The 71,146-nt window shown below is 45.9% G+C and overlaps 2 protein-coding genes across 3 annotated transcripts; both read right to left on the bottom strand.

Annotated features, from left to right (window-relative positions):
* Positions 1 to 17,056: 17,056 nt before the first annotated feature.
* Positions 17,057 to 28,503, bottom strand: LOC114905237 (serpin A11-like). Of its 2 annotated transcripts, none has more exons than XM_029239822.1 (5): positions 28,149 to 28,503; positions 24,220 to 24,865; positions 22,802 to 23,075; positions 19,859 to 20,006; positions 17,057 to 17,401 (listed from the first exon to the last, which is right to left on the bottom strand). In XM_029239822.1, the coding sequence occupies exons 2-5, from the start codon at positions 24,860 to 24,862 to the stop codon at positions 17,198 to 17,200; spliced, it is 1,269 nt and encodes a 422-aa protein (XP_029095655.1). In that variant the 5' UTR covers positions 24,863 to 24,865; positions 28,149 to 28,503; the 3' UTR covers positions 17,057 to 17,197. The 2 variants fall into 2 exon arrangements, with proteins under 2 accessions (XP_029095655.1, XP_029095656.1); XM_029239823.1 differs by lacking the exon at positions 28,149 to 28,503 and adding an exon at positions 26,625 to 26,665.
* A 3,824-nt stretch (positions 28,504 to 32,327) lies between these two features.
* Positions 32,328 to 40,132, bottom strand: LOC114904871 (uteroferrin-associated basic protein 2-like). The gene is made up of 4 exons (XM_029239247.1): positions 39,496 to 40,132; positions 36,446 to 36,713; positions 34,581 to 34,728; positions 32,328 to 32,534 (listed from the first exon to the last, which is right to left on the bottom strand). Exons 1-4 carry the CDS (start codon positions 40,130 to 40,132, stop codon positions 32,328 to 32,330), a joined length of 1,260 nt encoding a protein of 419 aa, XP_029095080.1.
* Between the last annotated feature and the right edge of the window lie 31,014 nt (positions 40,133 to 71,146).

Below are 71,146 nucleotides of genomic sequence, written 5' to 3' on the forward strand. Positions count from 1 at the left end.
GGGGTTGGGCGGGAGGTGAAGAGCCTTCAGGAAAATCCAGTTTCAGCCTTAGATCAATAGGGCCAAAGCTATTTTGGGGTACAAATACTGGGAACATTATTTTAGAACCTCTTTTCCCTCTTTTTAAATTCTGTAAGTTAAAATAGCATTCCACGACATTGTTTTCTATTTTTATTTTATTTTGTTTTATTTTATTTTATTTTATTGAAGTATAGTTGATTTACAACGTTGTACCAATAGGACATTGTCTAGGAATAAAACATAATATTCAAATTAAAAAGACATTATTTATATACAGTATCAAACTTTTTGAAAATTGTAAGTAATAAATTTTATCTGAGAGTTTGAAGTCAGTGGGCAACTTTCCTTTTCTCCTGGGTCTGATATGAGGCCAGCCAATTACACTGTGGACATAAGGATGGGGAAATGCCAGGAGGAAAAGCAGCAGCAGCGTCTTGTTACCTATTAGTATCTGGCTTCAAGCAACTAACTGGTAAATCTACCAGCCATTCTCACCAATGTTCCAGAAACAGCTTTGGTCCTGCTGACCTTCCCTGACTGTCCAGCATGCAGGGAGCCTGCTTTCTCTTGCTGCCTGTGAATCTGGGCTCAGGAAAGACAAGCCAGTCGGGTTTTTAGGCCCCGTCAAGTGTTGTCTTAGATTACATTCTAAAGGCAAACAAACACTGCTGGTGGGTTATCAGTAGATGGAGCGACAGCCCTCAATCACTGGAAAAGGATATCATTTTGGTTGGTTGGCAGGTTTTTGCTTTAGATTTCGTTTTCTTTTGTTTTAACAATAGGGTCTGTCCACGTGTTTTACTTTGCGAGGGCTGCCATAACAAAATGCCACAGAATAGGTGGCTTAAACAACATAATAATATAAATATAAATAAACAACATAAATTTATTTTTCATAGTTCTAGAAGCTGGAAGTCCAAGATCAAGGTGCTAGCAGGGCTGGTTTCCTCTGAGGCCTGTGTCCTTGGCTTGCAGATAGCTACCTTCTTACTGTGTCCTCACATGGTCTTTCCTCTGCGCATGTGTGTCTCTTTGTGTGTACAAATTTCCTCTTCTTATAAGGATACTATTCATACTGGATCAGGGCTCACTTTAAGGGCCTTATTTTCACTTAATTACCTCTTCAAAGGCCCTATCTCCAAATACAGTCACATTCCGAGGTATTGGGGGTTAGGATTTTAACACGTTAATTTGGGGGGACACAATTCAGACCATCACACCATGTTTCTGATTTATTGGAGGGCTGTTCTACGATGATGCTTTTTTTATTTCCTTGCACAGTTATCAGTATACTGCCTGTCACCTCCACATTCGCCTTCCAATCCAAGCTCTGTGACAACAGCATCATGAGTGTGATTCCTGTAGGCGGTTCTCCTCTACAGTGTCAAGCTTTCTCAGTCGGGGGCGCTGGAGAGACACTGCAGGAGGAAGAGGGCTTCGACCCGGCTTCCTCCTCCGGCAGCTGCCCCTGCAGGTCATGGTGTTGGTGGGAGGTCGGTGGGAGGACCACAGTGGGGGTGTGAGACCATCCAGTGATGCTTTGTCCCAGAACACGCCAGGGATGGGCAATCGTTCAGCCACCTCCCAGCCTGAGCCCAGCATGGTGGTTGCCACCAGTTGCTCCACACCAACTCCAGGCCTCCCGTCCACACTGGTGCCCCCACTGCCTCTGCTTGCCTTCCCCTCTGGAGTTTTGTCTCCTGGGGCCCTCCTGATGCTGCGGTCCTCCCGACACGGACACCACGTGACCTCCTGTCTGCACCAGCGCCCGCAATCCCGCTGCATGCCTGCACAGCCAGCCACCGACGGTGGCCTGCCTGCGCCTTGGAGGGGCTGCTTCCTGCTTTCCCAGTGACTGCAGATCAGCTCTGGCCTGGGCAAACCAGTGACCTTCTCTGACACCAGTGGGATGCACAGGCACCTTCTTCCCTTGGGGCGGGGACCCTCCCTTTCCAAGTTTGTCCTTTCTTGGGTATTCTGTCAGTCCTACAGAATCTTCTAGAGTTCATGTACATCTTATACTTACTCTTTTATAATGGCTTCATAATTCTTTATATTAAATTGTCCTGTTTAAATCACAAGGTGGTTTCTGTCTCCTCACTGGACCCAGATTGACCAGAAATCAACATGTAATTAGCACTTACTGTGGTCCCTGAAGTTTACATATGCTATTTCACTTAATGCACTTAATTACACTCAATTTCACTCAATGTGGTGTAGGGTAGTGGATAAAAGCACGGACTTGGGTACCAAGTAGGTGTGTATGACAATTCTAGCTCCACCACTTACCATCTCTGTCATGTTTGGGTAGAGGATGCTGTGATGCACCACCCAGATCTCCCTTCAGGACCCAGGTTCTCATGCATTCAGCTGCCAACAATGTCGGCTGCTAACAGCTCATGGCTCTGTGTTGCCCTGAAATTCATTTTCTACTGAAGGAAGCTACCACGCCCAAAGTGACAACCCCACACCAGTGGCTGGTTGATATGGGGCTACAAACGCCTGGTCTCCCATGCCTTTATTAAGCCCATCTCCATATCAGAGTGTCCTGTGATCTGAGGTTGCTGTTGCAAGCGCATCGAACATCTCCCTCTGTCCAAACCTGCTTCCCTTGCTCCTTCATAGGGATGGTTCCTGAGAGCATTCCCCAGTAAAACTCCTACATGCACATTTCAGAGCCTCAGAGTGTTTTTCAGGAACCCGAATTGAAACAGTAAGTTATTGGACTCCTCTGAACTTCTGTTCTTTCACTTATAAAAGAGAGATGATAATTGCAAATATGTCAGAAATCCCTGTGGGGATTAAATGAGATAATGCACGCAAACTGTGTAGCAAATTACTTGACACACACTGAGCACTCAAAGGAATTCATTTTTAAGATCATTAATAAAATGAACACATGATTATCCCCATTTCATACATGGGGAGACTGAGGTTGGGAAAGTTTAAGTAACTTTCCAAAGTCACATAGTAAAGAACGGTGACCTAGAGGGGTGGGATAGGGAGGGTGGGAGGGAGGCTCAAGAGGGAGGGGATATGGGGACATGTGTATGCATATGGCTGATGCGGTTTTTTGTACAGCAGAAACTAACACAGTACTGTGAAGAAAAAAAAAAAAAGAGTGGAGCTGGGATTTCAGCCTATATAGAGTCTTTTTCTGCTATCACTTTATGTTGTCTCTGGTTCTTTGGAGCTGACGTGGAAGTTTTGATAGAAGTTTTGACTAGAATAAAAAGTTTGTGGAGGAAGTTGAGAAGGGCAGGTAGAAGGTTGTCTTGGAGGCTTATGGAACGTGTGTGACCATCAGCTTCAGAGAGGCAGAAAGGGGACGCAGGGAACTGATCTGTGCAAAGCCTTGTATGGGAATTGTATGAAAGAACGATAAAGCACTGGAATTAAATAAAACACCCCAAGCAATTGTTTGGACTGCCATTCATAATGCAGAAAGGGAAAAGTCGAAGCTATGTTCCTCCCAGAAGTTTTAATGGTTTTCAGAGTTATTTTTAACTACTGGCCAAATTCTTAGAACTGGAGGAAAAAGCTATTTGATGTTTTGTTCTTTATACAATTTGCACAATCCACAGGTGGTTTTACTTTTCCTTTTTCCACTCCGGGATAATGGAAATAGCAATTCTCTTTGTAAAGGATTCTCCTGAACACCTCTGGTTGAGAGTAGAAGAAATATAAAATGAAAAGAAAAATGAATGAATTCTTTCTGTAGAATTGGGAACCAGCAGGAAACAACAAGCAAAGAGACAACATTTAAAACATCAGTGTGTCAGTTGTCAACATCCACTCCTCTGGGCGTTATTGTCCCCAAGACACTTCCTGTGGGCTGAGATCTCACTATTGGTTTGGGTCAGTGCAAGGCCCAAGAGCGAATCTGTGAAAGCCTCCTGATCTTTCACCTCTGCCTGCTCTGTGCTGGACCCCACAGACCATTTAAAGAGAGCAAACTTCACATAGATGGAGCATGTGGGTGGAAACATCATTAGTTGCCCCAAGACACAGCCTAGAAACAGGAGAGGCTGGACAGTGCAATGGAGTGCAGATGGGCATCCTCCAGCTGGAAGAGAAGGACATTCTCTCAGGCTGAATCAGGGGGACTTAGAGGCTACTAGAGTTCATGTGATGGGTAACAGAAAGGAACTTCTAACCAGGAGCTGGCATGTGCAGCAAGTCACACTTGTCTACAGATGCAGGTGGATCATGGCCTCTACAGGAAAAGAATTGGAAGCTTTGGGCAGGGAGAGTAAAATTCCAGTTTTAGGGGGCTTCCCTGGTGGCGCAGTGGTTGGGAGTCCGCCTGCCGATGCAGGGGACACGGGTTCGTGCCCCGGTCCGGGAAGATCCAACATGCCGCGGAGCGGCTGGGCCCGTGAGCCATGGCCACTGAGCCTGCACGTCCGGGCCTGTGCTCCACAACGGGAGAGGCCACAACAGTGAGAGGCCCGCGTAGCGAAAAAAAAAAAAAAAAAATCCAGTTTTAGAGAACTTTCCACCCAAGGCCACCTTTGGCTAAGGATAAGTGCTAAACTGTCGCCCCATCCTGCTTGCAGATCCAAATTTCGAGATTCTCCCTTCCATCTCTGGTCCTGAGTGGAATAAATCATTTTGAGGAAACAGAATAATCATTTTATGCAAATGACCTGTGTTATAGTTCTAGAAAGGCCAAGAGAAAAAAAACTGAAAAGTATTAGACACGATTAACACATTCAAAATATTCATTAAGCTGGTGAGTTAAGACGTGAGTCTGTAGTTTTCATATATATGGTAGAAATGGCAGCCAGCAAATGGAAGGAAAAATCTTACGCACAAGAGTAACAAGATGTGTAATACACTCGTGAATGACAGTAACAAGAGATGTGCCAGATCTTTAGGAAAAAAGAAAAAGGAAAACTTGGTAAGGGCCACATACAGATGAGTAAGAGAAGAGATTCATCTTGTTCTTTGATGGAAAGGCTCTACAATTTATAAGATGTAAATTTTCTCTACGTTGATTTATACATACGGTATAATTCCTATCAACAACCCAGCAGAATTTTTCTTGGACTCTGACAAAAGGATCCTAAAATTCATCTAGAAGACTCATTTTATTTAAAAAAACCTTGGAAAAATCTTTAAAAAACTAAGAATAATATGGGGGACTTGTTCCATACAATGATACTACAGTATTAACACATGAAGTACCAAGTACAAAAACACAGACAGTTCACTGTGGCTGAGAGAGAGTCAAGAAACAGATTCATGTGTATAGGAGAATTTGATTTACAAAAGATCACAATTCAAATCAACTCTGGCTACCCAGACACAACTATTTTGGGAAGATAATCTGAAGAAAAAGGCTCCAATATCCTATAATTTGTATCTCCTTTGAGTGAACAATTTTAACTGCACAGATATATTCAAAGGATATGCATCTTTTTGTTCTTAAAATTTAAAAAAAACTTAAAACCGGTTAGAGAATTTTAAACTAAAAACTTATGTATGGCACACCTAAAAATGCAATATTATGCAGTCATTAAAATAATATGTTGTTATGTCCAAATAAAATTTTAAAAGCAGTATGTATGGTAGGATCTTGTTTTGGGGTGTGTGTGTGTGTGTGTGTGTGTGTGTCTATTTATTTTAGCAATGTATATATTATAAGAAAAGAATATGGCAAAGGCTAATAGGACTCATTCTGGGTGGTGGGTAACTAATTTTTATTTTTCATACTACTTCTATGGATCTTATGAAGTGCACACAGTGATCATGTGTGGCTCAGGGAACTAAACATTAATAATAAAGGAAGCTCGTGCAGGGGAGACTCAAAACCCCTCATTGCTAGAGCAGGTCTGTCTAGTTTGCTGAATCATACAATTAATGACGTCACCACGTGTCCTACTTATCCAGCCATATGACATACATCCTAAGGGGAAGCACTCTCAGGGAGCAGCAGCGTCTTGGCAGACAGTGAAAAATCTGAACCCCCGTTTAATTTCCTATTTGTCTCACCTGAAAACTGAGCTTCAACTTCAAAGCCCATTTGTTCAGATTGCCTTGTGTAGTTCAGCCAAGGCAGACATCGTGGCATCTTCTTGACCTTTCTTTCTGATTGCAGCCAACAGTCATTTGAACAATGCTTCTGTGCCTCTTAAAATCAGAAAAAGAATTACGCTAATACAAAGACCAACTGGAGCTGGATTCCAGGAAGAAAACAATAGGTGTTCTTATGCCCACAAACATCTATGCTCTCCCTTGCCACTAAACACTATGTAGCTGATACGTTTCCTTTTGCTTCAAAAGCCAAGAACTTATATCTAAATTCAGTGTACATGTATAGACAATATAAATGATAGACAACTTCTATTTCTGCATTTTTTCATACTTTTAAAATGGACTTTTTTGCGTTTTTTTAAATCTTAAGTTATGATCTTTCATATTATTTAGCTCCATAAATAGCTTGAAATCCTTTTGGAAGAAAGTTAGATTTGGGAGCCCTTCCCAGGGAGGCTGAGAACAGAAACTGACCTTCAGAGATACGTATAGTGAGCCTGGCTTGTAAGGAGGCACAGTGATGGTAACAGAGCCAGTGCCCCAAGATCGAAACTCAGTTCCACAGCAGTAGTAGGGGGTGTCCTCCTAGCGGCAACGCTGGCAGGTGCAGTGGGGTCTGTCTGACCTTCTCTCACTTGTAAGGCCATAAAAGGGAGCATTCCTAGCCCTGAAAACTCAGGCCTCAGCCTCCAGGAGCGTTGAAGCCAGAGGATGGGGAGCCTGCAGTGGGTGAAGGCATCTGAGCCAAGGATGGTGTCTCTTCCAGCACATGGAGGGCTGCAGGCACTGACAGCAAGGACCAGTGGTGGTGGCTACGGTTGCAGTGGGGATGTTCACTCCATCACTCAGTGACAGGGAGCCCTTTGTGTTATGAAGTTCCTACTGCTTGCTGCTCAACAGGCCAATAAATTGAGCCACTAGTTGTTAAGACAAGGAATAGCAACTTTATTTGGAAAGCCAACAGACTGAGGAGATGGTGGACTCATGTCCCAAAGAACCATCTTACCCAAGTTAGAATTCAGGCTTCTTTTCTACTAAAAGGGGAGGGTGTGTGGCTGGTTGTTGCAATCTTCTTGGTGTATGAATCCTTTGTTCTTGTAGCTGTCCAGTTTGGTCTTGTCACAATGTTCCTATAAGCCTCCAACAAGACAAATATTATTCTCTGTTCTGCAACTTTTTATCTCTATATGAATGGAAAAGGGTTATACCTTTAAGGATCAGAGCCTTGAGAATGGGGTATCATTGCCTATATTTCAGGCTGTAGGCAACATTCTTTTACAAAGATGCAGAGCCAGCATGACTAAGCACAGGCAACAAGAGTTAGAGCTAAGGAATAGATCCAGTATGGAGTCAAGTTTGTTCTTCTCTGTTACATTTGTTCTTCTCTGTTATATTTGTTCTTATCTGTTACATTCTCTGGCTCCAGGGCTTCCGATCCTTCATCAATGCCCCAGACACTCATGGCCAATCTGCCAATTCATTCAGCCTACTCTGACTCGAGAGCCCCATGGCCCTGTGGTCCAGTCTCTGCCTACCAGGTGCAGAGAGTTATCCAGGGGTGTATGCACATGTGTCCAAGTACAGAGGTGAACAGCTGGGAACTTGTTGCTGAAACTTGGCCTCTGTTCACCGGTGCCTAATACAAACATGGAGGCAGAGTTTTGTGTGAAGTAGAAAAGAGTAGCTCTTATTATTTTGCCAGGCAACGGGGGCCACAGTGGGCTAATGCCCTCAAGACTGTGTCCTGCCCTGGAGGGGGTAGTGAGGAGTCATAGTGTTCAAGGAGCAGGGCATGATCAGCTTGTGGTTGTTCTTCTGACCGGTTGGTGGTGAGGTAATGGGGAGTCAGTATCATCAACCTTCTGTTTCCAACCAATCTGGGGTCTATGTTCTTATGGTCAGCATTTTTCATCTGGTAGGAATGTGTCTCAGGCCTTTATCTCTATCTTTCAGGGAACTGTGAGTTTGGTGATTCTGCTATGTGGCGGACTTATAGTCTAAATTGTTACCAGTTCCCCGGCCCAACAGCTATTCTTCGTTTTTACATTTTCTCATTTCCCAGTCATTAACTCTTGAGTCAGCCTTTTACTTCAAAAGACAAGGACACAGGGGCTTGTACACGGTTTCTAGTTCTCCTCCCAGGGAAGTCTCACTCTGGTCTTACCCGTCTTTCCATTGGAGGGTTTATCTGTAGCCTGCCTCTCAACCCCCATAATATCTCAAACCAGTGCCTGTCACTTAATGGCCAGCGGTGATAGTTGCTGCTCTTGTTTTTTTTTTTTTTCTTTCCTTTCTTTCCTGTATAAATAGTATAAATGTTGCCTAATAGTCTATGCTGGAAGGGCATCCTGGTCTTAGTTCAAATTTGCCCCTAAAAAACTGGGTGACCTTGGGCAGGACAACAACCTCTTTAGGCCTCAGGAGCTTCCTAAGAAAAGGAAAATAAAAAAGAAAGAGCAATAGATAACATAATGCAGACCACAGAGCACTTTTCCTTCAAGTGGGTCACACAGAACACCACATCTGTGAGATGTTAGTAAGTGTTATGAGACAAAAATATTTCTGTGATCAAATGACCTTGCTAAACACTGGATTAAATGAAGCAAGGTGATCTGGCATTGAGACAGAGCCCAAGCAGGAGAGAAGGTGAGAGAGAGAGGTTATTCTATCTGATGACTCTGCAGTTTCCACTTTTCCGCAAATGCTTATATGGCTTTCAGAGGGTTCTTTGATGGTCCTACATCCTTACAATGGATACCCCTCTTCTCATACCAGCCTGAGTAGTTTTCTGCTCCCTAGGCCCAGACGATCACCAACAAATCCCTTCACCAGTGCTGAAAATGAGGAAAGCCATTCTCTGGCCCATCTCTCTGCCACTGTGTCTCTCTGTGCATCTGCTCCCTTCACTTCTAAACAACATCCTCTGCCTCTCCATTTCACAAGTGGCCTTTAATGGCTGACCCATGACCTCTCAGCTCTGGTGTCACAGTACTTTCACGAATTGCCAGGAAAGGTCTTGATTGGTCCAGTTCATCTTTCTGAGCTCAGCCACAACTCATGGGCAGCCAACCAATGGACGGGTTACCCTTGAATCAAGTCCCATCCCTCGCTCAGCTGGCCCTGTTCAAGGGCCTTCAGGGACGTCAGATTCCTTGAGATGGGGACATGAGCAGGTACCTCAAAACCTGCCACTTCAGTCCTTGGGGAGGGGGTGGGGTGGACCTACAGAACTTGGGCACTCAGGCACCACAACTCATCATATTGTCTTCTTGGTCTGGAATTCCCAAGGCCCATCCCCACACCCATTCTCCCCTTTGTATCAGTTACCTATACTTCATAACAAACCACTCCAGAAGTTGGCTCATAAATCTTTAGGTCAGCTGAGCAGTTCTGGCCTGGCCCAGGCTTGGCTGATCTTGGCTGGGCTTGCTCGGCATCTGTGGTCAGCTGGCAGGTCAGCTGGGCCACTGGTTTAGGATGGCCTCACTCACGGTTTTGCAAGAGATTGGATGTCAGCCACGGTGATGGAGGATCCTGAGCCATGTGTCTCTTATCCTTCAGCAGGCCAGCCTGGATTTGCTCACATGCAAGGGTCCGGAGCTGGCTCTGCCCCACACATGTCTCTTCTGAGTTCTCTTTTAATCATATTCACTGCTCTTTCTACCCAGATGCCCAGCCAGCCTGCCCTCCAGCTTAATAGACCTTTCCTTTCTTCTGACCCCGTCACAAATATTGAGCATTTATACCCCTCCCTGGATTGCCATATTTAGCAAATAAAAATATGACAATATTAATTTGAATATTGTATAAACAACAACAACCTTTTTTTTTTTTTAAAGTATAAGTATGTCCCAAACATAGCATGGGATATACTTAAACTGAAAGATTACTTGTTGAATTTTTTTTTTTTTCGGTACGTGGGCCTCTCACTGTTGTGGCCTCTTCCATTGTGGAGCACAGGCTCCGGACGTGCAGGCTCAGCGGCCATGGCTCACAGGCCTACCCACTCCGTGGCATGTGGGATCTTCCCGGACCAGGGCACGAAACCCGCGTCCCCAGCATCAGGAGGCGGACTCTCAACCACGGTGCCACAAGGGAAGCCCCTACTTGTTGAAATTTAAGTTTAATTGGGTGTTCTTATTTTGTCTGGCAACCCTCCCCTCCCACAAGTCCTCCTTGGCCCAGCCTCAAGGGAGGGGAGAGGGTGCTGGGCTGCTTCTAGGATGCATCAATGATCCTCTATAACCAGCAGGGGGCAGGGCTAGCCTTCGATAATAGGGCAGTGGGTATGGGATCAACATCTTCTCATTCTCTCTCTCCTTGTAAATGGTGGGTGATAAAATGTAGGCTGAGGGTACCCATTATTTGAGAGATCTCAATTACTTTGAGAATCATTTCCCTCTCAAACATGAAGCCTATCAAGGCATCACCATAGATACACAAGATTCGGTATTGCCTCACTAATCTTACTCTATTTGGTGCTGAAGTCCATGGGCTTCTGGGCCCAGGCTATCCTGATATTATTTAAACATTTAGCAACCTGGATGCTTTATAGGTATTTCAAACTGGTGGTCCACAAGCTGAATTCAGGATTTGGATTTGGGCCTATGGGTGCAGACCCAATCTTATGTCCCGCCCTCTCTCCACATAGGAGAAGGCGCTGCTATGACACTTACTTTCTAACATCTCTGTATAACTACAGTAGTCAGTCCAGGCCAGAGCCCTTCAGGCAGGCTTTCAAGAGGGTCATCCCTTCCTCTAACTTGGGCGGGGAGGGATTTCTTTCTTGAATGGACCCCTCCCCCATCACACTTGCAGCATGAGGCACTGGGCAAACATATCCCCTTTCGGTCTGCTCTTTGAGTACATTCTCATCCCACACTCCCTCATCCCTCCGTCTACCACAGGCTTTCTATCTTGAACCGCCTTAATGGTAGGATTCCAGATTTGGGTTTGGGCTTTGGAGGAAATGGTTCTTGTGGGTCTGAGGCAGATGTCACTGGGTCCAGCTCAGCTGACCAGGGTTTTGTGGATGATATTTGTTCAAAGCCATTGCCAACAGTAAAACGAACCTTGGATTTCCATTTGCCTTTTGCGTCTTGTTCAAGCAACACTATCAGGAAACTGTTGGAGAGGTGGGACCGTGAATTGGAGTAGACCATGGGGGTTTCCAGATCCCTGCCCTTTTACAATTTTAATAGCACACTGGTTTCTAACACATTAGTGAACAAAATAAATACAAACCCGCTTCTACAATGTTGAGAGATCCAGAGAAGAGGTAACAAGATTTCTCATTACCAAGGGTCTTCTCACACAGTGGAGTTGCCATTGGATATTGCAGGTGAGTGTGGGGTGGTGTGGTCAAGGTTCCCTAGAGACAAAAGAATCTGAAAAAGAATAGATACATGTATATGTATAACTGAATCACTTTGCTGTACACCTGAAACGAACACCATATTGTTAATCAACTATACGCCAATATAAAATAAAAAGTTAAAAAAATTTAAAACCAGTAAAAAAAAAAGAAAAGAAACAAATGCCTAGATGCAGTTGCATCTGTTACATGTCTTATGTACTGGTTCACTGATCTGTCTCTTTTGGCATCAGTGCAATTTTGCTTTAATTAATAAAATAAGATCAAGTTAAAAATCGATCGGTCCATCAGTAAATAGTCTGTATATAATCAGCTACTGTGTTTTTGGCAAATACAAGTTTATTACTATTCTTTTCCATAAAGAATTGCATTTTATTCTTGTTTATTATTACACAATGGTCTTTTCTAAAAAGAAAAAAAAGTTTCCCTATAGAGAACCAATAAGAGAGATTATTTCTATGTATGTATGTATCTATCTATCTATCATCTTTGTTTATTGGAATTGGCTCAAGTGACTATGGAGGCTGGCAAGTCCCAGATCTGCAGAGCTGATGTCCTAGCGTGAGGGCCATCAGGCAAGTGAATTCTCCCTTCCTCGGGGGAGGGTCAGGTTTTTGTTCTATTCAGGCCATCAATGAATTGAATGAGGCCCACTCACATTATGGAGGACAATCTGCTTTACTTAGTTTATTGATTTAAATGTTAATCTCACCCCAAAAACACACAAACACTCAGAATAATGTCTGGACACCAAATGTCTGGGCACTCCATGGACCAGCCAAGTTGACACCTAATATGAGGTTATTACAGTGGGCATGGAATCGTAGCATGGGCTTCTCTTTGTAAGAATACATCTGGCTTCTGATTATGGGAGAGAGTCTAATATCAGACTCATCCTTCCTCAAGAAAGCTATAAATGCTGAATAAAATTAAAAAATAGATGGTTAAAGGTACTAGAGAACAATGGAGAAGGATGAGATAAGGATGGGGAGAAGATTCCAGAGAGAAAGGAATTGTGTTATAGTGAAGCTAACATTTGCTGCTGCCTTTTCCCTCTGGGACTTTTGCTGATTTGCAATCTGGGGCACAGGACACAGTGGCCTAGAGCCTATAATAGTGTCACTAGGCTGGGGAAACAAAAATGGGAGTTCAGAAGCAACAAGAAGTTAGGACTCGAGGGACCAAGTTCCTAGAGAATAGAGAACCACAAGGAAGTGCATCCAGTGTTCTGCATACAATTTCCCTTCAAAGAATTTTCTGACTCCTGAGTAGTGAATGTATGGGATGAGATGCTGAATAGTCATGACAAAGTCACCGGCTAAAATAACACAGATTTTAGTAGGCTCATAGTACTCAGGAAACAAAAACTGGTGCACGAACACGTGAAGGGGCCAGGGCTCTGGAAAACAGCCACACTTTCAGTGGACACCTCCTCACTGCTACATTACGGGGGAGGCCAAATAAACCTGACCCCAAAAGAGACTGAAACCCGGTCTGTACTCTATCTGCCTGAGAGAAGAAAATCAAATCTCCTCTTGAGGAAGGAAATAGCCACAGCTACATAATTTTTGATATACATTTTTCGGCATCTAATAAAAAATGACCAGGCATAACAAATAACAGAAAAAATAACTGAAAATGAAAAGCAGAGAATAAACACTCACAGGTATCTAGATATTGGAGTCATCAAACACAGGCTTTAACCATGATTATTCTGTATAATAAAATAGATGAAGAGATAGAAAATTTCACAGAGAAGTGGAATGCATAAAAAGAATCAAAACTCTAGTACTAAAAAATTAAAATATCTGCGATTAAGAATAAAATAGAGGTATTTAACAGCAGATCAAACAGAGCAGAAGAGAGCAGAAGTGAGAGATGGGCAAGTAGAAAGTATCCAGATTAAGCCCAGAGGAAAAAAAGAATAGAAAATGCAGGAAAGCACATAAGAGACATATGGGACGTGCCTGGAACATCTAATATATGCATGACTGTGGTCCCAGAAAAAGAAAAAAATGGGAATAGAAGCAATTTTTAAAGAGACAGTTTCTGAGAATTTTTCAAAACAGACATCAAATCGCATTTTCAAGAAGTTATATGAACCCCAAGCAGGATTGATACATGAAAAACTGTACCTAGGGAGATCATTTTAAAGCAGTTGAAAGACCAAAAGAAAAGAGAGGAGAGAGAGAATGTAAAGACGCCAGAGGGGGAAAACTTCATTACCTTCAAAGGATTCTAAAAATTATAGATAACTTTTTCAACTAAAAATGTGAAGGTCAAATATAACGGAGTGACATATTTCCAGCACTGAAAGAAAACATCTGCCTACTTAAAGTTCCATACCCAGTAAAATTATCCTTCAAGAATGAAGGCAAAACAAAGGTGTTTTTATCTGAATCCGTCCGGTTCCTTGAAGAGGAAAACAGAGGCACTGCAAGTAGTTTTTGTAATAAAGGGTTTTATTATAGGAACTGGGGATCCCATGAGTGTGGGTGGATTGGGGCCGGTATGAAGTTCTGGAAGGCTGCAGCTGGGGGTGCAGAGAAAGTCACCAACTCCTTTAGCCTGAACTACTGGAGTGGACAGGATGGCAAACAAACATTGAAAGCAAAACAAATGAAAACAAGCTAACAAGGACTTCTGAAAAACAAAGCTGGAGGGCTTGGCTTAATATCAAGACTTACAGAGCAGCGATAATTAAGATGGTGTAGTACTGACGCAAGAAAAGACAAATAGTCAACAGAAGAGTAAATAGGAGTCTAGAAAACACCCTCTCATACTTGGACAACTTTAAAGCTCCCAGCTCTTTTCCTGGCTGGAATGAAGGGAGAACATTTATGCCCATTTTCGTGGACTCTGTGATACTCATGGAAACTTGAGGTAGGGTGACAGTGGCTTTAATGCTATTTTCCCCACAGGGTCCTGTGTATTCGTGTAGGTGGTACCTGGCCAGGGGCTTAGTTGAACGTTCAAAGCCTATTTACCTGCTTTGACCCAGGGGCAAAATAAGTGTAGCTGGGACTCTATGGCATGGCAGAAATGGTTCAAGACCCACCAAAGAGAATCACAAGATCTTTAAAAATATACATTTTAGGTAGCTGTTGACTTACCTTGAAAATGATCAGGTTCTTCATGAACTTAGGTTACCAGGGAGGAAGTGTTGGTGGAGGGGATAGATTGGGAGTTTGGGATTGACATGTATACACTGTTATACTTAAAATAGATAACCAACAAGGACCTACTGTATAGCACAGGGAACTCTGCTCAGTACTCTTTTTTTTATTTTTATTTTTTTAAAGAGATGAGGTGGATTTATAACTTTCTTTTTTTTTAGATGTTGGGGATAGGAATTTATTAACTAATTTATTTATTTTTGCTGTGTTGGGTCTTCCTTTCTGTGCGTAGGGCTTTCTCTAGTTGTGGCAAGCAGGGGCCACTCTTCATCACGGTGCACGGGCCTCTCCCTATTGCGGCCTCTCTTGTTGCGGAGCACAGGCTCCAGACGCGCAGGCTCAGTAGTTGTGGCTCACGGGCCCAGTTGCTCCGCGGCATGTGGGATCCTCCCAGACCAGGGCTCAAACCTGTGTCCCCTGCATTAGCAGGCAGATTCTCAACCACTGCGCCACCAGGGAAGCCCCTCAGTATTCTTTAATAACCAACATGGGAAAAGAATTCGAAAAAGAGTAGATACATGTATACGTATAGCTGAATCACTTTGCTGTACACCTGAAACTAACACTACATTTTTAATCAATTATACTCCAATATAAAATGAAAATTAAAAAAAGAAAATGATCGAGTTCTTCTAGATGGTTAAAAATTCAGTTTGAAGTATAAATACATATGGAATCTGTATGGATTCTCCATACATATGGAGAAATTTACTCAATTCACAGATGACTGAAAGCGACAGCTTAAGACGGGAAGGAAGAAACAACTCAGTGAATGATCACTAACAACAATGTTTCTAGAGAAAACCTGCAGGCTGTCATCCGCGTGTGCCTCTGCAGTCTCAGCCCTGATCCCTGGGCCAGCGGCTCCCTCTGGGCGCCACAGTGCTGTCACAGTGAATGTTCCTGTCACAGCAAATGTCCCTGCAGCAAGAGCAGTCTTGCCCTCCAGATGGAATCTTTCATGCCTGGGCAAAGTCCCTGAAGGCTCTCCATCTACACCTTTGGGTTCTGAGGATGTGCTACCTATATGGTTTCACTGGGAGGGTTCATATCTGGCACCTGGACCAGTGGCCACTTGGGGGATTTGGACATTCTCTAGAGCTGAGCTATGCTCCGTGAGAATAAAGGATAGCCTTGAGGGCTGGGGCAGCCAAAAGAATAGGGTGGAGATGAACAAATGTTCATTGAGCACCGACGGTTTACCAGGTGATTAATGCTTCACATTCGTGACCTCATTTGATTTTCACAATTCTGTAACTTAGGTTTTATGTTTTCCATTCTTCAGAAGAGACTGAGGCACAGCGGGATCAAGCATCATGTCCAAGGTTGGCTGACCAGTGGGAGGTGGCAAGAATTCACTAGTGTCCGGAAGTCTGCCTCAACGCTGGCATCCAAAGCCTCCAACCCTTTACCTCCAAATCCCTCTCCAGCATGACCTTCCACTGTGACCCTACATGAACATTCTGTTGCTGCAAAACTGGTTTTCTCTTCTTAGAACATACATTTTTCTTTCTTTCCCCCGGTGGCCTTTGCCCATAGTGTGTCTCTTCCACCCTCTCCGGGACTATCTTACCCTCTTTTCCTTTATCTAAGGCTTCCCTTCTTTTCAAGACCCAACTCGAGTCTTGCCTCCTTTGGGTGGGCGTGGGCGAGTTCTACCACTTGCAATTTTTGGTACAGCGTCTTCCTAGACATGTACCACACACAGCCACCCTCTAGGTCTCGACACTGACTTCACTGTGGGGATGTATTGTCACATGTATGGTACATACATGCAGCTAAGATGGCATTTCTGAGTTTCCCCACCACTTCCAGATTGATGCCTTTTTAAGACTGGGGGGCACACTTGTGGGAGTAGGACTTCTGACCTCTAAACAATGCATCATTGCCTCTGAATATTACCCCAGCATTCATCCCACTGACCAAGATTGTGCCTTAAGCCCACTGTCTCACCAGGCCATGTCAACCCTTCCACTTTCTTTGATCTTGGGGTTGTCCTTGGGCGTTTGACCTCCGTTTCTGGATTGGCCCATTATTGCATTGGCCTATCCTCACATCCCCTTCTTTTCATAGAACATGTCTTAGAGCCCCTGCCCCGGCTTCAATCTCCTCTCAAGGTGAACTAACTCCTGACAGCGAGGCAATGACGTTTCAGGACGACCTCACTTTGCTGCATAGCCAAGATCGGCCACTATGAAGTGAGAGACTCACTTATTCCTCCTGATATCCTTTGTGCCTTTTCCTAGGACCCAAAAGACACTCAGGAAGGACCAGCAGTGGCGGCAGAAGTGGCGGACGTCTCTGAGGAGACCATAATCGGAGGCTGTTCTCACCTCCAAATTTCTAACCACAGTTGATACTAGATTGGAGGAGATTGTAGAGTGAATGACTGACCGCTGCTCTGCGTGCTCACCCCCCCACCCCTTGTAAGCATCGCCCCTCACTGTTCACAAAACCCAAGGCCAACTTTATTAGCATCTTTGCACACTGATTAAATGGTCCTCAGAGCAACCCTGAGACGCAGGCTGGCGCTGGCCTTCCTGTTTTTCAGGGAGGGGACAGGACATCCCCTGGCCTCCTACCACCATCACCCCGCAGCTGGGTTGACGACTTTTCCCAGGAAGAGTAGGCTCTGGGTGGTCACCTCCCAAAACAGCACCAGGAAAGGTCGGTTGAAATGGGCGTGTGGGGCCGACGTTGCGTTCAGAGACTGGGGCTGGGAGAGGAGGCCGGAGGCCACACCTGCCTCTGTTCCCCGCTCACTCACGTCCACTGCCGCCTTGTGTGACACCTAGAAGGAGAGAAGAGGTGCAGAGACAGCATCGGGGCAGGGCGTTTCCAGGGGCTGATGCCACCTCAAGCAGCACGAGGGAGATGGAGGCGGAGTCACCCCGTTCAGGTCCCGCCTTCCCAGGCAGCACTCCAACCTTTATTTCATTTCCCGCCTCGTCCCGGTTTCTCTGCCTCCATCATTTCCTGGGGAGTCACCCTGACCGTGCTGTTTGTTCTTTGAAGGGGAGACAGATGGGCCTGAACAGGGCTGAAGGCTACCTGAGCATGCACCAGGCTGCAAAAACCCAACAGCGACTTTTAGGGGCATTTCCCAAGCACCTGGGTGCACGTGGCACAGACCCAAGTGTCATTTTCTGCTAGGAGCTGCATTTGCCCTCTCTCAGCCTCAGTTTTCTCATCTTTAAAATAGCTTGCTCATCTAATTGGCTTTATTTAGTTATTTTTTATTGGAGTGTAGTTGCTTTACAATATTGTGTTAGTTTATATCATACAGCAAAGTGAATCAGCCATACGTATACATAGATCCCAATTAGATTAGGAGCTCCAAAGCAAAAAGCACTCACATATTAGAGATATGATGAAAGGTGCTCCCAGCTTTAAAAAGATTTGCATTTTAGAATGTTGCAATTGATGGATCAAGGTCCTGATTTGATAGGGCAAGTATCATTATAAATTAAAGAATCTTTTTAAAAATGGTTCTGAAGAACCTAGGGGCAGGACAGGAATAAAGATGCAGACGTAGAGAATGGACTTGAGGACACGGGGAGGGGGAAGGGTAAGCTGGGATGAAGTGAGAGAGTGGCATGGACATATATACACTACCAAATGTAAAATAGATAGCTGGTGGAAAGCAGCCGCATAGCACAGGGAGATCAGCTCGGTGCTTTGTGACCACCTGGAGGGGTGGGATAGGGAGGGTGGGAGGGAGGGAGACGCAAGAGGGAGGAGATATGGGGCCATGTGTATACATATAGCTGATTCACTTTGTTACACAGCAGAAACTAACACACCATTGTAAAGCAGTTATACTCCAATAAATATGTTAAAAAATAAAATTAAAAAAAAAAAGAAATTTTTTTTAAAAAACATGAAAAGAAAAATGGATTGCTCAGCCCAAGTCAGTGGTTTTCAAAATAAGCTCAGTGAAACCAGGTTGTCTGATGTGCCAAGCCCTCCACTGGGCTCCATGAAAAGAATTCTGTTTTTTTAAAGCCTCATTTTCACACAACTCCTTAGGAAGGATTCTGAGGCTTTAACTAAAAAAAGTTGAAAAACATTGGTGTTCACAGTCTCTTTCATTTCCATAAAGGTCTATGAAGAGATAAATCTGACATCTGAGGTCACTGTGGAAGAAATTCTGTAAAAAACTAAACTATTTCTTTTCCTTTTTGTTTACCTTCTCCACAGAGGGTGCACATGCGCACACACACACGCACACACACACACACACACACACACACACACACACACACAAGACCACATCCCTGTTCCTTGGTTTCACATTCCAAATCTCAGCTGGTCTTTCCCAAATAAAAGAGAGTAAACTTTCCTTGTGAAATTTCTAATAAAGACCCAACTGATAATGACTCTATCTTAGGAAGATGATGGAAGAACAGAGAAGCGTCTTTTATTGCTTTCCCTCCTGCGGAAAATTGCATTATTATTCTCAAGTATGAACTCTCCCTTCCTGTAGGATCTCATCAGCCCTCGCCCATGCCTTGTGGCTTACAGTATCTCCTGCAGGAGAACACGAGCCCACCCCATTGACGGTGGTCTTGACTGTGGGACTTGCTTTAGCCAATGACTTGTGAGTGGCCTTGACAGAGACCACACGTAAGGAGAAGTGTTAAGAGATATAGCACATTATCTCTGCTTTTTTCCCACTGCTATAAGAATGGTATGTCCCAAATAGGAGCTTCTCCTTTGACCTACATTCTAGAAGGAAGAAAACACGAGAAGTAGATCTGTAGCCAGATGGTAGTGACACACCTCTGACATGTCATATGGCCAGGTAATAAATCTCTGTGATGATAAGGCACTGAGATTTGGGGATCATTTGTTATTGCAGCAAAACTGATGGATATACTTCCTGTTCATGTCCGCTACTCTCTACAGCTATAACAAAGGCAGATAGAGTCTCACTACCTGCCCTCGGAGGAAGTTTAAGGGATAAAAACAAAGCTAGTCCCACACCTGGGGAAACTCTGGCTCTGTGGATGACCCTGAATGTGTGTCTACTCTATTCAAGACTCCATCCCTGCTTTGAAGAATATAAAGGTCTAGAAGAAGGGGGTGGGGATGGAAAGGGAGATGCTTATGAAAAGAAGCCTCAAAGATTGTGACATTAAAAAGCCAGAATAGAAAAAAGGGGGAACTTGACTTTCAAATGCACCTCATGTCAGAGGAGAAAAGACACCCCACCTCTGCCAACACACATCCACACTCACCACCTTACCCTGGAGATAGTTCTGTTGAGCTGCCCAGTGATTCCTGAGAAGTCAGCTTCTAAGTTGAATAAGCTGGTGAGACCAATATGGGGGAGTATCTCTTCCAGGTTATATGTTCCAGAAATGGAAAACCTTGGCAACTGCAAATCCAACAGGCTGGGGAGAGAATCAGACGGAGAAGCACTGCTGTCTCGTTATCTGTGCTGCTTTTGACCTGTCTGGGGGCAGCCTGAGCTTTGGGAAGGAGATGTGCTTCTCAGAGTGTGGGAACCAGTCTTCTCATGACACTACCTGCTATGCCAGGACATTCCACAACCCAGAGCTTCCTTCTCTTCAGACCTCACAGAGAGTCTGTGTCTGGATCTGAGAAGACTCCTGGCATAGCCATAGGTCTTCATCTTTGCCACATTTCTGGAGGGCTTTCTAGGTGCCAGACATTGGATTACAAGGCTTCACTGATCGAAGCCATGTAATAACCATGGAAGTTAAGTACGGTTAACATTATCCCACCTCCATATCCAATTCATCAGCAAGCTCTGTTGGCTCAGATTCTGAACTATATCCTAAATCCATCTACTGGCAACCCCCTAATAGAAGGTACACCATCTCTCACCTGTCTGAGCTTCACGGCCTGTTGAAGATCTGATGAGAGATCATGCATGTACAGTGTGGGCACAAATCAATGGAATAACTCTCCCTCCTGTTATTGTCATGCCTTTGCCATCAGATTGCCATATTCCTTGTGCTACATTCACAAGTTTCTTGCGACCCATAGAAAAGCTGTCCCTTTCTTCCTGAGATTATTCTCCTCTGGAATTATTGTCTGACAGTTGCCATGACACCCGCAAGCTTGCTTATTTAATAGCCAGCTTGGAAACTTCTGCCTCGAATGAATTCAGATTAGACATGCTAATTCAGGTTAGAGCATCTTTACCAGTTTAACTCCTGGGCCAATATGAGGGTCCTGATGTCTAACTGAAATGGGAGGTAGTTGGAAGTCAGGGGTTGAATGGTGAAAGAAAGGAAACAAATGTGGACAACAGAAAACAGGGCTTACTTGACATAATTTTTTCACAGGTAGAACTTGGAGAGTAGGCCCTACCATGGAGGGGGCTTTGAGTACAGTCTAGCTGAGGGATGTCTGTTAGAGAGCCCAACGCAGAGTAGGTGTTCAATCAGTGTAAATGAAGAAATGGAGTTACCAGGAAGCATGATTCCTCTGAAAAAACTAACCTTTCTCACAGCTGAATGGAGGGAAACCTGGCAGCCTGAATTTTCCATGTCTGAAAGCCCATTCAAACGTTGCCATGATATTGTAACTCTCGGGCACAAGAAATGGTATCAGGGAGCAGCATCTAAGTTTAGAAAAATAACTTGGATTGGTTTTGATTTTTGAAGGTCTAAGTGGCAGGTCAAAAGAGACCCTTCCTAAGGGAAAACCTACTGGTCTAGAAGATCCTATAGTATTTCCTCCTGTGATGGGGGAAGGGGCAGGTTCACTCCAAGGGCGCTTAGGAATATGGGGCTGGAATCAGAAACTGATCAGACCTATGTAGATTCACAGACAACAGGAATAATGCTTTAAATCCTGGCTTCTGTTCTTGACCTGTATCTCTTTTATTTGGTACTTGAATCTCTACCCCAAAACAAAACACCCTTTCTCTATCCTTGATACCTCAATGTCACTGGGGTGCTGAGAGAAGGCTCCCGTGGACATGCAGGTGACTGATGCCTACCAGTCGGTGATGGTGGATTAAAGATGGACATCAAGATGTTTAGTCTATACGCCCCCCGTCCCTTGAATCTGGTGGGTTCTGTGAATGATCTGACCAATAGAATATGGCAGAAATGACACTGGCAAATTTCCGAGCCCAGGCCTTAAGAGAGTGGGAGCCTTCACTTCCTGCCTTTTAGAACGCTCCTTCTTGGGGCCCTGAGCTGTCATATAACAATATCAACTGTGCTGAGCTGCTGTGCAGAAGCCCAAGCTAGCCTCATGGACATGCTGCATGGAGAGAGAGAGAGGTGCCTGCTCGGCCCTTAGCTCAGCCAGCCGGCCAGCCCAGCCTCCAGACATCTGAGCGGAGGAGTCTTCAGTATTCCCCCCCCGGCCACCATCTGACTCCATCCTTGAGAGACCCAAGTGAGAACCACCCAGCTGAGCCCAGTCCACCACAGAATTGAGAGAGATACCAGATGGGTTTTTTTTCAAGCCATTCCATTTTGGGGTGGTTTGTTATCCAGCAAGAAGTAATTAGAACTTGAGGCCAGATTTTATCCCAGAGTGCCCCATAAAGGAAAATACACTTCAAGAATGGGTAGCTGGAGTATGAGGTCTAGGGAAACCAGAAAAGGCTAAAACCACTGTGAGAAAAACCACAAACCAAAAAGCAAGTGAGATGGAAGGGGGTAGGTAGAGATTCCCCCAAACTGGCAATTGGCATTTTGATTTTTACAATGTTTTTCTTGGTATTTAATTTTTTAAAGAAATGTTTTAATTAAAACAGAGGCACTCTTAAGAAATACCCACTGTTCTGTGGGGGTCATAATTATTCTTAATAATTGTCCTTGATCTGATTTGTTGCCTACACTTAACTACCTTCTGGTAGTAAATTATTATTTGGAGAAAAAGAGAAGAGCAAAGGCAGAAAGATGTCTGGGAGGGGATAAGAATGATTAATGCCTGGTGAGCACTTCTCCTGCACCAGGTACCAATTTCATATTCCATACATATTAACTTGATTAATCCTCCAACCAACCAATGTGGTGGTTATCATGGCCCCATTTTACATGTGAGGAAATTCAAGGCCCGAAGAGCAAGAATTGCCCAAGACCACACAGTTGGTTAGCTGGTAGGGCAGTGAGCCAAGCCAGGGCTTAGGGTCTTGCAACTGGAGTTGATCAAGGCCTGCTCGAGCTCTTGAACAAAGTCCTTGCACTCTGGCACTTACCTGGGGAGGAGCAGTTGATCCCATTTCCTCAGGGTCTCTGGCTGCAGGGCAGCCTCTACCTGAGCCATCTTTCCCGGGTCAGGGAGGATCAGCAGGGCCAGGGCGTTTCCACTGTATTCCATCTGGAGGACGGTGCAGGCCACCTCCTGGTCGTAGAGGAACCTGTGCATTTCCTTTTGGTGCATCATGGGGATGCGGAGAGAGGTCCTCTCATCCACAAAGAAGCTCTCTTGCTTTGGGGTCTGGTAGCAATTCAAAGGATGCTTCCACTTGGCTTAGAACACAAACCCCACAAAACCATGAGAACACACTCTAAGAGAGCAAGTCTAGGCAGACATGCACTACGCCACGCTGGTTAGAGATGCAGAATCTGTCACAGTCTTGTCCCCGTGTGTAGTATCTCGTCTCTTTCTACTTATAATCTCCACTGACAACCACCTCCTGACAGCACCGATCTCGGTGACAGGGAGAGGGGGCTGGCTCATCCTGTCCCTCACGCCCACTTCCAAGTGACCAAGTACTGCTGATTCTGCCTCCAAAGCCACACCTTGATTTGAGACCACCGTCTTACTTTGAACCATCTCACTAAGCTAACTTGTCTCTGTTCTTCCACCCTTATTCTCATTTCCCAAATTGTAGCCAGACGGAACTTTCTACAACAGGTATGTCACTGCGCTGCTTTGGACGTTTTGGTGACTCGGGGATCCTAAGATAAAGTCTAGGGTTCTCAGCACAGCCCCTGATTACTTTTTTATTACAACTCTCTGCACTCCCACCGAGGCATTCCGCTATCGCGCTCTACGCTCCAGTCCAACTGAATTTGTTTCCTGAAAGTCAATGGTCGCTCTTTTCCTTGGACCTTTCCTCACCTTTGGATAAGCAAAGATGATTCAGACTCAGACTGTAATGGCTGAACCCATGGATGTGAGGGATACACGCCAACCCTAGGATAGCGGTTGCCTCTGGGGAGGGATGGAAGGAGGAAAATGGGACTAAGGGATGATTAAAAAGGAATTGAACTGTATCTGCAATATTACATTTTTAAAAAAAAATAATAGTAAAAATGTTAATATTTGCTGATTCTTGGTGGGAGGGAGCGCATGGTGGATTCTATGTCATTCTCTGCATATTTCTGTAGGTTTGAAATAGGCAATAATATAAAAAATAAAATATTTCTCTAAAAAATGAAGTATTAATAGAAAAGTGAGATTGAGTGTCAGTGGTATTAAAAATCAGGATAAAAGTAGAATCGGAAAAACATGGCAAGAGAAATCAAATATTGATAAATTACGAAGTAGCCCTATAAGAACATTATTTAAATATACAGAGGCAACTTTCAGAAGAAACAGCTACAGGCTTCTAGATAGGTGCCCTTTAGGGGCAGGGCTGGGGATGGAGGAGCCGGAGGTAGCCCTCACCTTTGAAGAATATGTAATTCAAGAGAACCATGAGCGTGTCTTGGGTGAGCTCCTCCAGGAAGTCCACGACCTGCCCATACGTTTGCTTCTTCACGAAGTCGTTTATCTGCCTCCTAGTTGTATTAGAGTCCGTGAAATTGACAGAAAAAGCGAAAGCCCGGTACAGCTCCCTGATGTTGCCCAAAGAGTGCTGCTGTGGCTTCAGCTGCTTGTCCAGGAACAGGGAGTTGCCTACTTTCAGTTCAAGTTTGGGGCTGGGCAGGTCAAGGGTGTGGATGAGGCTCTGGAAGCCCCGATGGATGTCAGCTTCTGGCGTCTCCGTGAGGTTGAAGCCGAGGCCTTCCAGGATCTGAGCTGGAGTGTCAGCTTGTGCCCCCAGAGAGAGCAGGGCCAGGGTGCTGGAGATGCTCACCGGGGAGAAGAAGATGTTTCCTGAGGTTTCTGCTGCCAGCTGCTTATATAGACGCAAAGCGAAGTTGGTAATGGTGGGTGTGATTTTGCGGTAGGCCGGGAGGGCTTCCGAGAGCTGGCCACGGGGAGCTTCAGGCACCCCCAGGCTCTTATCTCGGCGGGCAGGAAAGGGTTGCCAGTAGACAGAGGCCAGGATCCCCGCTCCTAGCAGCCACTGCCACGCTGGCCCCATCCTCTAAAAACAAGATGGTGAACACATCATTCTCCTTCATAAGTGGCTTCACAGTGCTTCACATTTACATTCGTCAGGGAATTTACATTTACATTCGGCAAACCTCCCATCCAAACTGGATCCCACGGAGGTGTCAGGCGGGGTATTGTAGAGCAGGGGTCCCCAACCCCTGGGCCACACAGCAAGAGGGGAGCGGCGGACAAGCAAGCAAAGCTTCATCTGCTGCTCCCCATTGCCTGCGTTACCGCCTGGACCATCGCTCCGCAACTCCGTCCATGGAAAAATTGTCTTCCACGTAACAGGTACCTGATGCCAAAAAGTTTGAGGACCGCTGCTACGGAGGGTGAGGCGGCGATGAGCCAGCGGGCTCCAGACGCTTTCCCCCAGGCTAGAGTCAGAGCAGCGGCCTCTTGTCTGCTTTACATATTGATTTGCCTGTAAGATTTTGCTGAGAAAAGGACTCTGGGCTATTAAAAAAAGAACTTCTGTGGTCTTTTCTGCCTGCATTCCTCCCTGCATCTATCTTTCCTCCCTCTCTTCCTTCCTTCTTTTTCTTTTATCTTTCTCCTTTCCAGTCATTCTTTCAATCACTCGTTAACTTTCAAAGACTGGGGCAACCCTCAATACTATGGAACAAATGGTCAGGACACTGTGACACAAGTGATGTTGGGCTTCCCCTGCACCTAGGTGTTGCCAGTAACTAGAATCTTGCTGACTGGAGGGGAGAGGATGATGTGTGGAACTCCTGGGCCAGGCTCTCCCAGAAAGAGGAGTGCCCTCTACTTTTCTGGTCTCCATTCGCTGGAGTGTGGATGCGACGATCAGCCCTGGGGACCTTGCGGGTGGGCACAGCTCGTGAGGAATGAGGGGTGGCAAAGCCGCAGGATGGATGGAGCCTGAGGGTGGGGAAGAGACAAGAAAGATCTACTCTGTCTCCATCAAACCTGCTATTTCGAGTACCTCTTGTCACGCGCAAGGGCTGAAACCTGTATCTTAGTTGATGGAGAGTTTAAGGAAAGATATCTGTTAAATTGTACCCCCCGCCCCACAAATTCATATGTTGAAGTCCTAATCCCCAGCATGTCAGAATGTGATCTTGTTTGGAAATAGTGTCATTGAGATGTAACTAGTTAATATGAGGTTAATATGGGCCCTAATCTAATATGACTGGTGTTTTTATAAAAAGGGGAAATTGGACACAGACATACACACAGGGAGAAGGAGATGTAAAGATGAAGGCAGAAATCAATCAGGGTGATGCTCTACAAGTCACGGGACACCAAAGATTGCCAGCAAACCCCCAGCAGCCAAGAGAGAGGCCTGGAACAGACTGTCCCTCAGAGCCTCAGAAGGAACCAACCCTGCCAACGCCTTGATCTTGGACTTCTAGTCCTCAGAGCTGTGAGAATCCGTTCCTGTTGTTTAAGCTGGGTGGAAGTTTGTTATGGCAGCCCCAGGAAACAAATGCAGTAACTCCTGTGCTTTAAGTTATAAAATGTGCCACAAGAGCCTTCGTGTCACCCGAGGGGTTCAAAGTGCTTCAGGGTTGGGAGCGAAGCCCCAGCTCAAGGTGAAGCTGCAGTGTAGACAATGTGCTTGTCACACACACATCCCCACGTGCACACACTCGGACCCCCCCATCCCCCGCCTTGCTGTCCTCCGTAAGGAGTCTCGTCCCCTCGCTCCCTTCAAAACTGACCCTTCTGTTGTCCCATTGCCACAGCGGCTGCCCACAGCTAATCACCCCATCCTTGTTGCTCACCTGTCCTGATAAATTTTGTGTCTTATTCAGCACCTTTAATACCTTTTGCCCAAACCAATGATCTCTGGGTCGCTTACATATTTTTGTAGATGATTTATAGCGCCTGGTGCTCTAAATACCCAACCAAACCCCCAAGGCCAGTTGTCAGGAGGGACGAATCTAGCCGCATTATCGATTACGCTGAAACACATTTGCTGGTCAAAGTACTGCAGGTAGTTTCCCAACGCCACGTCCCACCCCCTCCAGCACAGTTTGCTGTAGGCCCGCTTAATTTCTGTTCATATTGGGAAGCAGAACAACTTAAAGATTGATCTGCTCCTGGGGAAAATTAGAAGTACAGCTGTAATAAAACTATTTCCAGTTTATTCTTTTTACCCCAATGAACTCACCACCATTTTCTACTTACCGAACCCCCAGGATACCCAAACTTGCAGAGGATCTATTTCCCAGAGGACTGAATTGTAAGTCAGGGGGTCCGGGTTTGAATCAAGGCTCTGCAGTTAAATCACTGGGTGATACTATGTAAAGGAAGCTCTCTGAACTGCAGTGTGTTATTTGTAAAATGCAAATGACAATGCCTACCTCCTGGGGGTGGGGCTGCTTGTGGATTATAAGACGTAATGTCATGTATATAGCACGCGGCACATAGGAAGTATATGCAGTGTTAATTTTTCACTCCTTTCTACTGAGGCCGGATACAGTTACACCCAATTTATTCCTTTATTCCTTTTCCAGAAAGATCCCAGAGGAAAATGAAGAACTCCATGAATTAATTATAATATCCCTATTTATTATTTCTTTTATGGTAGGGATATTAGCTATATTGTATCATTGGTTCCCAGACAGATTTGTTCTCAAATGCAGGGGGAGGGATGTATGTGAAGCGGGGATAGTATTTGGATCATCTCAAAGCCTGGAGAAGGAGGTGCTATTATTGGAGTTTAATGGGAGACAGAAAACTCTCGAAACGCTAGAATAGTCACAGCCAAAGAAGAAGGGTCCGTCCCAAATGCCAGCGGTGCCCCAGTGGAGAAAAACTTGCTTAATTTCTTTAAATTGAATCCTTATGAGAACCTTAAGACCTTGGTAATATTATCCCTGGAGAGAAACACCTATTAAGGAGAGAAACACATAGTAAGTGGCAGGGGCATGATTCAAATTCCAGACCAGGCCCCAGACCACGTCATCACTCTTTCATATACCAGAGTTTCCAGTAAAGTTGCTGCAACAACTTTATCATTTTGTTTTGGGTTGTATTGTTCCGTTTTCTTGTCTAACTTCAAGGAATACTGGGAGTTTCTCAAAAAATTTAAAGGCCAAGTTATCCATAAAATGTTATTTAAAACCTGAAGTTCCTACTTCAAGCCTTAGAAGGAGTGCACCATCACGTTTTTCCTTTAGGGGACTCAGTTCTCCCATTTATTCTGCCAAAGTGAGAGAGAGAGAGAGAGAGAGAGAGAGAGAGAGAGAGAGAGAGAGAGCTGCCACCCCGGCCTTCATTTCAGACACAAGCGTGGTACTCACAGCAAGGTCCCTGGGCTGGGGGCCCTGGGTCTTCAGCGCTGCATCACCTCCTACCCACAGGAAAATAGTGTTTGAAGGTCATGGCAGCCTAGTCAATATTTGTCAGGTCAATTCCTGGAACCGGTATGAAAACAGGAAGTGACCTTTTCTTCAAAGTTTCTGCCCTGCCAGCCTGTCCTACAAAGTGAATTGTGACTCCGGGCCCAGCTTGGTTTGAGGATGTTCTCAGTTGGAGACGGCAGCCGGGGGTCGTGATGTGGAAGCTGTTGATCCTTACCTGTGTGTGGTGCATTCCGGGCAGTTTTCTTTATGAACCACCCTCACAATATTAATGTGAAATGTTAACTATACCTACTGTGGCGATCATTTCACAGTATCTGTAAATCAGACCATCATGCTGTATACCTTTAACTTACACAGCGATGGATGTCAATTATTTCTCAATAAAACTGGGACCATTAAAGAATGCGAGAGGCATGATTCTCTCTACTTTACAAATGGGAAGCTAAGGCCCAGTGAGGTCAGTAACTCGTTCGCTCACTAAGTGGGTGGTGAAGCCATCTTCAGAAGACAGATCTGACCCCCGGCTGAGGCCTTCACTGCAGCACTAAACCATTCCGGTATTTTACTGGTGCTTTAAATAAATATGATCCATGTACAGGAAAAAAGAGACTGGAAGGAAATTCAGAGAATAGAGCAAAATTTTCTCTCCCGCCATATCAAAAGCTTTGTAAAGTGGGATCATTGATTTTTTTTTTTTTTTTTTTTTTTTGCTGTACGCGGGCCTCTCACTGTTGTGGCCTCTCCCGTTGCGGAGCACAGGCTCCGGACGCGCAGGCCCAGCGGCCATGGCTCACGGGCCCAGCCGCTCTGCGGCATGTGGGATCTTCCTGGACCGGGGCACGAACCCGCGTCCCCTGCATCGGCAGGCGGACTCTCAACCACTGCGCCACCAGGGAAGCCCGATCATTGATTTTTGTTTACCTAAGATCTAGAACCAAGCGTGGAACTAAATGAATATTTTTTATGAGTGAGTCTTTTGGTGATGGAATTGGGTAATTTTTATGTTCTTTGTAGATTTTTGTCTTCTCTTAATTTCTCAAAAAGAGCATGTATTTTATTTTTAACAAAAAACAATAAAACGTTGTTAAAAAGTAGAATTATTTAATTGTACATGTAAAGCAAAATAAAAGCTCATTCAGGTCGGCACAGTGGTTCCAATCAAAAGGCACTTTTAAAACATAAAGGCTCCTAGGATACTGAATCTAATGCTATGATAGGGTGGGGCTGGAGGTACCTCTGGCCTGTCTGGTGTGCTGAAGCCCCAGATGGAGAGCAGAAGGTACCCACAGTAGGACCCAACAGGTGTGTGCTGGAAAGGTGAAAGCCAAGGACACTTTGGCCAGGCACTGATGGAGTCTGGTACCCCCACTGATGTTTGAGACGCTACCCCTGGGTCTAGAACAGTGCCGAGAACTTTCTGGGTGCTTTATAAAGACACATTTGCAGTATGAATAAACAAAAAATTGAAGTACACGGCCAGAGCTCCTTTCTCACCTAAGAGGAATCCAGTTCACTCTTGGCTTGCACATAAATTACTTGGCTCTTTACAATCGTGTGTCACACGCTAGGGAAGAAGAAACAATCCCGGGAGACTAACATTTTGGAGTCTATTACAGACCCTGCCACAGTAGAGACCCTCACAGAGCTGTGGTGGGAATGAAACGTTTGTACATGGGCAACGTTTATGCAGTGCCTGGCCCAGAGCAAGGAGAGAGAGAGAGAGACAGAGAGAGGGATTTTAAGGAATTGGTTCACGCACGTGATTATGGAGGATGGCAAGTCCAAAGTCTACAGAGTAGCCTATCAGCCTGGAGACCCAAGAAGAGTGGACATTGCAGGTCAAGTCCGAAGGCTGCCTGCTGGTAGAATTCCTTCTTGTTCAGGGGATGTCAGTCTTTGTTCTATTAAGGCCTTCAACTTACGGAAGGCAGTCTGCTTTACCCAAAGTCCACCAATTTAAATGTTAATCATCCCCCTAAACACCCTCACCAAAACATCCGGAAGAATGTTCAACCACATATGAGGGCACTGTGGCCCAGGCAAGTTGACACATAAAATTGACTATCACACACGTCGTGTGTTAGTAGGAAAGAGGATTGAGTAGCACCTCCTTGGGTTGCTTGGTTTCCTTCCTGGAGTGCAAACCTTTGACCTTGGTGCACAGACACCTCACCTGTGTGTCCAATCTCAGAGGCAAAGGGCAGGAAAATGTGCCCTTACACATATGAAAGTAAACGCCTCTCACCATCAACCTTGGAATCACACCAGCTCACTGCTGCAGTCATAGAAAAAGCCTACCCTGGCCTCTAGTGAAGACACCACATTCGTGGCAACAAAGTTTGTGAGATGGCACAGCTCGCCATGAGCTTGGGCAGATGGGCTTGGTTAAGTCTGCAGAGTTGACCTGGGTGCCGACTGCTTCTCAGTCGTTTCCCGGGCTTTTTCCTATATGTGCCAATAATCTTCTTGTTTCACGTGCCACTGCCTACCTCCCTTTAGCGTGTGGGACACTGGACCCTCAGTATCCTCTACTAAATGGGTCCAGGCCCCCAACATCCTCACGAGCACCTTCCCCCTCTGCTTCTGCCGTGGATCTGCTTGGAGATAAGACATACACAAGCATGGATCTCTAGCCCTTCCTCCCTCTGGTTATGCTGTTGACTCACTTCCTGCACATTTTCTAGAACAATCCACTTTACTGTTCCTCTCTCGAGCTAGCTTCCTTATTGAGCCACTTCTCCAAGCTGCTCTTGTGGCCCATCCCCAGGCCTCTCCTTTCTTGGAGCTTGGGTTGTAAGTGGTGATGCAAGTGACAAGCTCTTTTCTTGGGCATTTGAGCATCCTTGTTAAAGGAATGAAAGTTTTAGCCCTGAAGTGACTCCTTTGGTAGTGGACGGAGTTCCTTCAGGGTCACATCGTTCCCAGAAGAGAATACTTGGGTTGTGTCCTAAACCCCACCACAGAGGGACTTCTGTGGTTTGGGGTGACCAGCCCTCTCTCATCCAGTCCAAGGCTCCCGGGTCTAATTGTGGGCCCCCAGGTAGCTCTGGCTTGGTCATGTCATCGCATGGCTCTGCAGTCAGTGCCCCCTGCCCCATCTTTGGCCTCCAATCTCATTCCTGGCCTTGTGTTTTCAGCACTGAGCCTGGGCTGTCTACCAGAAGAGTTTTATTTCACCCTCTGTCCTAGTCTGCTGCAGTTGCTGCTCTGAACTAGCCCACCCAGGCAAGGTCCCGCCTCTTGGGTATCACTCTTGGGTCAGCCTGTTTGGCCAGTGTCTTTGCCAGCTGTGCCCATGGCCTCTGGATCTGACTTCCCTAGTCAAATGTCTGGTTTCCATCAGACTCCATGATCCCTCCCATATGTCCAAGGCAAGTCATGGCCAGCCAGCTAGTTCCCAAGTCCCAGCCTCTCAAACACACACACACATACACACACACACACACACACACACACACACACACACACACAATCCTGTTTTCCCCTCATCAGTTTTAGTTCGTTTCCAGTAGGGGGCAATAAAAACTCCCTCATAGAGGGTTGTTGTAAAGATGAAAAGAGACTAGAGCACGAGGCAGAGAAGGTGCTGCCAACATATCTGGGATCCTGTACTTCTCCGGGTATCCCCATTTCCCCCTGGAGGTGGGTGAACACATGGAAGCCCACTGAGGTGTCTGTGGGTACCAACCCTCTTCCCAGCCTCCTCTCTGCTGTGGGACCTGCCTCTGCCCGAAGCTGCCTGGGGGAGTTAGTACAGCTCCTCTTGTACAGATGAGACGACAGGCTCTGATTCCAGCTGGACAGGAAGCAAGGCTGGACAGGAAGCAAGCCACCGACGGAAACAGCTCCCCCGCACCTGCTCACCCCCCTCAGAATTGCTTCCCTGCCTATGTCAGCCTTCTTCCAGGACAGAAGGTGTCCCAGACAAATGTCTCTGGCAGGCCCTCAACCTGCTTCTTATCTTGCTCTGTTCTTGGACAGAAGACCAGCAGTGGCCCTCCCCACTCCATTCCCAGACCACACTTGTCAGTCTCAGCATTTTGATGCACAGGGTGGTGAATTGTATTCATTTTATTCATGACCAGCTAAGTTCCTGCGCAGCACAGCCTGGCCCCTCTACTCAGTTTTGGGGTTTAAGACTTTGCCCACAAAGAGGTCTCTTTGAGTCATCTGATCCTCCACAAACAGCAAGAAGGGTCTATTGAACTTCACGACCACAGGGACCTCCTTCGTGTCCACGGGGACCTTCCACACGTCCGCGTCCTTGGCTGCATCCGTGATTAAGCCATGCTCGCTCACCTCTATCTCAGCTTGATGCACGGCCTGGGAGAGACAGTTTCCTTCTCAGCTCTGGGAGTGAACTCACCTGGCTGGCTGGAGAGCAAGCCGGGGCGGTGTGCCCAACTATCTCCTGTGGTCAAGATCAGGGAGGCAGCTTCCCTCCATGGCCGATGGCAGGTGGAGGAAAGCTGACCTCCATTCCTAGAAAACCACCCTCAGCTCCCAGCAGCTGGGTTCACCATTGAAGGCCAGATGTCCCCGAGTGGGGTTGATACTAGGGTTGGTAATTGTTGAGTTCAGACTTTTTCAGCACAGGGCAGACAGCTCAAGGTGTTAACATGTTTAAAAAGCAGGAAAGGGGAATAAAACACAGAGGAAGGCTGGGTGGTCTGTAGGCTTAGAAAAAAATCCCATAGAACGACTGAGAGATAGTCATTTCCAACACTTTCAAGAAGAATGTGATAAAAACTACTAGGGGGCTAGTTGTTCTTGTCTCCATCCATGCAAGGACAATTTAACTTCCGTGTAAAATTGTTTGTGCCGGAACATGCATGTTGGCCTCCCTGATCTGCAAGAGGCCCTGCTGGGGAACGTGGCCATGACATTGCTTGCATTACTGGTGATGGATTCAACATCTCTCAAACCCAGCCCAACAACCGGCACTCAGGGCACACCTGCCGGGTGGGTTCTGTTTGAATTGGACACGGTAAGTAGTGCTTACACCCACTGGGCCACGGGAAGCACGGCATCCCCTCGGGGTCCCAACCCTGGGAACTCCATCCAGTGTCTGTGAGTGACAGGTTCATCATCTCCCAATTAAAGAACAGGACCCCTGCCCTGTCCCAACCCCCAAGGTCATTGGGAGACTCGAGCAAGAGAAACCATGAAAAAGTGCTTTGTAATTTGTCAGGTGCTGTATCACGGCGAGGGATTGTGTTTGCTATTTATGTCCTGGGCAAAGTCCTCAAAGTGTTCTTGCCCCTATGGCGCCCACATAGCAGCCAGCCAATTAGTGACCTTGGTGGAGTCATTGGAGGGCAGCCCCTGTGCCCACCAGGATGAGTAAAATTATCTCATAAATAAATGTTCCCCGGCATCTGGATGTCTAACTGGCACCTCAAGTTTAGAGAGCCAGTCTCTGTCTGCTCCCCCAAACCACTCCTGCTCCATCTTTCCTGCCTCAGGCATTGGCTCCATCGTTTCCCAGGCTCCAGCTTACAAGCCCGACTCTTCCCTCCCTGCTCCCCAGCTCTGTCTTCAAAAGGCACACAGAGCCTTCTCACCACAGCTAACCCTCCCTCGAAGGCCCCACCCATCCTCCATTGCCTCTCACCTGGGTTACCCGCCAAACTTCCTAATGGGTCCCCCTCTTCCTCCAGGGCCATTGCCTGTTCTCCGCGTGGCAAGAAGTGGTCTTTTGTAAAACATATGTCAGCTCATGTCAGCCTCGGTGGTCTCCCATGTCAGTCAGAATAAACCCCCGTCCTGTCCAGGGCCTGGGACACCTACATGACCTGGCCCTGCCTGACTTCTGCTCTCACCTCCTACCAGGCTCCGTCTTACTCAGCACTCTAACTGCCTGGGCCTTCTTGGGGTTCGTCAGAAATTTCAAGTTCACATTCCCTTAGGATACACTTGCTCTCTTTGTCTGGAACACACGTCCCCAGGTATTTGCCCCCTTCTCTCTCCTGCCCTTCATTCAGGCCTTGGCATAAAGGCCAACCCAGGCCTTCTCAAGCCTGCTCACTGCACCCCAGCGTGCCGTCCCCAGTTTCTCTGCTGTCCTTTCTTCACAGGAAGTATCACTGGGGGACGTAATACATATCTGTCTGTTGGCGTGCTCGCTGTCTACCCCGTCGATAGAATGGAATGGCTACGAGAGTAAGGTGTTGTCTGGCTGGCTCACGACTTCACCCTCAGTGCCTCCAGTGCTTGATGCAATTACTTTTGAGTGAGTGAATGACGAAAGAACCCCCAAAGCCCAGGGACCCAGTCAGATAAGAGTTATAACTGCTGTATAAAAAAAAAATGTTTCTCAATCGGGACTGTGGTGGATAAAACAGAGACTCTAGAAATTGCCCCACTCACCTCCAAGATAGATAGAGAAGCCTTCTTTGTGATGCTCTGGGTGGTCGCTGTTGTAGTAGGCACATCTTTGACGGCAATCTTGGGAAGCAGATGTTTTAAGTTTATCTTGGAGGAGATCTTGAACTTGGGCAAAACTAAGTGCACCAATCTGTTGAGAATGAAAACGACAAGGAAGCTGAACAATGTCCCTCTCCTGGAGTCTAGGGGAAGCACCTTGCTTAGGCTGAAAGACCTCTTCCGAGTGAAAAGGTAACAGAAGTGTTTGTTTTGAAGTGCTGGGTTGGGGAGAGATTAAAGATGCCGGGGTGTGAGCTGCAATGTTGAATTTCCAAGCAAACCACTTACTCAAAATATACCTTGCTATTCAAATGATTCCCTTCACAGCCTCTCTATGCAAGAGAAGATGAGGGTCAGACCAAGAGCATCCAGCCCTGAGTCCCTCCAACCCTTCTTCTGGAAGCAGGGGTTTAAATTGGGCAATGACCCTAAATGTGGTGAGGGAGATGGAGGGCATGAGGTCCCCATGCTGCAGGTAGAGCAGAGGGAGTTTTCACAGGAGAGGAAGCTCCAGCCTGGATGATAAGCTTTCGAACAGAGAGGACTCTTCCCTCTATAGACCAGCCACTCTATGACTAAGGGAGAGTATCAGAATGTGTAGCGCCAGCCCTCCCACCCAACATTTTAGACTATGTCAGTGCGGTGTTGAGCTTCTGATGGGCTAGCAACCCGTTCAGTTGGGTCTCTCTACTGCTGTACCCCCTCTGTCCCAACCAGGAACGTTGTGGTAGGCACAACCATGGCAGACGATGGCAGACCCCCTCTGCCGTGGCCCTCAACTGTAGGAGTAAACGCTGTTGAGAGATTTCTTCCCAATCTACACATTTACTGCCTGAAGACTGTCTCCCCAACCCTGCCGCTCAGATCAGTGGGCCATTGAAAATCATGATTTCACTATTTAATTTACCCACATTTGATGGGACCTTGGTGAATAGCATAGCCAAGCTCGGTTAGTTCAATGCTCCCTTCCAGGAATATGCAGCGGGAATCGAAAGATACTCAGTTCAGTGTGGGGAGGAGCATCTGATCGAATGAAAGAGAGCCATGCCTGTCTACAGAGGTCTCAGCTTGAAATTTACCTGCTTAGGCTCCTCCCCTGACTGTCATAACTAATTAAGAGCCCTAATTAATACTTCACAACTGAATTCGCTGATGTCACCCTACTCATTATCTCCTTAGTTTTTACTACAGTTTGAAATTGTGTATTTGTTAGTTGACTCTCTACCTCTTCCACCAGACCGAAAATTCCACGATAGTAGGGAAGTGTTTGGCTAACCATTATATTCCCAGCACTAAGCAGTTTCTCGCATACAATAGGTGCTCAGAAAATATTTTTTAGGTGAGTGGATCACGGGCTAACATGTGTGTGAAAAGCTGGTTTGCTGAGCTAGAGAGGTTAGAAGCAAGGACTAGTGACACCAAGAGATATGGGGCTCTGGGTGCTCTTGTAGTCCCTTGTTCCAATCCCTCATGAGACCTGGCTGTGCTTATTCCCTGGGGTTCCGTGAAATTCCCATGTATCTTTCCAATAAATTCCTCTCTTTACCCATCCTGAGCTTGTATGAAGTGGGTTTCTGATGCTGTACATGTGACAAAAAGAACCATAATTAACAGTTTAAGGGGCTTCTGGCTGGTAAGGGGACTCAGGCTGCTATTCTTTCTGTTTGGTTTGTTTCATTTTCTACAAATATGCTAGGAAATAAGCAGATGCCAAACTCCCCCCCCCCACACAATAAGGCTTTTACATAGAGGAATTGAGGGCTGAGCAAAAATGCAATGCAATAGAATGTTCCTTCAGAACAGGATACCTGAAGTCACTGGCTTTCTGAAGTCTAGCTCGCTTAGCAGTTATCTCTTTTAGAGCAAAGTGGAACTGTCCTACATCTGGGAGCACAAGAATGATGGACACATTTCCTTTGTAAGGCATCTTAACCATCGTAGCAAGCAGCTCCTCGGAGCGGCTGTAAACCATCCGTTCTGTCTTCCTCATCATGTCCACCTGCACTTTGGTGTTTTCATTCACAAAGAAGTCCTCCTTCTGCGTGAGGTTGCTCTGAAAAGCTCTTTCCCAAATGCCTGGGGGAATCGGGAAGGAAAAAGTCAAAGAGTGATCTGGCAGAAAATCATCACCACCCCCAGGTTCGGGGACCCCAGAGGTCATCAGCTTGGGAAGGAAGCAGTCTATTGCTGGTGATACCTTGACCATAGTGAACAGAATATTTAAAATTCTAGACTGGTGCAAAGGAAAGAAAAGCTAACACATGATCTTCAAAGATATTCACCATAGAATTTCTTTAAATCTGTGTTTCTCAAAGGATGTTTACCAAAATACCTGCCTCTGGAACTATAACACCAAGAAAGGATTCTGTCATCAAATAATTTAGGAAACATTGACCACAGCAACCCTTCTTTGAAAACTCCCACTGCATTTGAGTGTATTAAGAGTTCAAAGAAGTCCTATGGTAAAGAAATCTGTTTAAAATTTATGTAACTTATTCCAGGAGGGAAACTTTTCATCAGAAAGACACACACCTGCGCATACATGCACACCCCTGCGTGAACTCCTACTTTAGCTAATGCACTTCCCCAGCGGATTTTAAAAAAGATTCAAGGTACACACCAGTTAAAAAATGCATGTCACCCAGAGTGACGGCCATCTAGTTTGGTCTGGAAAATCTCTGCAAGTGTTAGCCTTGCTTCTGATTCTATAGCCAGGCTTACGGTCCTCTCTGTTCTGTTTTTACGACTTGCCTTCTAAAGTGTGATATAGATAAAGCTTTTAAGAGGGAATCATGCCCAAGAGTTCTCTGAAGCATCCAGAGACATGACCCCTCCAAGATCATTTGTGGAGCACTTTCTATGTCCTAGGCACCTAGTCTGGAACTGTGAGTCCAAATATGAATAATGGTCCCAGTAGCCTGAGCAAACATCCTGTGCTGGGAAGCATTGTTTTATGAGCATTTCCTTCACTTATCATGTAAAGAACAAACAATCTGCATGTCCTGGTAGGAACCCTGTTTAATCCACAACAGTTTATCCATTAATTGACTCATTCAAATCTGAAATTTCTTGAGCTCAAAAAATGTGCCAGGTACCATACTAAGAACTGAGGTTATAGCAGTGAATAAAACAGAGGACCTGTGTCCTCATGGCGTTTACTTTCTAAGGGGGATACAGAGAGAAAAGCAATCCACCACTGTAAATGGTTAAAAGTGTGATGAGCATCAGGAAAGATGCAAGTAAAGAGCTGAGTGCTAGCATGGAAGCACTTCCTTTGAAAGACCAGGGAAGGCCTTCTTGAGGAGGGAGCATTGAGGCTGAGGCTTAAAAGAAGAGGGTGCTCCATCTGGCAAAGAAGGGGAGGAAGAACATTCCTAGGGAAGGAACATCATGGACTAAGACAGGAAAAAGCAGGATGCATTTAAGGAAGAAGGGAAGGTCTTTGTTGGCAAAGCATAACAATGAGAGGGATAGTGATGGGGAGACACTGGAGGGATCAGCAGGGCTCAAAGCACGCACAGCTGGGTCTGGGTGGGATTGCATTCCAAGTGCATCAGGACACTATGGAAGGGCTTCAGATGGGGGAATGATGTGATTTATGTTTTAAGAAAATTGTTCTGGTCCTTTAATGGAGAAGGGATTGGAGGCAGGCGCGAATGGAAACAGTAATTAGACAGCTGGGGCAAGTCATCTAGGCAAGAGATAGTGGTGACCTTGGCTACAAATGTGGTAGACCAGATGGTGAGAAGCGAACACACTCCAGATCAGCTCTGCAGGCAGAAGCCATAGGACTTACTGTGTTCTTGAATCTGGAGGCTGGAGGGGAGGTTTTGTCAGGAGAAGGTGGGTGAATGGCATTGTGATCCTCTGAGGCGAGCGGATGCTGGGCATTGTTGGGGGGATCGTGTTCGAGGGTCTGTGAAACATCCCCAAAGGAATGTCAGTAGGCAGATGAGATCTCAGAAGACGTGTCCAGGCTGCATCTAGAGTATGGGGAATAGTCCGAGTACAGATGGTGTTTGAGGTTGTGAGCTCACCTGAGGCAGGAGGCAGTTGTAGAAGTCAGAAGAGGAGAAACCAGCAAAGGAGACAAAAGAGGCATGAGCTATGGGGTAAGAGGAAAGTGGAGGGAGTCCTTGGGCAGGGAGGATGGAAGGGGACCTGCATTGAGGAAGGGGAGGGGACAAGCACTCCTTCACTGTGACCAGAGGGGAGAGTGAGAGGAGAGGTGTGTGAGCCTTGGGCAGCACATGGAGGACATCCTGTCAGAACTGCTTTGTTGTCCCCATTCGGGCAGGAGGCAAGGCCATTGGCTGAGAGTCCATGGCGGAAGGAGACTGGTAATGCTAAGTGGAGGAAGAGGGTATAAATAGATTCCAGTGAGCGGTAACTCTGAGCCCACCTGAAGAAACAAGGGCAACGTCAAGATCTGTGACCCGGAATTTAAACTGCTAGTTTAGACACCTGGTGTGTGAGCCTGAATTCAACAATGGACACAACTTCGAAAAGCATCTCATCTCACGCTGATCTGACCTTACAAAACAAGTGAATTAACCAATGCTCATGCCTCTGCAAAAAGATTTCTTTTTCCCTTTTTTACCAGCAAGAGTCATTGCCTTTTTACTCCAAAATATCTTAAGCACGGCAAACAAGATGACTGAGAAGATTAAGAGGAGAAATACTGAAAAATGTTAGACAACACAATGATATCAAAGTCAATTTAAAAAGTTTTGGATCTACTGGTTTCTGGGAAAATGGGATATACTGACAAAATTTTTTTTTCCTGACTTAAATCTTTTAAGAAACACAAGGGCAAAGTTTACCCCAAATGAGAATTCATGCATTTAATAAACCTCACCTTTGAAGAAAACATAGTTGACAAGACATAGGACAGTCTGAGGGTCCAGGTGGGTGATTAAGTCTTTGATTTTCTTATGTATCTTTTCAGCCACATAGTGATTGATGGCCTTCTTGGTTTTTTCTGTATCTTTAAAGTCAATCGTCTGGATGTCCACTTCATGTACTCTGTCTATCTCCTGCAGAAACATCTGCTTGATCTTCCTGTTGTTATCGATAAAGAGAATGTCCTTGTGCTTCAGTTGCTCTTGCTTCACTAGCTCATTCCACGTCTGGACAAGATGCTTGTCCTTGTCTAACACTTGGATTTTTCTGAGGTCAAGTCCCAGGTCCTCAATGAGGTTGGTGCGCGTTGTGGATTTGATCCCCAGGGAGAGGGTGACCAGGGCGATGGAGATGGCCACAGGGGAGAAGATGATATTCTTTCTGGGATCCTCAATTATCAAAGCCTTGAACAATTCTTGGGCAAGCGCCTTATGGCCAGCTTCCGTCTTCTGGGAGAGAGATGGAATTTTCTTTAATAAGACTAGGTTGATATTCTGTTGGGAGTCTTGTTGCTTTTCACAGAAGATGCTATTAAAAAGGCCACAGAGGATGAGGACCAGAGACAGCACCAGATGTATTTTCCTGTGGGACATTTCTGCAACAATCCAGAGCTGTTATTGGAAGGAAGAGGTATACGGGTGAATATTCTATGGAACGTGTTCTCAATGCTGAGGGGATTGAAAAAGGCTCGTTCTTACCTGGGTGCAGTTCACCTGGGTGGGGTTGCTATTTGTCCTTAATTGAAGGATCCTAGCTAAGTCTAACAAGGAAAGTCTAATGAGTATTCTGGAACATGACTTCAGACAAATTAAAGGTAAGTGACCTGATTAACAGGGATTCAGTTCTGCCCCTAGCCTACGCTGCAAGTGGGTCTTCTCCATCCACCCTGGGGTTTCTTCTATCCTTTTTGCTTGCTCTTCTTCTTTTTTTTTTTTAATACAGAGGTCATGACAAAAATCCTGAAAAATGTGGAAAGGAAAGAAACAAGAGGAGAGAGAGAGCACAGATTGCAGATTCAAACATCTGCAGAGATCTGGCCAGAAATACCCACGTGGAAAGACAGCAAGTGTAATGCAATAAGGCGTGCTGGGGACTGTGGAAAATGGGTCATCGTGGCCAGGCTGAAGAGGCAGGTGTCACTCAGCTCCAGCTGTGATTAGTGGCAGTGCTGGGTCAGTGGTGCCAGATTTTTTTTTGTTTCTGAAGCATCTAGAAATCCATATTTTTACATGAAAATTCAATCTTGCCAAAAGCAACTTGCTATAGCAGCTGGCCCAGATGCAACCCAGCCAGATCTGGCTTTAGAGCTGCCAGAGTGATTTCTAAAGTAAAGCCCAGGTGGTGCTCAGGCGACTTGGACATCAGCTGAATCAAGGGCCTGGCAAAGGTCATCTCAGGAAATCCTGGTCACCTCACTTAAGCCCTCCCTGTGCTCACAGCTATGGTCCCTCACCCACTGTCAGGGCAAAAATGCTCTCTGCCCCTGTAAGTGCCCCCAATGATTGACTGAGACCAAAAGTCAGGCCTTGCATCTGAAGGGGGCACCAGTGGTGGATTTCTGGCCCCAGTGATGGGAAAGGAGAAGATGAGAACCAGGACCTGAGCTTGCGTTCAAGTTTCACCTCTTTAGGGCAGGGCCATGTCCTCCCTTCCTTATTTTCCTACAGTAACCAGCTCAGCTCTGGGTACAGGGTCCACTTCTCTGCATCATCACTGCCAGCGCTGGTGACCTTTTTCATGGCTACTGAAATAGCATCTGCTGTGCACTAAGGCAGATGCTACCTGAACCATAGCAAAAGAGCAATAAAATGCCTCCCCATGTGGACCCTCACTGTCCCCAAGAGGAGAAAGCTGACTTACCCTCCAGGAGAGCCTGCTGTTGTCTACTGCTGCTGTTCTCTGTGTCCATCAGTGACTTATTTATACTGCCACTGGTGTAATGAAATGGATAAACCTGAATTAATATTAACTTGGCCAAAAGATTGTGTTCAAATATTGTCCAGAACAAACAAGAGTTGAATCATTTCAGTTCCCAGTGAGACAATAAACAAATTAATGGATTGTTGTACCGTTTGAGCTACTGTTCATTCAATTACTCCTGTGTTATGTCAACAAACACTTACTTAGCTCCTACTAAGAGCCATGCTCTGGGCTAGGGACTGGGGGAACACAAGGCTTCAGGCCTGACCTCCACCCTTGAGGAGACTTCACCCTTGAATTCAAGGAGATCTTGGTTTTGAGGAAGAAACAAACATGTAAAAGGACTGTGGGCTACATTTTGACTAGTTCATGGAGAGTCCGCATTACCAGTAAGGGGCTGTGCATGGAAAGAGAAGGGCACAGTTAATAATTTAGGACAATTAGGAGAGATTGAGTAACATTTCCTCTAAGTCTTAAAAAAATACACAAGAGTTAATGTATTGTCCAGGAAGCCTGAAGAGGGAATTCTAGATGCTGGGCTGGGGTGAAGTTCCCTGGGGGAGTGGTGGTCAAGGCTGTGTGTGCAGGGTTTCTCCAAGTCTAGGAGAAATTCACTTCTGGCATGGTGGAGTGAGGTGAATGTCAAATGTTCTCTTCAATAGCTACTAAAGAGGTGGACAAAATTGTCAAAAACAACCGTTTCGGTGCTATAGAAAATCCACCAAAGGCCCACAACAAACAGATAAGTGTTCATTCATGAAAAGCACTGAACTCTGTGTAAGAACAGAGTGAGCCTGTGGCATGCTTGTCTGGGGCTGCTTCCACCCTAATCCAGCTCTGCTGGTGGGTTGTCTAACCAGAGTGGGGTTGCTGTTGCCAGAGCAGACTCACTTGACTTGGAGCATTGTCAGTTAAAGTGATGACATTGGTGGCAAGAAAAGTGTGTGTGAGTGTGGGTGGGGGCAGTGGTTCTGTTAGCCTGGAGTTGTGTTTGGAGCAATAAAGGGACTAATGGATTAGCAGGGGATTAAACAGGGAGTCCCAAGAGGTGTGACAGTTACTGGGGGCTTGATGAGCTCTCTGCATATCCCAAGTTGAAAGGAGGTTCTGCACATGTGCAAACAGAGACTGGAGCAGACCCAAGATACCCACACCTCCCTGGCCCTTGGGGAAGCAAGAGAGAAAGGGGGAAAGTAAAATATAATGGTACTTGAGGTTTGAACGGGCTCATCAGCTTACACACAGATCCATCAGCAGGAAGTAGAACGTTTATTGGCTTGAGGTGTTTGAAAACAATTTCTGGCCAATATGTGGCTGAACAATAAGCAATACAGACACGGGGGTGACCTCTAGGAGGCAGGTTTAAAAATAAAGAAAGACTGAGAAGAAACATCATTGGTCATAAATTTCAGGGGAAACACACTTCACAGATTCAGTCCCAGCAAATTACTAAACAAACAAAAACAAACACTCTCAAGAGGGAAGAGTCAGAATCCAGTTACTGCTATATGTTATCTAAAATGTCCAGCATTCAACCAAAAAAATTGTGAGAAATGAAAAGAAATATGAAAGTGTGATCCATACTCAGGAAAAATGAAGTCAATAGAAGTGGTCTCTGAGTGTCCCTAGATGTCGGATTTAGTGCCAAAGACTTCATAGCAGCTGTAATAAACATGTCAAAAGAACTAAAGGAAACCAGTTTAAAGAATGAAAGAAAAATATGAAGACATTGATACAACAGATAGGGAAACTCAGTAAAGAGATAGAAATTATTTTTTAATGGGAATTCTGGATTTGTAAGTACAATAACTGAAATAAAAATTCACTAAAGGGCTCAACAGTAGATCTGAGATGGTGGAAGAAAGAATCAGTGAACTTGAAGCTAGACCAATAGAAATGCTCTAATATGAGCAGAGAAAGGAAAATTTAAAAATTGAAAAATAAGTGAACAGAGCCTCATTGACCAGTGACACAACATCAAGCATACTAACATAACTGTAATGGGAGTCCCAGAGGAGAGGAGAGATAGAAAAGGGCAGAAAAAATATTTGAAGAAATACTGATGGAAAGCTCCTCAAATTTGGTGGAAAAACATTAATCTACAAATCCAAGAAGCTCAAAGAGATCCACACCTAGGCACCATAATTAAATTATTGAAAGGCAAAGACAAAGGAAAAATCATGAAAGCAGCAAAAGAAAAAATAACTTATCACATGCAAGGGAATAACAAAACAATTAGTGGCTGACTTCTAGTTAAAAACAATAGAGGGAGGAATGCAGTTGGATGACATAGTTAAAGTGCTGAATGAAAGAAAAACCTGTCAACAAAGAATTCTATCCAGCAAAACTGGATAGAAAAATGAAGGTGAAATAATAACATTTACAGGTAAACAAATACTCAGAGAATAGTTGCTAGAGAACCTCCTTTACAATAAATACTAAAGCAAGTCCTTCAGACTGAAAGGAAATGACACCAGATGGTAACTTGAATCTACAGGAAGAAATAAACAATGATAAAAATGGTAAATATGTAGGTAAATATAGAGACTCTAAGTATGTTTTCTCATTCTTCTCTTAACTTCTCTAAAATACATAAGATTGTGTAAAGCAATAAATACAACAATGTGTTGCTGCATTTATAACATATATACACACAATATATATACAATAATAGCAAACAGGAGGAGGAGGAAATGAAGCAATATTGGTCTCAAGTTTTTATATTTTACTGAAATTAATACTATTTTGAAGTAGATTGTGATAAGTTAAGGTGTATATTATAATCCCTCGAGCCAACAAGAAGAAAAATATTTTCAAAGAGGAATTAAAGTGATACTCTAAAATTTTTTATTTAACCCCAAAGAAGGCAATAAAGGAGGAACAGAAAAGCAAAAAAGGCATGAGGCTGGCAAAATGTGAGACATAATTCAAATATATCAATAAATACCTTAGATATGAATGCACTAAACATTGCATTTAAGTGAAACAAACTGTCAGGCTGAATAAAAAAGCGAGACCCACGCACATGCTGTCTACAAGAGACACAGCTTAGATTCAAAGACATAAATAGGTTAAAATGATGGGAAATGTTATTCAGGATAGTATATAGTCTGGTCAACAAAACAGGTCTAACAATAAACTGAAAAGACAGAAATTATAAGTATGGTGTCTGACTGTGACATGTTTACAACAGAAAGAAATCTGAAAAAGCCATAAATCTTTGGAAAACAAACAAAGCACTTCTATATAACTCATGGTTCAAAGAAAATATCACAGGGGACAGTAAAAATATTTTAAACTAAATGAAACAAAAAAATAATCAACATTTCAAAATTTATGGGATGCAGCTAAAGCAGCTGTTAGAGGGAAAATTATAGCTTTAAATACGTATATCAGAAAAGAAGGTGTCAAGATAATTAAAGGGGGAGAGGGTTAGTCTTTACAACGAATGGTGCTTGGAAAATTGAGAACTCATCTGCAAAAGTAAAACCAAAAAGCTTATAACCTTACCTCTCAACAGATACCAAATTCAACTCAAATGGGACATAGATTTAAGTTTGTGTTAAAATCATTACATTTCTAGAAGAAAACAGAGGAAATTATCTTTGTGAACTTGGTTTAAGCAAAGTCTTCTTAGACCTGACACCAAAAGCATGAGTCATACAAGAATAAAAAAATTGATAAGTTAGACTTCATTAAAACTTTGGTGCTTTGGACATAATGAAAATGAAATATCTAGGCACAGACTGGGAGAAAATTTTTGTAAAACGTGTATCTAATTAGGGACTTGTATCCTGAATATGAAAATAACTCTTATAACTCAACAATAAAAAGAAAAACAACCCAATTTAAAAATGGGCTACAGGGACTTCCCTGGTGGCACAGTGGTTAAGAATCCGCCTGCCAATGCAGAGGACATGGGTTCAAGCCCTGGTCCAGGAAGATCCCACATGCCACGGAGCAACTAAGCCCATGTGTCACAGCTACTGAGCCTGCGCTCTAGAGCCCTCGAGCCTCAGTTACTGAAGCCCAAGCGCCTAGAGCCCGTGCTCCGCAACGAGAGAAGCCACTGCAGTGAGAAGCCCGTGCACCACAAGAAAGAGTAGCCCCCGCTCACCGCAACTAAAGAAAGCCTGTGCGCATCAATGAAGACCCAACGCAGCCAAAAATAAATAAATTATTTAATTTAAAAACATGGGCAAAAGACTCTATAGACATTTTACCAAAGAAGACATATGAATAGCTAATAAGCACGTGAAAATGTGCTCAGTATCATTAGTCTTTAGGGAAATGCAAATTTCACACATGATGAGATAACATTACACTCCCATCAGAATAGCTGTTGTAAGAAAGAAAATATCAATTGTTGATAAGGATGTGGAGAAACTGGAACCCTCATATTAATACATTATTGCAGGTTGGAATGTAAAGTACTGATACCTGCTACAACGTCAATGAACTCCAAAGGCATTTTAGTCTAGTGAAAGAGGCCAGACTCAAAAGACTATGTAAGATACAACTTATATAAGAAATCCAGGAAAGGTAAATTTTTAGCAAGAGACAGCAGATTTGTGGTGGCCTGGAGCGGAGAATGAGTACTAGGCTAGGCTGCAAATGGGCTTGAGGACATTTTCTGGTAGTTAAAGTGTTCTAAAACCGGATAGAGGTGATCTGCAGAATGTTATGAATGAATGAGAAATCACTGAATTATACACGTACAATGGGTGAAGTTTTCGGTATGCAAATGATGAACTCAATAAAGCCATTTTAAAAAATAGAAAGATGGGCAGTGGCGGCAGGCTTTGTGGGAAAGATAATGGGCTGGGGTCACATGGACCTGAAAGTGAATACCAGAGCCCTGACTGTCGTGTGCGGGGCCACCTTGAGCAAGTTATTCATCTTTCTGAGCCTTAGCTTCCTCCTCGGTAATGGAGGAAATAGTATCTATTCTGTAGCTTGCTCTGAGAGCTTGATGACTTAATGTATGTACACAGTAGGCACCCAATACATGATGCTCTCCTGGCTGACATCGGACATTCTATGGGGTTCTGAGTCCCCCGGGAGCCAGGCACTGTTCCTCCTGCCTTGGAACCCTGTCTCCACTCCTCCCCCTTCTCAGGCTAACTCAGCTCCTACCCACTCTTCAGGATTCAGCTCAGATCTCTCCTTGAGAAAGCCTTTCCTGACAGCTACCCTTCTGTCCTTCCACCTGGGCCGGGTTAGGCTCTGTGAGCTCCCATAATACTCCGTGCACACCTCTCATCACGCTGGCTCACAAAATACTTGGATTCATTTCCTGCAGTCTGTGAAATCTTTGTTGGAATAATCTGTATGTAATTCATGATTCTCTCCTTTGTGCTGGCACACAGTAGGTGTACAAACATTGAGTAAATGAACAAATGAGTACATTATATTCCTCTGAGGGACCCTGTCTTCACAGAAAAGCCCCCATTCCCTCCCAAGGGCCATCCCTCTCTGCCCATATGAGGTGGGTCCCTTGGGGCATTTCTGAGCTAGAGGAGGTGGGGCTACCAGCCCTCATTCTGCCTAGACCACTGCGTACGTTGAATAGCAACAGTGGTCACCCCTGTGCCGAACGTCACCGAGTGTCACACCTGATCTGCAGTATCTCATTTAACCCTCACAACGATTGCACCAAGGCAGGTAGTATTATTACTGTTCCTGTTTTAGAGCTGTGGATCCAGACTCAGAGAGGTTCAGTAACTCACCCACAGTCACACAGCTAGCAGAGGACAAAGCTGGGATTCACACCCACGTCTACCTGACACCACAGCCGTGCTCCTAACCCAGTCATCTCCTGGCCAGTCATCTCCACTTTTGGTAGTAGATCCTGGACTAAAGCGTAGCGACCAAACTTTCAGGGATAAGGCCTTTTAAAAATTCTTTAAATGCTTCCTCTCATCTTCAGTAATGACATTATTTATCAAGGATGGCAACATCAGCCTCCTTTCTTAAGTAAATTTTATGTAAGTTCCTTGGTACAGAGAGATTCTAATTTTGGGCTTCAACTAATAAATATGCCCCATAGTATTTCATTTAAAAGCTGGGCCTCTGAACACATTTTCTGTGGGATCTGCTGAGCTGGGGGGAATGAGGGTAGATTAGTACCAGAGATCAGCCGCACACCGGGGAATGAAAAGGGACCCTTTGGGTTGTAGATGGTCCTGAGGTCTGAGTGGGACAGAGGATGCTGGGCTCACTGTGAGGGATGCTCTGGGACACAACATTCTACACAAATGCTTGCCTTTTCTTCTCAACTCCCAGCTGGGAAAGGGGCAAGAAAGAAACGTCTTTGTTGTTTTAAAATGTTCCTGATATGCAAACAATAAGAACAATGACATTAATGGGTAGCCTTCACTGGACGTGGACAGTTTGCAAGGCATTGTCCTGAGGACTTTCTGTGTTGACTCACATGACCACCCAGTGATGCAGGAGCCCTGGGTTTCCGACCGTGACTGGGAGCTGGAACTGGAGGCTTTTGAAATCCTTTTTCCTGAGCTTCTTTGTCCCTTTTGTCCCCGTGCTGTGTAGCTGTCCCGCACAGGGGTGGAGCTGGGGCAGGGGGGAGGTCGCGGATGCCACATCCCCAGGCCCAGTTTCTGCCTGCCTCGGCACATGGGTGGCCGCCGTTCCCCAGGGAGCAGTGGTACCACTTGAGGTGACTGTGCTGCACTCGGGGGGCTTTCTTAGTGCTTGTGCCCAAGTGGATGCTTTCGAGTCACATCAGTAGCTCCAGATTCTTGTCCTAAAATTTCGTGAAGGGCCGTATTGAACATCACTTACGGTATCTCCCCCTCCTCCACTCCGGACTGTAAACCCCACGAGGCAGGATTAGTTCCTTGTTGTAGCCTCAGCCTCAGTGCCGTGTCTGGTCCACGGAATGTACTCATCTCACCCCAATGCCTGCACGTGGGTCCACTGGGCAGGTGACTGGGAGGTGGAGAAGAAACACTCACCTAGAAAAGCCAGATGTTCCAATGTCCTGAGTGACCATATTTCTATGATGTCCTTGCACAGACATGAGGGAGGTAGCAACTGTTTTTATTTACATTCTAGGGATAGTTAGTTAACAACTGAGGAATCCCATTAGCAATAGACACTGCGGGGGAGTTAGCTTTCAAAAGTGGTGGCTGCCGTGCTCTGGCTAACTAGCATCAACGCTAGGTTGATCTGGAACGTTGGATCGATTAGAACTTAGATCTCAGTTCCCTCACCAGGGCTCAAACCCACGCCCCTGCAGTGGAAGCGTGGAGTCTTAACCACTGGACCGCCAGGTTTCAGTCCCCGTTTCTTTCTGTGTAAAGAACTTGGAAAAGACGGCGTGAGGCCCCCTAGCACATCTGAGGTGGTGTGGGACACTGGTGCCCTCAGAATCTGAAAAGGAAGGAGCCAGTACAGCCTGTCTGCAGAGGGTTTTGGGATGGGGGAGGGGGGAGGATGATGGAGCGGTCTCTGCCTGACACCTGTGGCCCTTGCACCCTCTGCAACGCTGGTCCTGAGGAATCAGAGTAAGGCAGCCGGGCCATCGTCACTACCAACCAGCAGGGAGGAGGACGAACGCAAGGGCTGTGTGTACGTGTGTGTGACAGCATCAGAGCCAGGAAGGCAGCAGCCCTGATGATGGAAAACCATTGCACAGACTCAGAGAGGTCTTCACAGCCCATACCTTAACCCTTCATTTTCCGGTTTGAGAAACTCAACTGGTTTAATGCCCTCTCCCCACACACCCAGACTCCTTTCCTTAGCCGATAACACCCTGCGCGGTCTGACCGCCCCTTACCTCTCTGACCTTGGTTCTGCCATTCCAGCCACAAGGGCATCCTGCTGTCCCTCCAACACACCTGCTCACCCCGGACTCAGCCTTTGTGCTCACAGAGATGCCCCTCGCCATCTCGTTTCCTTCAAATCATCCTATTCCATACCTTCACAGCACTGATCGTAACCTGCAACAATCATGTTTATTTATAGGTTTGGTTTTACAGTTGTGGTGGTGGCCGTCTGTTGCCCCCATGTAGGCCCAATTGGCCAGGGACTTGTTTGTCTGGTTGACTCCTAGCACGTAGTAGGTGCTCAATATGTTTTTGTTGAATGAATGGATGAATGAATTCATGCAGCCCCTGAAATGTCACATATTAACAACCCAGCCACTGCCAGTTAGCAAGATAGGCCATCTTCAGGTGAAGACCCTGGAGGCGTGTGGGAACACTGTTGATGGCTGGATTCACACTTGGGGTTTATTGAATTTATTATTGTAATTCTGCAGTAAAGGTGACTGACCTATATGTCACCCTTCCCAGGGGCTCCGAGGACTGGAAATACACCAACCCAGAATTGTTCCATGAAGCTAGTCACCTGGGAGAATTTGTGGAAAAGAAACTGGAGGTTAATGGGCTTTGGCTTGTGACTGGGATCTCTGCTGCCTTTGATGACTGAGTTGAATGCAGCTCTGCCAGGGTCAGGTGGAACCTGAGAGCAGAAGGCGGCACGCCTCCACATCAGGGGCGTCAGGCAGCGTGGATGATCATTTTCTGTGCATGTCAGCGTGTCTTCAGATGACAGGGCTTTTTCCACCTAGAACTTAGTGGGGTTCCCAAATTTCCCAAGGAAGAGCGTGGTCTGTGTGGCTTTGTTTTTAATCAGCAGCATGAAGGACCTATTGAAACAGATGGTGGAGTAAGAAGGGACATGGACTGGACTCTGAGTTTGGTGACGGCGGCTGCTGCAGCCTGGGTCCCCCCCTCTCTGACGTCCAGCACAGCCTCGTGAGCCACCTGCCAAGGGAAAAAGAAACATCAGCAGTTCGCATGCAGACACCTTTATTTACTGAGTTTTGGTGTTTCGCCTAGGAACAGGGACACCCCCTCGAGAGGCTCCAAGGTGATACCTGGCATTAGGTTTGCTCAACTAACCACAGCTGTTGTGGTCACTGGTCAGCTGGCCCTTAAGCACGGAGTTAAATGAGTCCCAGTTCTGCCACTTACTGTTGCAAAACCTATTTGGGTGCTGTGTGCTTCAGTTTTCATTTCTATTAAACGATGATCGTACCTGCATGCCTCCCACAAGTTTATCCAGTGAGTTAAAGATCTTACAAAGCAAGTGCTCATGAACTTGCTAGCAATTGTAATTGCTACCACTGTTGCACAGGAGGCCTAGGTTAGGGATTACTAAATGCTGGATCCCTGCTTGGTCTTCTAGGGAAGAAATTAATGTACTCCCGAACTGCAGGGGGCTGGAGAACTCCCAACAATTACAACCATTGTTTTTCTTTTTCCTTTTTAAAAGTTGAACTTTAATCACTGTTTTTCATATGTGCAGAAAAGCATCTCATGGGAAAGGTTCATTATGGTCATCGTATTCCAGTGAGACCTGTCTGCATTCTTTCCCTGAACACCGGTGACAGAGATCCCCTTCTGTGGCCCAGGACCACTTCTGACCATTATAATCTGTCATAAAAATAAATTTTTAGGTTGGGGATCAGAAACTCATATGTGGACAGAGGCTGGGCAGGTAACCCCCATGAGATGATGAGATGTCTTGTAAGAGCAGGGGGCACATGGGGAACCTGGAGGGCTCCCTTGGGCTGACTGTTTGGGCTCACTGTTGCCATGTGGGAATTGGGCTTGGCACATAGTAAATGCTCAATAAAGAGAATCAGAATCTAAATTTTTAGGTCCAGTATGTTACATTTTAGAAGTCAGCTCCCTTTCCTCCTTTCCTCCCTCCTTCCCTCCTTTTCTTTCCTTCCTTCCTCCCTCCCTCCCTCTCTTTTTTTTCATTTTCTTCCTCCCTTTCTTCTTCTCCTTCTTCCTTTCTTCTGACTGCAGACCAAACACAACACATCTACAGGGTACTCATGGCCTATGAGCGGCTACATTATGACCTCGGAGTGAGCACCTAGGCTTTAGGGAGGTGAGGTCAAATGCCAGGGGACAGCTACTCATCTACACTGGGTTTGGGGCAGCAGAGCTGCCTGCCGAGTAGAGGTCTGATTCTCAGAGCACTGTAGTTGGACCTTAGGAACATTTATTTGAAGAGGGCTAAAAGACGCCTGTGTATCAGTGGTATGACGGCCATAAAGCCACAGACCTGGCAGCCGTGAGATGCAGCCCTCCTGCTACAGAGAAGTCATTTTGCCTCTTGGGGCCCCTGGTTGCTAATCAACCAACTCATTTTGGAAACTTGAAGGAAGTCTTTCTTTGTGATTCCAGAAAAATCAGCATCTTTGTCAAGGGCATCCCAGATGCCCATCTTGGGGAGGATATTTTCAGGTTATAGGAGGAGGAAATGGAAGATTTTGGAATGAACACCTCTAAGCACCTGTGGAAAAGACGAAAGAACAAGATGTGATCACGAGCCCACGGTGACCATTCCAGGTGACATTTCAGGAGGCTCCGCTCTTCCTCCAGGCACTGGTTGCTGCTAGAGGGACCAGTACATCCCAGACCGCCAACCCAGCTTGCTCTGGAAGTAAGCCTCCTGGATGAGCAAGTCCAGCTTTGGAGATATACGAGATGAAAAATGGGCCCCTTAATGAAGTAGGGGGCAGAGCTGAGAAGGGGGACAAGCAAAAGTGACTATAGCAGAGGCCCAGGGGAGGCACTGGGCAGCGATGGAAGTGTGTCTACCATCCTTGGCCCAGAGTGTGCCTCTCACCACCCTTCCTGAGACAAACCCTGCTAATCCCTGAGAGCAGCAAAGTTCAGTAGAACTTTCTGCAAAGTTAGAAATATTCTCTACCTGTGCTGTTCAATATGGTAGTCATTAGCCAGCCCCATGTGGCTATTAAGCAACTTAAACGTGGGTAGTGCCAAGAAGTAAATTTAAAATTGTACTTAATTTTAAGTAATTTAAATTTAGGTTATAACGTGTGGCTGGTGGCTCCTATATCGAACAGCATAGGCCTAGAGTTTGGTACACTTTTCTCTCTCTCTGCAATGGTTTTTTCTGAACCAAGAGTGAATAGCTCACGTTTACTGAGCATTTATTATGTGCCAGGCATTGTCCCAGACACATTCATCAACATTATCTCCATGTTAAAGATGGTAAATCTTAGTTTTAGTGCTTTTCCCAAGGCCATGTACTTAGTCACAGAAGTGAAAGTACAAAAGTGTTGGATGAACATTTAAATACCTCACTGGGGGACTTCTTGGGACATCTAGCACAATGGACAGCTCTCTTGCCCCTGTTACTGTCTCCTGCACTGGCTTGGCCATCTCCATCTTCTCTCTGCTCTGTCCGCTGCTCTTTAGAGAGCCCTCCCCCACCCCAGTCTCCGCGCTGCCTCCTCTTTCTCTATCCATCCCTGGTTTCAGTCTAGGAAAGAAGGAACCTGAAACATCCTACAGTGTCCCTTGATCCCCGCTTTGCCTTTGTCATCAAAATGCCCTTCCCAAGCCCCTATGTCCTTTCCATACCTGTGGCTCAAATGTGCCACCTCACTGAGGCCTTCCCTCAATCCCAGCTTCAGCTGTGATCTCTCTTTGCTCAGAAGTGCCTCAGGACTCTGCCCACCCATTGACCTTTGTCTTTCTTGAGTTACAGTTATCCCTAAAAGTGTCTTTTCTCTCCTCCTAGACTATGAGCACCTGGGAATGATGCTAATGATGCCAAGAAAATATTGCTAAGAGGCTGTGCATTCGACTTTGACATGCCTTTTTATCTTCTTATTAACATCCTTTTGATACTCTCCATAATAACCACAGAACTAATAAGAATATTACTACTGAGTAACATTTATCGAACACTTACCATCCCTCAGACATTCTCCTAAGCACTTTAAAAATAGTAACTTATTCTATCCTTTCAACAACCTGTGAGTTTGATAATATTATTATCCTCATTTTATAGGTGAACAGCAAGTTTTGTGTGTGTGTGTTTATGCAATAATTCTACAGAATTCAATATTGAATTGGCTGATAGAGTGAGCTCTGCTGACACAGAATAGCTACCGTGACGAAATACTTTTGCAGTGATCTATTAGCTACATGACCTGGGGCGATCCACTTCTCCTTTTGGAGCCTCTATTTCCTTATCTGTGAATGGGGGTGGTAACACTTCTCATCTGTCAGGTATTTGTGAAGTTCAAGGGAGAACATGTCTGCGGTCCCAAGCTCACTGTCCAGCATGTAGTTGGTGCTCAATTTGCAGGAGTGATTATGCAACAGCTGTTATCACGACCTTTTCCTCATCCTTGGGTGTGCACCGTCACCTGCCTCAGGCCACAGCAAATTGGCATACATACCCACCTCTTCTGGAGTGAGCGGCTCCACTTCAGTGTCCTGGCTGACAAGGCGTGTTCCAGATGCCTCATCTTGCCCTCGCCAGGGAGGACAAAGAAGGCCACAGTGTCTCTGCTGTAGTCCATCTGCAGCACAGAGGAGTTCAGCTCTGGATCCGCCCCAAAACCAACTTGTTCCGCCTGGTGCATCATTGGAACATGTACAGTGGTCCTCTTGCCCACCAGGAATGGGAAGCTTTTACTTGTGTATGCAGAGTTAAAGCGCTTCTCCTACTTGGCTAGCATAAAGAGAGAAGAGACGTCTTTATGTCGAAGTACAATTGAGGTGAAGACAGCGAGAATGGTGAAGTAACGACCTCTGAAAACTCTTTCCTCCATAAAAACAATGAGAAAACTGCAACAATGGTCAGAATTAACTTTTTTAGAACTCTGGAAATTAACCAAATGCTTTCAGAAAATCAGGGAACAATTTGTTAAAGAAAAACAACTAAATCTTGGTAAGAACAGTGAGCTTTGTGGTACTTTAACTTGCCCTAGTTCCATTCTCCACTTCCCAGCTCTTTTGTAGCCTGAAAATATAATGGCCTGACTTAGCAGTGAGATATAGCAGCCTGGCAGTCACTGAAGGGAAAACATAGGGCTGGAACCCTAGAACAAAGTGAGAGGACTGACACTAGCCAACTTCAGTACTTACTACAAAGCTACAGTAATCAAGACAGTGTGTTATTGATAAAAGGACGGACAAATGGATCAATGGAACAGAATAGGGAGCCCCCAACTTGACCCACACAAATACAGTCAACAGAACTTTGACAAAGGAGCAAAGGTAATACAATGGAGCAAAAAGTCTTTTCAACAAATGGTGCTGGAAGAACAGACATCGATATGCAAAAAAAAAAAAAAAATCTAGACATAGACACAGACCTTATACCCTTCATAAAAATTAACTTGAATCACAGACCAAATTTAAAATACGAAACTATAAAACACCTAGAAGATAATATAGAAGAAAACCTAGATGATCTCAGGTATGGCAATAACTTTTTAGATACAGAATCGAAAGCATTATACGTGAAAGAAATAATTGATGAACTTCATTAAAATTAAAAACTTCTGCTCTGTGAAACACAATGACAAGTGAATGAGAAGACAAGCCAGACTGGGAGGAAATATTTGCAAAAGACACATCTGATAAAGGACTGTTATCCAAAATATACAAAGAACTCCTAAAACTTAACGACAGGAAAACAAACAACTTGATTAAAAAAATGGGCCAAAGACCCTGATAGATACTACAGCAGAGAAGATATACAGATGGCAAATAAACATATGAAAAGATGCTTCACATCATATGTCATCATGGAATTGCAAATTAAAACAACAGTGAGATACCATTACACACCTATTCAAATGGCCAAAATCTGGAACACAGACAACTCCAAATGCTAGCTAGGATGTGGGGCTATGAACTCTAATACATTGCTGGTAGAAATGTAAAATGGTACAGCCACTTGGGGAGACAGTTTGGTAGATTCTTTCAAAAACAAATATACTCTTGCCATATGATCCCACAACCATGTTCTTTTATATTTATTCAAAGGAATAAAAAATTATGTCCACACAAAAACCTGCACATGTATTTTTATAGCATTTATTCATAACTGCCAAAACTTGGAAACAACAAAGTTGTCCTTTAGTAGGTGAATGGATGAAAAAACTATGGTACAAGGAGGCAATGGAATATTATCCAGAGATAAAAATAACTGAGCTATCAAGCCATGAAAAGACAAATAGGAACCTTAAATGCATATTACTAAGTGAAAGAAGCCAATCGGAAAAGGCTACATACAGTATGATTCCAACAGTATGATATTCTGGAAAAGCCAAAACTTTGGAGACAGTAAAAAGATCAGTGGTGGGAGGCAGAGCACAGAGGTTTTCAGGGCAGTGAAAACACTCTGTATGATACCATGATAATGGATACATATTATTACACATTTGTTCAAAAATATAGAATGTAAAACTCTAAGAGTGAAAATAAACTACGGACCTTGGGTGATTATGACGTGTAGGTTCATCAAATGTAACAGACATACTTCTCTGGTGGGGGATGTTTGTAATGGAGGGGGCTCTGCATGTTGGGGGGTAGATGGGAAATCTGCACTTTCCCTCAATGTTTCTGTGAAACTAAAACTGCTCTTAAAAAATAACGTCAACTTAAAAAGGCAATCAGGGCCTCCCTGGTGGTATAGTGGTTAAGAATCCGCCTGCCAAGGCAGGGGACACGTGTTCCAGCCCTGGTCCGGGAAGATCCCACATGCCGCAGAGCAACTAAGCCCGTGCGCCGCAGCTACCGAGCCTGCACTCTGGAGCCCGTGAGCCACAGCTACTGAGCCGGTGAGCCACAGCTATGGAGTCTGCATGCTTAGAGCCCATGCTCCACAATAAGAGAAGCCACTGCAATGAGACACCTGCACACTGCAATGAAGAGTAGCCCCTGCTTGCCGCAACTAGAGAAAGCCTGTGCGCAGCAATGAAGAGCCAATGCAGCACCCCTCCCCCCAAAAAAAGAAAGAAATCAATAGAAATTTTCCTGAGGAAGTTCAGGCAAAGACTTTAAATCAGCTATTTTAAACATGTTCAAACAACTAAAAGAAACCATGTTTAAATAACTAAAGGAAAGTATGAGAATGACGTCTCACCCAATAAAGAGCATGAATAATAAGATAGAAATTATTTTTGAAAAGAAACAAATAGAAATCCTGGAGTTGAAAAGCACAGTAACTGAAATAAAAAATTCTCTAGAGGACTTCCCTGGTGGTCCAGTGGCTAAGACTCCGCGCTCCCAATGCAGGGGACCCGGGTTCAATCCCTGGTCAGGGAACTAGATCCTGCATGCTGCAGCAACATCCCACGTGCTGCAACTAAGACCCAGTGCAGCCAAATAAATAAATCAATATTAAAAAAATTCTCTAGAGAAGCTCAATGGCAGCTTAGACCAGGCAGAAGGGAAAAAAAAAAACCCCAAAAACTGGTGAACCAGAAGATACAGCAATTGAGATTATATAGTCAGAGGAACAGAGAGAAAAAAGAATGAAGACAAATGAATAGAGCCTCAGAGACCTGCGACAGTCTGTAACGCATACCAATATAGACATAATGGGATCCCAAAAAGAGAAGAGAGAAAGAAGGGAGAAAGGTTATGGGAAGAAATAATGTCCAAAAACTTCTGAAATTTGATGAAAAACATTCATGTGCAACATTCAAAAATCTCAACAGTATCTGAATAGTATAAACTTAGAGATCCAGAGCCTAGACACATCATAATAATCAAGCTGTCAAAAACAAAGGCTAAAGAAAAAGAGAAAAGTGATTCGTCATGTACAAGATATCCTCAGTACGATTCACAGAAACCAGGGAGGCTAGAAGGTAGTTGGATTGCACATTCGAAGCACCAAAAGAAAAAAAAAACGCTGTCAACCAGGGGAATTCTACATTTGGCAAAACTACCCTTCAAAAGTTAAGGAGAGATCAGGACATTTTCCAATAATAAACAAAAACAGAGGTTTTGTCACTAGCACACCTGCCTTATAAGAATACTAAAATTCCTGCTCCCTCCACGGGCCTCATCCAGCAAGACTAGCGCCAGGAGGATTTTAGACTAAGTGACGCGACAGCAGTTGGAAACTCCAGCAGTTTTGGAGTAAGTCAGTGTTGGGCTTGTATCAACTCTGACGTTCACGATGGGCGAGTTTTGTTTTTTTTTTTTTGCGGTACGCGGACCTCTCACTGTTGTGGACTCTCCCTTTTTTTTTTTTTTTTTTTTTGCGGTACACGGGCCTCTCACTGTTGTGGACTCTCCCGTTGCGGAGCACAGGCTCCGGACGCGCAGGCCCAGTGGCCATGGCTCACGGGCCCAGCCGCTCCGCGGCATGTGGGATCCTCCCGGACCGGGGCACGAACCCGTGCCCCCTGCATCGGCAGGCGGACTCTCAACCACTGCGCCACCAGGGAAGCCCCACGATGGGCAAGTTTTTAACCTCTCTGGACTTCAGTTTTCTTTCTCCGCTCTGAGACATAGGGGTAATTACCTGTACCCTGTAGAGTTGTTCAGAGAGGATGGAGAGCAATAGGGCGCTTGCCTATGTCAGGCCAGTCCCAACGTGATAGCCACGTTCCCAACAGCCTCTTTGTTGAAACTAAATTTATGTAAATTGGATAACACTTTATTGTACCAAATATGACTAAAATTAGAGGAAAGTATACAAGGAATCTTTTTGCTGAATAAGTAATTCCTTTAGGAAACTGCAAATTTCTCTCCATTTCCATTTATTTGATTCACCAATTTTTTGTTTTGTAGCTTTGTGTCTGTTTGACTAGAGTTGAGTTTTCTCTCTAAGCGGGGCTCACATAGATCCACCCACCTACTGGACTCTTTATCCACACGTTCCAAGCTGAGCCCCTAAGCCATCCCCACCCTGGGCCCAGGGGGCATAGATCAAAGCCGCTTCTCCTTCATGGCTCTGGTGCTTTTCCATTCTTCACTTGGGAGCGGGGTGGAGAGACGGGCTTGTGGCTGGATATTTGCGACTATGAGCGGGGAGAGGCTGTAGTCCGGGCCCAGAGGGACGGGAGTTGCTGCCAGGTTCAGGGACGAGGCACCAGGGAGCACGAGGCCATCCTACCAGGGGCCAGAGTCCCATCCTGGAGAGGTCTTGGTGGGGTGGGACACCCGTTAACACCCTGTGCCTCCCCGGGAGCCCACATCCCCATCAGCAGACATGGCCTTGCTGGAGGACTTCGGACTCTGTGCCCCAGTCCTGCTGAGTGGGGATCTGGGCTGAGCAGGGGGCACCCTCTGAACTAGTAGCCTCTCGTGGGTGTTGGTTGGTAGGAGTCCCGGCCCCGTCAATGGCGCTGGCCTCCACGTGACCTTAGGCAAGTTGCTGCTTCTCTCTGGGCCTCAGGGAGGAGGCCTCAAAGGGCTCCTTACTCGACAGCCTGGGCTCCACGTCCACAGGTCTCAAGAGGCAGGTCTTTATGCTCTTGGGGGAAAAGCACCAGGAAAAAAGCTTATTCTGTCGGCTCTTCAAATCCAACCTCCTGAGACTTCCCTGGCGGTCCAGTGGTTAAGACTTGGCGCTTCCACTGCAGGGGGCGTGGGATCGATCCCTGGTCGGGGAACTAAGATCCCACATGCCTCACAGTGCAACCATAAAAAAAAAAAAAAAAAATCCAACCTCTTTCCCCGCTTGTCCTCTCTCCTCCCAAACTCCTGTCCACCCGAGGCCACTCCTTCTCTCCCCCAGCCCCATGAAGACCCTCGCCCCTCTCTCCGTGGTGACGACTGTTGCCTGGAGGTATGTGTGCGTCCTGCTGGGGGCTCTGCCTGACGGGGTGACAGGGACACTCCGTCCTCTCTGTGCTCACCCTGTCTGGGGTCCTCCTTCCCAGACCCCACTGCCTTCATCTCACCCTCCACAGGCTCACACCCCCTCAATCCCTGACAGTCTTCCAGTCCCAGTCACTAACCACACTGCAGACAGCCTGAGCTTCCCCTAGATGCAAATCTCAGGGGTCACTCACCTGCTCAGATCCCTCCATGGCTCCCCACCAACCTGGGGAGGGATGCCCAACTCCTGGCGTTCAAGGTCTTTCTCCATTGGGCCCCAACTTACCTGCCCCCAGCTTTATCTTGGAGCACACAGCTGGTCCTGTTTCCTGGACAGCTGGTCCCATTTCCCTCTCCCACCCACCCTCTCCTGTCTTCATTTGCCTCCTTATCTAGCTTGGCTGTCAAAGAGTTTCATTTCATTCCCAAACCCTATGCTCCCCGGGGCTGCTGTGTCTGTGACACTCACTTTTGGTGAGTCCCCACACCTGGAATGAGCCACCTCTCTGCTCTTTCTCTGCCAGTGCTGCCGGGAAGGAGGCTCAGTAAGGCAGGCTGGTCCACTGTGAATTCCCAACCAGCCACCTCTATTTGCCTGGCAACAGAGCTCTCATCAACGCACTCGCGCACGGACTTTGGGGAATCTCTCAACCTTTTCCTTTTCCTTGAGATGGACTCACCCTGCCACAAACGCATGTACCCATGCATGCGTGCACACACATACACACACCAGACAACCTTGCCTCCTACCTCACATTAAAGAGAGACACTCAGAAAAGGAACTGCCTCGCCTCCCCCATCCGACATACCCCTGCTTTCCCCAGCACTCCTCCCCTTCCCCATTACTTCTAAGGTCCACCTCCCTCCCCAAACTCTAGAAACCTTCCTTTATCTCCATCGCAGGACCCTTATATCTCTCTTCTGTGTTTAAACACTACTCAACTGGATCCTTGCCACTGGCTTTTTAAAATAATTAATTAATTATCTTTTATTGAAGTACAGTTAGTTTACAACTAAACTTGAGTTAGTTTCAGGCGTACAGCAAAGTGATTCAGTTATACATACATATATATCTATTCTTTTCCCTTACAGGTTATTACAAGATATTGAGCATAGTCCCTGTGCTCTACAGGAGGTCCTTGCTGGTTATCTATTTTATGTATGGTAGTGTGTATGTGTTAATCCCAAACTCTTGATTTATCCACCCCCCTTTCCCCTTCGGTACCCATAAGTTTGTTTTTATTTATTTATAAATACGTTCAAGTTTTGTCCATTAAGACAAACCACCACCACTACCACCAACACATTGCCTTCTAGCTATTGCTCTATCTCCATCCTCTCCATCACGGCTCAAATCTGAAAGAGCTGTGTATTCATGGCCTCACCTTCCACTCACCCCCTGGTCCACTCTAGCCTGGCTTCTGGGTCCACAGAACCAGGACCAGGCCATGAACATATCTAAGTTCTCATCTTACCCGACTTCCCAGGAGCCTCTGACACTGGAGACCACACTCAGCCCTAAGCATTCCCTCCCCTTGGCTCTGGGACACCGCGTCCTCCTAGATTTATCGTATCTCTCTGCTCCTCCCCCTTGTCTCCTCTGCTGGTTCCTCTTCTCCCAGTCCTCACGTGTTGGCGAGCCTGCCAGCATCTGTACTTGGCTGTGTTGCCCTCTTCATTTTAATTTCTCTGTTCTCTCCAGCTGACCTCATCACGCCCACGGTTTCATTACTAAGAGACGCAAATCATTCATTACTTTCAAGCTCCAGCCCAGACCTTTCTTCTGAACTTCATGTATTTAACCACCTACTTGATATCTCCTTCTGATGTCACAAATGAACCTTAAGCTCAATGTGACCCAAATGGGACTGAGACTCTTTCCCAAGCACCATCTCCCAACCAAAGTTACAACCGAAACTTCCTTTCAACATCTCCTTCCACGGCACCACCACTCACCTAGTTATTCAAACCTAGGACTCATCCTTGCACCTCCTTCTTCCTCACTCCCCTTGTCAACGTATCACTTACGTAGTTTAAATGTTCCAACAGCCTCCTATTTCCCAGAGCGGGCGCTGACATTTAATCCAACCCACAGAGCCTGTGCTCTGCTGGCCTCTCTAACTTCATCACATATCTGAAAGCCAATGCTCAGACTGCTATGTCCAGCCATTCTGCCCATTTTCATGATCCTCACAGGTGATGCTTGTTGGACCCTATTCCTAGAATGTTACCCACACTCCCCTCACTGACCTTCCCCCTAATTAATTCATATTCATTGTTTAGATCTTAGCTCATGTTGCTTCCTCAAGGAAGATATCTTTGACTACCCAGATAAGAAAAATTCCTCCTATGAAATGTTTCCATAGCACCATTAACCTCTTAGTGAAATACCTACCATTGTCATAATTTTGCTTTTATTTGTGTGGCTGAAAATTTAATGAATCAGGAAGTTGTCTATATTGTTCTCCCTGTACAGCACTGTTTGGTCAATAATAAGTGCTCAATAATTGAAATAAAATTAAATGAGCAATTTATCTCTGAGGGGTGATACTGACTGGAAACGAGCAAAAGAGACTTTTTTAGGGTCTTAATTAGGATGATCATTCCACAGGTATATATGTATATAAAATGTGAATTGACTTACACTTCTGGCCAAGATAAGTCTGACATTGGACTTGCAGTTAGAAAACTGGACAAAATATATGAAACAATTGAGACACAAAAAATATGAAACAATTCAGACACTGAACAACAGGCAGAGAAGGGAAACAAATGAGGTAAGTCTTATAATTGTTTCAATTTTCTGCCTATTGGCACGTTCTGTACACAGGGAGGGGAGCCCAAGGAGAACACGGTAGATTTGCTTAGAAGATGGGTATCAGAGTTTGGGAAAGCTGAAGAAGCTACAGTTTGTGCAGCAAAAATGTACATTAGCTTAAATCCAAAGCTAAGTGCTCAGCTCTGCATGCACAAAGTGAAATTCCACAAAGTTGGTCAAAAACAAAAATAAACAAACAAAAAAACCCTGCTGTTAAGATGTAAGCAGAACAATTCCTAGGATTCACATAGCATGGGGAGGTATTTAGGTTATAACCAGTCAGAGTGAAGAGACCTCATGGAACACCTGGGGCACTCAGTAGAGACCCTGGAAGTTTTGCATCTTGACATTAGGCTAAATTAATTTTGGTTTAAAGCTGTTCTAGGCACCCTAACAAAACCTGAAAATATGCATTGACAGAATAAAGCAGTTTTGTAGGTAATTTAGTTCACTGTCAAAACCAATGTCAACACACCATAGAAGAAGACAACAAAACCCAGATCAAAAAATTGTAATGCCACAATGTCCAGCATCCAATCAAAAATTGTTAAATATTGTAAGAAATGGGAACATGTGATCCATGTCCAGAAGAAAAAAATCAGTCAGTGGAAACAGACACAGACATGACTGAAATTATGGAATTAACAGACAAGGACTTTAAAATAGCTATTTAAATATGCTTAAACAATAAAACATTGATATAATGTGAGAAAAATCAAATGTATAAAAAAGAATCAAATTGACCTTTGGGAGATGAAAAATTCAGTAACCAAAATGAAATATTCACCGGCTAGGCTCGTAAGAAAATCTAAATTGTAGAAGAGGTCAGTAAGCTTGAAAGTAGAGCAATAGGAGCTCTCCAAATTGAAGAGAGCAAACTGGGGGAAAAAAAATAACTGTGTCCCAGTGACCTGTGGGACAAAATCAAGTGGCCTAACATATGTGTAATTGGAGTCTAGGCAAAAAGTGGGTATGGGAGGACAGAAGAAGCTTTGAAGAAAAAATGGCCTGAAATGTTTGTGTAATTTACACTATATAAACTATATCTAAGTAAAATAGACTAAATAAAATAAAATGAAATGAATTCAGCCCTGCCATTTCTTTCCCTATGTGGTATGATCACACATGATTTTCAGTCTGTTTAGATTGCCCTTGCCACTCTCTCACCTGACAAACTCCTTTCCACCTGCCAGCTCCAGTTCCAAATCACCCACTCACCAAGTATTCCTGGATCCCATATAAAGTCTGTGCCTCCCTTTAGAAACACCTGAAGCAAACCAGAGCAATTTACATTCCCACGTGTCTGTCTTCCTGGTCAGACAGTCTGGACCTTGTGTGGCTTTCTCCGGGACAGGGACTATGATCAGGGAGTGATGGGGAGAAGAATAAAGGGAAATATAATGATGGTGGAGGCAGTGGGAGGAAAGGTGGGAGCCCCGAGGGCCAGACTTTGCTGATTCACCCACGCCCAGGGACTTTAGTAAAGACCTACAGTTGGCGAAACACAAGTTGGCAACCTGAAGGAGTATGGGGTTTTCCAAGCTTGGCTAATTGTCAGGAGAGCCTGTAGTCTTGTAAAAATTCGGATTCCCAGGCCCAGCCTAGAACTGCAGAGTCAGACTTTCCAGGGAAATATGAGAAGGTTTGGGAGTGGAGAAAGCTGGGCACTCCCTCCCCACACAGCTTGTGCCCTGGCCCCAGAGAGAAGCTCTCCAAGATTACTTTTGGCTCTGAGCTCCTCAGCTGCTGAGGTCTTGGACTTCCTGGAAAGCAAAGGCCTGTTTCTCCCCAGATCATAAGACCAATCTGGCTGGCTCAGCAACAAAGCAGGAGCGGACCCCCATCCACGGTCCCATCAAGATGGAATCTTTCTCCCAAGTCCATCCTCCAACATGGAGCTTCTCCTGCTGTGTCCGGGCCACTCTAGACTCTTCCTTTCTGGGCTATAGGATCTCCTGCCTGCCTCACATATCTTTATGCTTTGGTCCCATTCCTGGTTTATGAGGATCTTCATATCACCTCATATACTTTTCTCTTTATATGTATATATTTAATGTATTTTTGCTATTAACTGTGGAGCAGATTGGGTGCCTCAAGGCTGACCTTGCAATGCCATCTTAACCAGAAGTGACCCTTCAGAGCCTCCCAACAAGGACCCAACGTTACCCACTGTGGACCTGTGCACCTGTCTCAAGGGGAAGGGCTACCCAGAGCTCCTGGCAACCTCTTTTGCTGCAACATTGCTCATTTCTTAGCCTGCCTGGATGGTCACCTGACTTTTAGGCATCTGAGTCAAGCTGAGGGTGGTGATGTGGAAGGGGGATAGATCTAGACAGATGCCCAAGCCCTGAGGAGGTTTTTTTTTCTGACTGTTCATCTGTTTCTGGTTGGTTTTGGAAAGGAGGTCTCTATTTCAACGTTATGAAACACACAGGATTCCCGCTCCAGAAGGGATCTTTCTCCTGGGGGCCCCTTTCCCCAGCCTATTCCAGGAATCTGTGAGTCTTTTGTTTACATCATGCCAAGAAAAACAAGAGCCAAAACGTTACCTGTGCTGGAAGGACAAGCGGCTTTCATGGACGCGCACACAGTACACTTCCCTCCCCAGCCTGGATGCCTTTAACAGCCATCACAGATACGGATGGATGTTTACCACGTGCAACGTAGATTCACACGCATTACATCATGGAAGCTCCCTCAAATACCCTGTGAGACGTCTCTGACGATCCCCACTTCACAGAGAGGAAAAACTAAGGATTGGGCCCAATTAAGTGCCTTGCCTAGTGTCACAAACCAAATGCAAGACAGAGCTGGAATTTGAAGTTCAGCCTATCTGACGCCAGGGCCTCCTGCCAACCTCCAGTGCCTTGAAGCCCCTGCCAAAGTCCTTAAAGTGAAAGGCCATTAAATGCAACACAGTACCTTGGGTTTGAGACTGGAACAGACAAAAGGATATTAGTGAAAAAAAACTGTTGAAATCCAAATAAAGTGCAGTTGATAGTAATGTACCAACATTAGCTCCTTAATTGTGTCAGATGCCTCATGGTTATGTAAGACGCTAACATTGAGGAAATCGGGGCCAGGGGAAGCAGAAACTCTGTACTATCTTCACAACTTTTCTGTAAATCTAAAGTGATTCAAAAGCTTAAAATTTATTTTAAGAAAGAAGAATGGCCAATCAGGCACATAAGTCATGAACACTTTCCAACCTTGGCCTGAGACTCCAGGGCAGGGGATGGGGAAGGTGACTTCCATGAAACAACCTCAAGTGCTTTCTGCCTGTGACGTGGACCCATGCAGGAGCAATATCCTTCCTTTACCAGCTCTCCTTCCTGATCTCCTCAAGGAGGAAGTCTCTCCTTGGTGCCAGCATGTCTCTACTGGCTGCTATGGGTGGCTGCTAACTTTCCTTTTTAACAAGGTAGAGCAGGCTTCAGGCTCAGAGGCTGCAGGAGAAAACGGTCTCGGCGGAATATAATCACCACCTTGGTTGTGTTGTATATTTTTACAATTAATTTTTATTTGTGTCAAGTCTTTATTTTTCGTTTTCTATATTTGGTTGTGATGTTAATTTTTCTGCTTAAACTTTTTTTTTTTAAAACGTGCATTGATTTAAAGATCAATCTAGGTAAATAATGGAATGAAAGAGATGGGGGTTCAGCCACAATCGTAAAAGTGGTTCAGGAGTGGATGAAAGTTGGGAAATTAAGTGGAAATGGAAAGCACGGTTCACAAAGAAAAAGGGTACCTTGGCCTTGGACTCTTATTGTCACACCTGATCACTGAAGTGGTGACCCAGGAGGGTGGGAAACGCTCTCTTGGCTGGGCCTGAGCCAGAGGAAGCCGGCCACGGGACCCTAAGCTCTCGCCTGGCTTTCCCACACTGCACCCTGTCTGGCACAGACTCAAATGCTCAAAAAATATTTGTTGACTCAGTGAATGCGTGGAAGAATGAACATGCAGATAAAACTCTGGAGTCAGTTCTGTCATTTCCAGTATGAGTGTCAAAGTATTGTCTGAGATAGAAGGGCCTTGGGGGACCATCCAGGGCCACCCCATCATGGCACAAATGGGAAACGGAGGCCCGGGAAGAAGAAGGTGTTTGCCCGAGCCACACAGTTTGCAGGAAAAGCAGGGCCAGGAAGGAGGGCTTCTCACCTGTGATTATCCTCGCCAGCACACCAGCCTGTCACTTCCGATGTGTGACCACACGAATGACCTCAGCCCAGGCAGACAGGAAACCAGCCTCCTGGCACCCTGCGTGTGCTTGAAAAGCCGTCTGCTCGGAAGCCACATAAAGACTTTCTGCATTACTGGAAGGTCAAGTTGGATCACATCCCAGGGGCCTTCCTACCCTGGGATTGTGATGCTGGGCACTTCCGTCCTTGGCCGAGGCTAGCCTCTCTCCTCTCATCAGGTACACCCATTCGTGGGCATCTCCTGGGTCAGAAGTCTCCAGACACCGATCATACCTCAGAGACCACGGAAAGCAGCATCTCAGGGATGCCACCTTCCCAAAGAGGTCGCCCTGACCACCAGCAGTCCCTCCAATCACCCTGACCTGCGCTATGCAACGTTCTTATTTAGTTATCACTCCTGTTTGTCATCTGTCTCCCAGCCTGGAAGCCCCACGAGGGGAAGGAGTTTGATATGTTTTGTTTACTGATGAGCCTCAGCCCCTGGAACAGTCCCTGACACAGAGTGGACTCTCGGCAAACATCTGTTGGATGGATGGATGGATGGACAGATGTTCCAGGGTCCTAGCTCTGTGGCTTTCTAGCTGCGGGGATTTGGGCAAATTAAGTGATCTTCCTGAGCCTCAGTTTTCTCATCCGTAGAATGGAATGGCCACACTAACTTGAAGGGTTGGGGTGTCAGGGGTTTGGGGAAAGGCCCTAGGCAGTGCCGGGCTCCTGAGACGCGTATAGTCAGTGTTGGTTACATCAAAGTCAAAACACATTCATCCGCTCATGAGGTCTGTCAGTCCCCAAACATGTGGCCTGGTAAGGTTTCTTAGAAGAAGTAGGAGCCAGCCTTTTCTGGATGGATGAGTAACACGTTGAAAGGAACTGGTGGGAGGGGGAGAGTATGGGGAACAAGGAGAGCATCCGGGCGGGGTGGGACGGCAGGAGCAGGGCAGGGAGGTGGCGATGCAGAGGGTGTGTTGAAGAAGCAGGCATGGCTGAGCCCCACGGCAGGCCTGCCAGGCAAAGGCACGTGGCCTTCCCTCCCTGAGGAGAGGAGAGCTCTGGATGGGGCTGGCTGTGTCCGGAACATGGGTGATTTCTGGGACAGTCTTTCTTTTCAGCAAACACGTACTGAGCATGTTCTCCATGTGACCTGGCTCTGGGCCCTGGGGACACAGGGACACCCAGTCTGCAGCCATCGGGACACTTAACAACGCACGAGTTTGTCTGGGTCACCCTCCAACTAAATGCCTGCTAAAGCTGTCCACAGTCCTTCATTTAAAGACCAGCATTCTCCCCGTGGCCCGCGAGGCCCCAGCCTACCTCTCCAGCCTCACCGCCCACTTCCTCCTGCCTTATTTTGTTGCTCTGGCATGTTCACCTCATTTCAGTTTTTTGTCCACACCACCATCCCACCTCAGGGCCTTTGCACATACTGTTCCCTCTGCTTGGTACGGTTTCCCTCTGCTCCCCATCCCAGCTGCTTCCACCTCTTTTTTGCCCAGGTAGAATTTATTTCTGTAGTGAAGAATGAAAATATGGCTGTGAAAGTAGGAAATAATATAGAAAAATATTGAAGAGGTGCAACAGTCCTTTTTAGAATAAAGTTAGTTAAAAGAAAGATGAATAAAGCACTAGATAATTAAGCTTCATTTCCATTTGAAAGACCAACCAGTGTTTTACATATTATTAACTACATGAGGAAAAATACACCCATAGGCAGTTTTAATTAATAGCTATGGTTCAAAAACAGATATGCTCCCAGCATTCAGAGCTTTTCCCAATTGTCATGTTCCCAGGGCCTGATCCCCCACACTGGGTCAGACCCTCCCATTACAAACTCTCAAAGCACCCCATGACCGCCTTTCATCGTGTTCACTAGAGCTCATGATCATACATTTATGTGTTGTTACTCGATTCATGGCTGCTTCTTTCACAGGATATTAACTCCATGAAGACAGGGGCCAGGTCTGTTTGTATCAGCTTCCAGCCCAGGGATTGCTGCCCCATAAGTCATTGTTTCGTGCAGGATTTGATTGTAGTCCACATGGGGGTGGAGGGAAAATTCAGACCCAGGAGCCATCACAATGCGTGGAGGTGAGTACTTTACTGAAGGGCTTCTTGGTAGAGAAAATTCCATAAAGAGGTCATAAAGGATTGGGCATTGAAGGATGAGTAGGAGCTCATTAGGCAGGAGGTGAGCATGCCCAGTAGAGGGGACAGCACCTTTCAACAAAGGAGGGGGTGCTGAGGCTCAGAGGCTTTAAATGACATGCCCAAGTCACCCAGCTACTAAGTGGCTTACCCTCCTGTCCCATGTCCCCAGTGGCATACGTCATGGACCTGAGACGACTCATGAGCGTTCTGGTGTTCATCTGGTGTCCTCCTACCTCCATCCCCAGGCTGGTGCCAGGGAAACGGTGACTGTCAGCAAAGTACTCCATGGGGGTCCTTTTGCTCCCACATCTGTGTCCTGGGTGCAGGATCTCAACCTTCTTGCCCTCCCCACCCTCTCAGAGAGAGGCTGCTTACTCTGGTGCTCCCCAATCTTGACACTTAACACCCTAAACCGGCTCTATCCCTCTCCAGGCTGCCTTCCTTACCGTCTTTTGTGGGGGGTAGATCTCCAGGGCCCTGCGGGTACCCAGGACAGAGGAGAAGGTGCTTATTGAATACACACATGTGCGCGCACACACACACACACACACACACACACACACGCTAACAGGGACGGGGCAGCTCTCTTACCTTGGACTGGAGCTGAGGAATGACTAGCCGGACCCCCAGGTCTATGGGGAGCCCCTCCCTTCCTGCCCAAACCAGATGACACAGCTGTTTGCTGCCTGCGCCTAGCCACTAGGACAAAGGGAAGTCACTTCACCTCCCTGAGCCTCACTTTCCACATCTGGCCTATGAATGTCCATTCTGACTGCCGGAGGGGTAGCTGAGACCAGAACACAAAAGGCACTGTGAGCTGTGAATGCTAGGGGTTGGCAACTGCTTCCAGCTCAGGCTCCTTAGGGTCAAGCCAGCGAGGATCCCCTCCTCCCAAAACACCTTCAGCGTTGGCTTTGGGAATTCACAGCAGGAAACAACGGCATCAAGTGCTTAAAGAAACCTGATACTCATATTCTTAGCCCTGTGAACGCTGGTGCCTCCTAGTGGTCACATGCAGACCCTGCAGGGGCATGCTTTCCAGGGGCGGTGCATGGACCCCATTCACTCTTCTGCTGAGCTTGCTGACAGATTCAAGCCCCAGGGCTCTTCGCTTTGGGCCGAAATAGTAGCTCTGGAGTCAGACAAACCTGGCATTGAGTCCTGACTGCGGCTACTCTAGGTTGCATGTATTCTAACGCTGGACCAGCCCCACTCCTGTTTTGCTGGGCTGAGTCCAGAGCTCCCGTGTGGACCCTGTTGGGGAGATATCTGTGTAGCTCACATGCCAAACACTCAAAGCCAAGGGCTCTCAGAGGGGAATTAACCTCTCTGAAGCAGTGCGCTAGTTTCCTCAGAGACCTAGAGGGGATTATCATTTGTCCTCAATCATTGTCTATTTCTATAGGGAAACAGGGGCACAGAGAGGGTATGGCTTTCCCAAAGACACTTTGTTTCTAAGATTAGAACCCGGGTCTCACTCATTCCGAACCCCAGGTACTCGTCTTGGCTCACAGCTTCCCCATATTGTCCACCAACAGTCAGCAGACCTTGGGGGTGTCGTTTATTAAATCACAAAACCCCTCCACCGGCCAGGGGGGGGAGAAGATCCCTGTCAAGTGGTTGTGGGTGGGGCATCTAATCCTGACATTTGAATGGGGAGAAAACTGACGGCCTCAAGTCAGTGGTGCGGTCTGTTTGGACAGTGGTTTGGGGAGCGCATGACAGTGTGAGATTAGGTGAGAAAGTCCCTGTGGTCTCAATCCCAGGGAGACAAAACACATTCAACCCCAGAACATAGTTGGGGTCTGTAGCAAGTCGGATTTCCCCCTTATCTCCCAGAAGGATTAACAGTCTTTCCAAGGAAGAGCAGGTTATTCATTCCATTCTCCCTCACGTCTCCCTCTTTCCTCTCAGCAGAAAGCGTTTGTTTATCTTGACCTTAAACGGTGTCTCCACGGGCAGTGTCTGTGCTCCGGAGCCCGCGGCCCGCTCTGTGCCCTCCTCATCCATCTTCAGGGTAGCCTTGTGCACCGCCTGAGGGAAACAGGAGCGAAGTCAGTGCTTGCGAAGCCACTTGGAGGTCCTGGATGGGCAAAGGCCGGCAAGAGGCCCAGAGAGGGAGAGGCCTCTGCAAGAGTCACCCAGCACAGCAGTAACTTGGCTGGTGCCAGCTGCCCCAGGGCTCCTGGCTTTTCTGCTGTCATCACTGAAGGATGCTCAACAAGTAGATGCAGCATGAAGGAAAGAAATGATGCAGGGGGAGCATCAGCTACAGGGAGGGGGACAGAGTGGGGTTTGCTATGACTCCCATGACTTACAGGGCAGCGTCAATGGTAATAATGGCAGAAAGGCTATCCTGAACTTTAGCTAGATGGAAGGGAGATGGTGGCATCCCCGGCCCAAAGCCTCCAGCCCGCTTCACACTCCTTTCATCCTGGTGGGACGTTAAGAAGGAGTCAGATTCCAGGGACTGATGACTCAGACCCCAGATCCACCTGAAAGGCATCAACACCTGTCACTAAGTCACTGACACTGGGAAACTGATGGGCTTCTGTGAAATACTGATACATTTCATTCCACTCTACGAAATGCTAACAATTTTACTGGCAAGCCGAGAGCTGATGTTTACGTATAGAATCGCAGCTATCAACACATCTGACTACGGAAAAGAAAAGGGCCATTGAACTCAATGAAGGCCTATAGGAAAGGGGCAGGTGGTATTGAAGGTTTATGCAAAGTCTGCAGCAGGAAAACTTTTAAAAGCAATGAAGTTTTATTAACTGTCTTTCTTCCTGTTGCAAGCTAGAAAATACAGCTGAGTGAGCCACCTACTGTCCGCTCATCTTGGCAACTCAGATCCTTCCTAGATTGGCT

This window comes from Monodon monoceros, unplaced genomic scaffold (genome assembly GCF_005190385.1).
Source record: "Monodon monoceros isolate NGI ecotype Baffin Bay Population unplaced genomic scaffold, NGI_Narwhal_1 Super_Scaffold_21, whole genome shotgun sequence".
Lineage (NCBI taxonomy): Eukaryota > Metazoa > Chordata > Mammalia > Artiodactyla > Monodontidae > Monodon > Monodon monoceros.

What these genes read in the sequence shown, in the direction of transcription:
- LOC114905237 (XM_029239822.1), bottom strand. Translation starts at nt 24,862, where the DNA reads ATGGGGCCAGCGTGGCAGTGGCTGCTAGGAGCGGGGATCCTGGCCTCT. An exon ending in GAATTACATATTCTTCAAAG is followed by an intron (nt 23,076 to 24,219) that starts GTGAGGGCTACC and finishes TTGTGTTCTAAG; the next exon opens with CCAAGTGGAAGCATCCTTTG. An exon ending in TCAACAGAACTATCTCCAGG is followed by an intron (nt 17,402 to 19,858) that starts GTAAGGTGGTGA and finishes CTCTCCTTCTAG; the next exon opens with GTGTCACACAAGGCGGCAGT.
- LOC114904871 (XM_029239247.1), bottom strand. Translation starts at nt 40,132, where the DNA reads ATGTCCCACAGGAAAATACATCTGGTGCTGTCTCTGGTCCTCATCCTC. An exon ending in CAGAAAGCCAGTGACTTCAG is followed by an intron (nt 34,729 to 36,445) that starts GTATCCTGTTCT and finishes CATTCTCAACAG; the next exon opens with ATTGGTGCACTTAGTTTTGC. An exon ending in CTTCTCTATCTATCTTGGAG is followed by an intron (nt 32,535 to 34,580) that starts GTGAGTGGGGCA and finishes TGTCTCTCCCAG; the next exon opens with GCCGTGCATCAAGCTGAGAT.